The 72089-nt window shown below is 39.3% G+C and overlaps 1 long non-coding RNA gene and 1 pseudogene across 2 annotated transcripts; one reads left to right on the plus strand and one right to left on the minus strand.

Annotated features, from left to right (window-relative positions):
* The first annotated feature begins 18451 nt into the window (after positions 1-18451).
* Positions 18452-28418, plus strand: LOC132008387 (uncharacterized). Of its 2 annotated transcripts, XR_009401624.1 has the most exons (5): positions 18452-18921; positions 19716-20000; positions 21277-21621; positions 22668-22797; positions 25777-28418. It is a non-coding gene; the product is annotated as an uncharacterized LOC132008387 (long non-coding RNA). The 2 variants fall into 2 exon arrangements; XR_009401625.1 differs by lacking the exon at positions 22668-22797 and having other exon boundaries at positions 18453-18921.
* Positions 23349-23982, minus strand: LOC132008386 (large ribosomal subunit protein uL22-like; annotated as a pseudogene).
* Positions 28419-72089: the final 43671 nt, after the last annotated feature.

The raw sequence follows: 72089 nt of genomic DNA on the forward strand, positions 1-72089 counted from the left end.
AGAGAGTTGTTCTGAGTGTTAACTCCATGGGTGAACAACAACCAGATCTCCTCTCTCAAAGAGTAAGAACACATCACTACCCTCTTCCAAATGAAGACCATTTTCCTGCTTATTTTCTCACTCTCAGCCTATGAGAGCAATGGATTTGTTCCAGATGGGACAGCATTTTAATAATGACTGAATTAATTGAATATAAAATGGGCAGGCATTGTTCCAAAAAAGGGAAGGAGGAAGCAGATTTTAAGTTTTCAAATGTTGACACAAAGGACAGTCTTGCCTTCCATTTAATTAAATTTCTAAACAAATACCTAAAATATTCTGACCAGCAACTACAGCAACTTTGCATTCTGCTTATCATCTGGTTTATTTTCACAGTTGTCCTTTCTGCCTAAGCTTTGATTCAGGCTGAAAATTTCTAGGGTCTGTTTTCTTGTTTACTTTCTAACTACATTGTCTCCTTCAGCAGCCTGTTATTTGCTGAGCTGTTGAACCTGTTTTGTCTTAAATTAACTCCAACCATCTATAAAAAGATAGCATGTTCTAAAACGCAAAGACACAGTGATAGTAATGTGGTGGTGATGCTGGACAGGTGGCTGGGAAGGCAGCAATAATAAAGAATAGGAAAACCAATTTGGATAAAACAAGAGAAAGCAACACCTGAGCCTTTTACCTGAACACCAGACTCAGGCATCAGCCCCCTAGGGGGCATTTAACTCTGTTCTATAAGCTTCCTTGCTCTCTTTTGGAACATTCTTATTTCCCTCTGAAGCTTACAACAACATTACAATGTCAGCATCATCCTCATTTCACAGAAATCTGAGACTCAGGAAAATGCCTTTTGAAGGTTATACAGCCAGTGAGGGGAATAACACAGGACTGAACCAACTACATACAGATGATCCTAATGATGAGGTCCTATTTTGCTCTACTGCAGTCCCTCCCAAATTAAGATGAACATGCTAATATTTACATAATCCGTGGAAAGCATTCAACTCAATGATCAAGAATTTTTGTGACAAATGCTATTTTCATTTCTTTCCAACTATTAAAATGGCAAGATTGAAAGCCCCAACTGAAATGATAAAGCTGTGTCATCTTATTCCTTCTTTGCCTTGAGTTTTAGATATAGATTAAAAAAAAATAGATACAGATACAGACATAGGTATAAGTATGGACATACACAGAGTTTTAGATGATGTAGATACAGATGATATAAATAAGAGATATATAGATACACATACAGATATAAGTATAGATATGTACAGAGTTACAAACAATACAGAAAGGAGATATAGAGTTATGGGTAGGAAATATAAATACACATACAGATACAGGTATAGGTATAAATACATATACAGTTACAGGTGATATAGACAGAAGATATAGGTATATAAGTATATGAATATAGATAGATATAAATAGAGATGGTGATACAGATATAGACCACTCCATATATGAGAGGATATCAAATTTCAGTTCTCCATTTTTTGAACATCATGTAGTCATTCACCTTTGATACAATGGATAAAAACAGAAATTACATCTTTATCAGTACTTTGGAAAAGAAGAAGAGAGGGAAAACACATGCCCCTTTACAAAGAAGTGGAGTATGAGCACCAATCTCCCACTCCTCTGAACCTGGGCAATTACAGACTTTCAACTGATTGATCAGACTGTTCAGATATAAGCAACCCTGTACCTGTAGAATTACTTTGCATAGTCAGTCTCTGGGACCTCAGTGCTATTATCGGTCACCCACAGATTCTGCCTCCCATATCTCTCCTTTTGACTCTCCACATCACAATGTCTTGAAACTGCTTTAATGTTCAGCTGTCACTGTGACTTTTTCCTTTGTATTAATGAAGGTCAATCATACCTGAAATAGGAAAGACTATAATAGTGTGTGGCCTTAAACTGTATATATAATGTGACAAACCTTCTAGCTACCTTGATTTTTATCTGGGATCTAATAGGGGAGACTGGAGACTTTTCAGACTACAAATGAAGTAACACCTAGTTAGATCTTCACCTCTCTTTAAGAAAAATCTAAGTTCTGGGGCGCCTGGGTGGCTCAGTGGGTTAAGCCTCTGCCTTCGGCTCAGGTCATGATCCCAGGGTCCTGGGATCGAGCCCCGCATCGGGCTCTCTGCTCAGCAGGGAGCCTGCTTCCTCCTCTCTCTGCCTGCTTCTCTGCCTACTTGTGATCTCTGTCTGTCCAATGAATAAATAAAATATAAAAAAAAAAAAAAGAAAAGAAAAATCTAAGTTCTCTTTCTGTAGCCTACACATTAGTGTGCACACAGCAGCCAAACTACAATACCCAGGCTGCTTCCCACAGGCGTGGCATCTCAGAGTAGAACACAAGAAATAATCACAGTGTGGTTACATGTTTTAATAATTAAAAAAAATAATCAAACAAACTTTGTGGCAGTCCTCAGGCCTCTTTTGATAGGCCTGCTCCAGCAAGAATGTTCACTTAACTGGAGGCAGGCTGTATCCGTAGAGATTTGACATCACACAAGATGGGGGAAAAATAAATAGAGTCAGTAAACAAAGGTGTCATATTTTTAAAACCTAAACTTTGAATGATTATAGAAAGAGACCAATAACCCTCTAAAACTATAGTAACTACTCTATTAAAAATAAAACAATCAAGCCCAATGAGGATTTTCACTAATCTGGGTAAGATACAGAACAAGCACAAAAAAGGATCTCTTATCAGGATAGTGAAAGAAAAGCATTTAAGTTAGAAGTAGGACAAAGAGTTCCTCTTATCTACACCTGGCTAAAGATTTCATCAGAGGCCAGCAAATCCAGTTGAATGCAAAATCACACTTAGGATTATGAATAATTCCAGAGGTGTTCCTACAAGTTCTTAAATTAACTTTAAGAAGTTAATTCTATAATGTATTATCATTAAGAATAGTTTTGGTGGGTATAAAAATCCTCCCAAAGGCTAAGTCACCCATAGACTTAATCTCTTCCCCAGAAGACTGCCTTCATGCTCTGCTAGATCACTTCCTCCTACAAATTTAAAATGCAAATTTCCCAGACTATTAGTTCCACCTCCCCTTACATACCCTTCCCTGAGAAGCTAAGGGAATGGAATAAAAGTAAACACAAACAAGAAATCTGGATAGTCCTTGATTATATCAAGTCTCAATGAATACTCTTAGAAAGATGACAAGAAGAGGGAACAAAAAGACATGATTTATATTTTTATGAAATATGTATGATTTTATAAAATCTTGCTGTCTAGAGTGGATAGACAAGGTCACCAGTACCTGTAACAGCTGACCTTTAATAAGAATCTGTTCTACTTTTAGTGTGTCACTGTGTTCCCAGATGCTGGACCAATATCTGGCATTCAGAAGATGTCAGTTAAAATTTATTACATTTTAAAACCCCAGCCAACTTTATCTCTCTGACTTTAATTTTCTTAACTGAAAAACATTGAGTAGCTAAATGTTTTGCAACACTTTATTTAGCAGCTAACCTCATTGTTTTTTTAAAACCCTTATGCTGAATTTCAAAATATTAAACAGAAAAGGTGGAGGGTAAAAGCAAAAACCTCAGAACTCTCAGCCACGCCTTGCCCTCATGACACCTCCACAGAGCACTATGATGCCAGAAACAACGACCCTAAATGGTCCTCATCCCAGCTCTCACACTCTATGACTCTGTGACATCCAACACTAAGCAAAATTTTATGCTAAAGCCTCAGAGACACCGACCCTTGCCTCATGTAGGAAAGATGGACTTTGACCTGGAGCACGGGTATAAAAAGATAGTCTTCAAGCTGAGGTTTCATTCATTCCCTCCTACCAGACATCATGGGCCTGTAAAAGAAAAGCAATTTCTGTCCAGTCTTAAGTCTTTCAATAAACTTCAGCAAAGCTGGGCACCTGGGTGGCTCAGTGCGTTAAGGTCTCTGCCTTTGGCTCAGGTCATGATCCCAGGGTCCTGTGATGGAGCCCTGCATCAGGCTCTCTGCTCAGCAGGGAGCCTGCTTCCTCCTCTCTCTCTGCCTGCCTCTCTGCCTACTTGCGATTTCTGTCTGTCAAATAAATAAATTTTTAAAAATCTTAAAAAAAAAAAAAAAAAAACTTCAGCAAAGCTAAAAAGTAATCAATTGGGTTCCTGGGTGTGTAATTGCTCAAAAGTGATTTAGGTTATATTGATGAAGGCTGCAAACTTTCATTTCAGACCAAGTGTCAGCATACACCCAAGGCTAATGTCAAAGAATAAAATTACCTTACTAAGAAAATGTCAAAGCAGAGAACTTCGTGCTAAGATATGCATGTAGTATGACTAAGAATGGGCATGAAGTTGGGTGGGGGAGAAAGAGAAACATGAAAAAGAATAAGCCCTTCTTCAGTTTGCAAACTGGGATCAGTTTTCTAGAAAATATCTGTGGCATGAGACTCTAAGGCTCAACAAGATCCATATTGTTTGTACCTGAATATTATTATTATTATTATTTTAGGATTTTATTTATTTGGCAGAGAGGCAGGCGGTGTGGGGTGGGGTGGGGGGCTTCCCGCTGAGCAGAAAGCCTGATGCAAGGCTCTATCCCAGGACCCTGAGAATATGACCTGAGTGGAAGGCAGAGGTTTAACCCACAGAGCCTCCCAGGCACCCCTTCTCAATATTATTATTAATAGTTAACTTTTATTGACCTTTGTAAGTGCCTTTTTAACCCTGTGATCTCGGCATACTTTTGTTTGTTTGTTTGTTTGTTTTTTAAGATTCTATTTATTAATTTGAGAGATAGACAGTGAAAGAGAGCATGAGGGGGAGAAAGTCAGAGGGAGAAGCAGACTCTCCAAGGAGCAGGGAGCCTGATGTGGGACTCGATCCCAGGACTCTGGGATCATGACCCGAGCCGAAGGCAGTTGCTTAACCAATTGAGCCACCCAAGCGCCCCTCGGCATACTTTTTAATCTTCATTGTATAACAAGAAAAATAAAGCTCAGGCTTGTTCAAAACAAGTTCAAGGTCACACAGTTAACAAATGGCAAACCGGGATTCAAATCCAAGCCTATCTATTATGTAAGCTCACTCATAACATAACTTCTCCACTCTTGGTCTCTTTCATTTCTAATTTGTATATAAGAGAGGTGCTGCAGGATGCCAGTGTCTCTGTTCTTGACACCAAGTATCCTGGAATTAGGTAAACTCTCTTACTCACCACCCCATCAGTCCTGCCTTTCTCTGCCTTGGGTCTTCTGCCACAGCCAGGTATAACATGTCACAAAGGCTGGAAAGCCAATTCATGTTCTGTGATCGCACTTTCCCATTTGCTTAATTTCATCAAGCAAGTAACAGTAAAGTACGCAGTTCAGAGTTTATCTATTGCTAAGGATCAAAAATGTTCCAAATGCTATACCAATTAGATGCCCATCCAAAAGTTAAAAATATTCACCAAGCATAAGGATAGCCCAGTCTAGGGCAGGAAAAAATGCAACTTGGGTCCAGCTCCTAGCTCTCCCATGGGGAAGCTAAATAACTTGGAAAAATCAGTCTTGTTATCTCAAGAGAGAGACAATACTACCAGCCTGCACACATTAGGACAGTCAAATGAGATGAAGGGAGCCTGTTTCTCAGATGTAGTGTGTATCAAAAGATTGCTATTCTTAAAGACATTGATGCATTGACACTAGGCATTCAGCCTTGAAAACAGTTGACCTCAGCTCAAACTTCAGTTTTGTTATTTTATTGCTCTGTGATTATGGACAAGCTTATTAAACTCTCTGTACCTATGTTTTCTGAACTATAAAATGGGTATAATAGTAGCAATACCATATAGGGTTGTTGAAAAGACGAAATGCAGTAACAGAATGATTAGCACAACAATAAAAACGATCATTTACTGAATGCATACGATGTGTTAGGTATTACACTTACTTTTTGAACATGTAACATCAATACAGAGCATACATTTTTAAGATTATCATTATTTGATCTTATGGATTTCTGTCTGAGGAATCAGTCATTTCAAAACCCATTCAAACAAGAGTAATTAAAAAAAATTATATTCTGATATCATCTGAGACCATGAACCAAACCAAGACAGATGCCAGAACCACCATAAACATTTCAAGGCTGTGAACCAATAAACAATTACAGAAGTTGAAGTTGAATGTTCTCTCTCTTAAAGCCCAGAAAGAGTCCAAATTGATAGAACTGAGTTCAGTCAAATAAGCAGTTACTCTCCAATTGAGTAAAATCAATTAAAATAAAACACAATCCAATCATGGTTTTCCTTTTAGCCAGTTTTGAAATATAGACCCTGTCACTGACATTCACCAGCTGGAGAAAAGTCTGAAGCAGATGAATGTGATGAATGGAGACAGATGCTATGTTAATATCTGGTCTGGGGCCCACATTAGATGTTAAGAAAATTGTAATGCTGCAAAGCTTGGGTGGATCAGCGGGCTCAGCCTCTGCCTTCAGCTCAGGTCACGAACCTAGAGTCCTGGGATCCTGCCCCAGCTCAGGTTCCTGCTCAGTGGGGAGCCTGTTTCTCTCTCTGCCTCTGCCTCTCCCCGTTTGTGGATACCTGTGTGCGCTCTCTCTCTCTCTCTCTCTCTCTCTCTCTCTCTGACAAGTAAATAAATAAAATCTTTTTTTAAAAAAGAAAATTATAATGTTATGATGTACAAAACTGAAAGGGACCTGTAAGGCGTAGTTTCTAAGAACCTGATGTCTTAGAAGAGAACGATGCAAACAGAGGCTGCTCTCAAGAGATTCATGGGTTAAATTCCACAATAAGGAAAGAATACATACTTGATATTCCACTTATAGGAACAGACTGAACTCAAGCAATAGTCTCTACTCACTCTTTAAACCCTATTAAAACACAAACAAAGAGATGTTTAAAACACATAGCCCACAAGGACAAATAATGTGGAAGAAGAGACAACAGCAACACAATTTCATACTTTTACAAACCGGAAAATGGATAAGGGATAACTGATTTAACAAAATGGGGAGGTCAGCAACAGGAAAAGATAAGTTATTTTATATCTCGTGATCCTCCAAAAGGCTCAGCAATTAGCAGGCACTAGATATCTTTAAAAATGAAAGTAAAGATAGGATAAGAAAAAAAAAGAAGATGATTTGGTTCAAAGTATCTAAACAGCAGTTCAATCTCAACATGAAGGTGAGGTTTATTCTGAAAATACTAAAACATGGAGGTGCTCATGAGGGGAGACAGACTCAGAGCCCTTAGGCATAGTTAAGTCAGGACTACCATAGTGAAATGGGGCTGTTAAAAGTAAAAGCATCCATACTAATGATACACCAGCCTTTTCCCACATCTGCCTCTTCTATAATGCTGGAAGCCACCTCTATCCCCACTAAGCAAAAAACTGGAAGACTCTTTTCTGAGAAATCTGACCAGTTCAAAAGGAAAGAACTTATGATAGGGACACAGAAGGTTTTTTACAGAAATACCCAGCCAGATAGCCATCTACTAAAATCCAGAGATGTCAAGTCTCAGTTATACCTACAGAGTTTCCAGCTACCTTCTGAATATATCACTCTTAAATATAACCAGCTATTAATGGCATGCCTCCAAAATAACAGACAGAAACCAAAACAAACAAGACAGGAAAAAAGGAAAGAAAAAAAAGAAACAAACAACTAAGCCAAAATCTAGCACTTAAATCATAAGTTCATAAAAGCAGATACTGCATGGGTAAATCAAGAAAATGTGGTATATACGATAAGAATATTTTAAAAGTGAGGGAAAAAACAGTGTTCAGAAATAAAAATATTATAGGAAAAATAATAATAAAATAATGGAAGGTTTTTAAAAAGGGAGCAGGAGAACAAGGGCATTGAAAATAAAAGGAACAATTTTTAAAAACTAGAGAACCTATCCAGTTGGTTCAATGTCAGAGTAATAGATGTCATAGAAAGAAAGAAAAGAGAAGAGAGAGAAAGAGAGGGGAAAGGGAGATAATCAAAGGGATAATTAAAGAATAATTAAAATTAAAGAATAAAGACAATTTTCCAGAACTGAAGGAAATAAATTTACAAATAAATGGGCCATCATACAACCAACACGGTAAAATGTAAATAGACCCATTCCAGAACACATCATCATCAAGTCTGAGAACACTGAGAATAAAGAAAATATCCTAAAATTTTCTAGAGAGAGGGAAGAAGAATGCCTTCCTACAAAGATTTTAGAATCAGAATGACACTAGACTTCTCAACGGCAACACTGGAAGCTAAAAGAAAGACTAGAGTAATCCTTCAAATTCTGAAGAAGAGGGAATTTCCAACCTAGGATTACATATCTAGCCAAAATACCAATTAAGTGTGAGGATATTATGAAGATACTTTTAGACATGCAAGGTCTTAGCAGTTTGCTTCCCAGGCTCTCCTCCAGGACACTACTGAAAAGTCACACTCTGCCAAAATGAGAAAGTAAACCAAGAAAAAGGAACATGCCAAATTAATAAAAAGAGAGGGCAAAGGAGTAACAGGCTAATGGTGAAGGGAGATTCCTACTGCAACCAACGGGGGAGCAGACTGGTCAGAAAGGTCAGGGAAAATTACTTCAAGAAATAAGACTAAAAGTAATTCCTAATGTATCTGACCATATTCAGAGGAAGTTTACTCAGTGGAAGAGTGTAGGGATGAGTGAAGTAGGGAGTCCTGGAAAAATAAGCCAATCAGGAAACAACATAAACAAAAAATAACCGAGTCCAAGGGAAAAACAAAATGTTGGGTATGAAAGGAGAGGAAAACAGGCACAGAACCTGGCTGGGCTATGACTAGTATTTACATATTCACAGCAGTGTAAACACTAAAGAGCAACCTGAGTTCCACTAGAAGAGTGGCTACGAGGAGGGTGCGGAGGTAAGAGGTGTGTGTGTCATATGGAGTGGCAGCGGCCAGAGGGTGCCAAATCCCACTTCCACTGAGAGAAATCAATAGAATATGCCCCAAACTTGAATATCAAGAAATTGCAATGAAAGAATTTAAAGATATGAAGGTAGATGTCCGAAGAAGCACCTGAGAGAGTTGAAATTGGTCGCCTCTGCAGAATAGGAGATCCAAGAAGGGTTGAAGGTATTGCTGTTTGTGCTTTAAAAAAATGCCTTAAGACTACTTTCTCTTTAAAACACTTGCAAGTATAATTTTGATTTAAAAAAAGGAAATAGAAATAAAAACCAAGGGAGACAACAGAGACCAGGAAGGGCACTCTCCGGTCCACATAACAAACCAAGAAAGCACTAACTCCGGTGGTTCGGGGGAAGTCACCGGTAACACTAGGGCAGATCTGGGGTATGCTGCCCTTAAAGAGTCAAGGCTTTTATTTATTCAATAAATATTTACTGTGTCCCCGTTTGGGGGGGGTCTCCTCATCCTCCTCTTTTCCCTCCTTGTCCACCTCTTTCTCATCACAACAACAACAAAAAAAACTAAGCAATTACTCTGTACCAGATATTTTATCCAAAGCTTTACATGATACTGCCACTTGATCCTCACAACAACCTCATAATAAGAGGTATTTTATTACTTCCATTTCATACATGAAGAAAAAAGGGCACGGAGAAGTTAAGCTGCCCAATGTCACACACCAAGTAGGTGACAAACCAGCATTCAACATCAGGCAACCACACAGTTCTATTCCAGAGCCTGAAATCTTAACCACTGGCTAAATTACTGAGCACAAAGAGGACACTCAATAAATTACTGGTGAACAAAAATCAGTTAAGTAGATATTATAAGTCAGGCACTGGAACTACAAGGATGAAAAAGAAGTTCAGTCCCTGAAATCAGGGAGCCTGCAGTCTAACGGCTTAAATGTGAAACTCTGAAGCCAAGTCCATTAGAGATGAAGTTGGTCATAAAGGGTTAATTTTCATTGGCGCTGCCCCCACCCCCATCTTCAGCCAGATCATGTAGTCCCAGTACTCATAATGACTTGTTGGAGAGCTCACCTACCCTCCCACTTTGCAAATGGGAAAACTGAGGCCCAGAGGGATTTTATAACTTCTCCATCTCAAAAAGAGGCAAAACCAAGATTAAAATCTGGTCTCTTGGCTCCCACGTCATCATTCATTTTTTTCTGAGTCAGAACCTGCATAAGCAACAACACCCAGCAATTAACATTTGCTCCTCATGGCTCCATTGTCAGCCATTGTCCATAGAAACCCACTATAAAAGAGCAGGAGAAATGGATTTGAGCAGGTGACATTCCAAGGACATTTTTAAATAAACAATGAACCTTTAAAGTAATAGAGGCCATATTTATTCTGCTGCTCAAATTGATTGCTGGGATGTGGTTTATGATATTAAAATATTTATAAATATATATTTAATTTCCACCCATCTCTACCAGGAACCATAATATAAACTTCAATCAGCATTTTCCCTAACATTTGAAAGGCAATTATAGGACTATATTAACATTCATCTTACACAGCATCTTTAAAAGCCTCAATTGTTTAGCATGGCTGTTAAATCATTAAGCAAGCACACTGTGTGATATAATAAACAGAATGGATCAGAATGCACTATTTGCTTATCTAAAACATTTTCCCAGAGTTGGATTAAAGAAATTACCTAATTATCATACAAGAGTCAGACACAATTCTCTGACTGATCTGTCATCTTGGTGAGAATATGATCTCACTACATGGGTCAAGTCAGTCATCAAATATCCTAAATGAAATAAAACCCATCTTCATCAAATAAAACTTTGTATTTAAACTCTCAAGACATTTTAAACAATATAATAAGAAAGTAAAAGGACATGGGGAGAGTGTCAAGGAAATTACCTCTTACCACAATAAACAACAGTCAAATGACAGAACCCCATAAACAAAATTCTGGAGATCTTCATTTTAGCCTAGACTGAATCTTACAGAAAGGATTTCATAGTGCTTCCTCTCTGTCAATGACAAATGGCCATGTTTTCTTACAGGACCTTACTGGCCTTTCAAAGAAGAGGATATCCATACAAGTTAGAGTGCTGATTCTCCCCAGGCATTCAAGCTAAAATATATATGTATCATAGTCATTTTCATCTTTAACCCACCTTCCTCTCTATCCATGTGATGTTCCTGGTTGGCTCCACCTCTGAAATCCCTCCTTTCCATTCCCCACTGCCATTTCCTTAGTCCACAGCTTCATCACTTCTTAGTGTAACTCTCATTTCTAACTGGTCTTCCACATCTCCTTATCCAACCTGGCCAATTCATATTTTATATTACAGCCTCAAACAAGGTTCTAGTATTTCCCTGAAGTCCAAATTCTTTAGGCTTGCATTCAAAGCCATCTCCAACCTAACCCCCTTTATCCAAGCTTAATTCCCATTCAATTGCTCATGCCAGAGCACACAAGATAAATGATCTATAACAGAGATCTGGGGCTGCTTTGTTCTTTACAGGATCTCCAATGCTTAACACAATGTCTGACACTTAGATGATGCTCAGTAAATATTTGTCAAATGTAGGAATGAATATGGTCTACTTTCAACTTTTACTGAACCAGCCATGGTGCTATTGCACCAACTTCTTAAAGCTCTGAACTCTAATTATACCAATCAAAAAAATCCCAGCTATCTTTCAAAATTCTCTTCAACCAATGCCTCCTCTAAGAAATACTGCTGATGCTCTCAGCCAAAATTATTTATTATTATTACCTCATTTGTTCCCACAGAACATTGCTTGTTTCTTTTTTTTTTTTTTTTACTACTACACATTTTTTATTGGGGCAAAATACACAAAATATAAAATTTGCATTTTAAGTGTACACTTCAGTGTTTTAAGTGTGTTCAGACTATTGTGTGACCATCATGATTGTCATTTCCAGAACTTTTCAGTACCCCAAACTAAAATTCTATACCCATTAAATACAATATTCCCATTTCCTCATGGCCCCAGCCCCTGGTAACTACCATTCTACTTTCTGTCTCTATGAATTTGACGGCTATGGGTACTACATATCAGTGGAATCACACAGTATTTGTTCTTCGTGTCTAGTTTGACATAATGTCCTCAAGGTTCATCCATGTTGCAGCATGTGTCAGAATTTAATTCCTTTTTAAGGCTGAATAATATTCCATTGTACGTTATACAACATTTTGTTCATCCATTCACCCATCAATGAACATTTGGGTTGCTTCCGCCCTTTGGTTATTATAAATAATGCTATTATGAATGTGGGCATACAGAAATCTATTCAAATCCCCACTTTCAATACTTTTGGAAATATACCCAGAAGTGGAATTACTGGATAACATGGTAATTTTATAGTTAATTATTTAAGACATCATCATATTGTTTTCCACAGCAGCTGCCCCATCTTACCTAACCCACCAGTAATGCACAAGGGTTCCAATCTATCCACACTCTCAACAACACATGTTATTTTCTGCTTTTGTTTGTTTGTTTTGACAACAGCCAGGCTAATGGGTCTGCGTGCTACTCCAGTATCATTCTGATTTGCATTTCTCTAATGATTAGTGATGCTCAGCATTTTTCATGTGCTTATTTTTTTTTTAAGATTTTATTTATTTATTTGACAGAGAGAAATCACAAGTGGGCAGAGAGGCAGAGAGAGAGAGAGGAGGAAGCAGGCTCCCCGCTGAGCAGATAGAGCCCAATGCGAGACTCGATCCCAGGACCCCGAGATCATGACCTGAGCCAAAGGCAGCGGCTCAACCCACTGAGCCACCCAGGCGCCCCACATGTGCTTATTTTTTAAGACCGTTTTTTTTCCTTTTTCTTTTTTTTAATTTGTGATTTTTTACCATTTTATTTCATTTATTTTCAGTGTTCCAGCATTTATTGTTTATACACCACACCCAGTGCTCCATGCGATACATGACCTTCATAATACCTCCCACCAGGCTCACCCAACCCCCCCCCCCCCCCCCCCTCCAAAACCCTCAGTTTGTTTCTCAGAGTTCACAGTCTCTCATGGTTTGTCTCCCCCTCCAATTTTCCCCAACTCACTTCTCTGCACCATTTCCCAATGTCCTCCATGTTATTCCTTATGCTCTACAAGTAAGTGAAACCATATGATAACTGACTTTCTCTACTTGACTTATTTCACTCAGAATAATCTCTTCTAGGCCCCTCCATGTGGATACAAAAGTTGGCTATTCATCCTTTCTGATGGAGGCATAATACTCCATCATATATATGGGCCATATTTTCTTTATCCATTTGTCCGCTGAAGGGCATCTTAGTTCCTTCCACGGTTTGGTGACTATAGCCATTGCTGCTATGAACACTGGGGTACAGGTGGCCCTTATTTTCACTAAATCTGTATCTTTGGGGTAAATACCCAGTAGTGCAATGGCAGGGTCATAAGGTAGCTCTATTTTAATTTCTTTAAGAAATCTCCACACTGGGGCACCTGGGTGGCTCAGTTGGTTAAGCAACTGCCTTCAGCTCAAGTCATGATCCAGGAGTCCCGGGATCCAGTCCCACATCAGGCTCCCAGCTCCATGCGGAGTCTGCTTCTCCTTCTGACCTTCTCCCTTCTCATGCTCTCTCTCTCACTCTCTCAAATAAATAAATAATCTTTGAAAAAAAAAAAAAGAAAGAAAGAAATCTCCACTGTTTTCCAAAGTGGCTGCACCAACGTACATTCCCATCAACAATGTAAGAGGGCGGTTCCCCTTTCTCCACATCCTCTCCAACACCAGTTGTTTACTGCCTTGTTAATTTTGGCCATTCTAACTGGTGTAAGGTGGTATCTCAATGTGGTTTTAATCTGAATCTTCCTGATGGCTAATGATGATGAACACTTTTTAATGTGTGTTAGCCATTTGTATGTCTTCTTTGGAGAAGTGTCCATGTCTTCTGCCCATTTTTTGACATGATTATCTGTTTTGTGTGTGTGTTGAGTTTGAGAGGTTCTCTATAGATCTTAGATATCAGACCTTTGTCTGTAGTGTCATTTGCAAATATCTTTTCCCATTCTGTGGGTTGTCTCTTTGTTTTGCTACTGTTTCTTTTGCTGTGCAGAAGCTTTTGATCTTGATGAAGTCCCAAAAGTTCATTTTTGCTTTTGTTTCCTTTGCCTTTGGAGACATGTCTTGAAAGAAGTTGCTATATCTGATGTCAAAGAGATTACTACCTATGTTCTCCTCTAGGATTTTGATAGATTCCTGCTTCACATTAAAGTCTTTTATCCATTTCAAGTTTATTTTTGTGTATGGTATAAGAGAATGGACGAGTTTCATTCTTCTACATGTAGCTGTCTAATTTTCCCAGCACCATTTATTGAAGAGACTGTCTTTTTTCCACTGTATATTTTTTCCTGCTTTGTCCAAGATTATTTGACCATAGAGTTGAGGGTCCACATCATGTGCTTATTTTTTTAAAAGATTTATTTAATTAATGAGAGAATTTATTTAATTATGAGAGAATGCATATGCAAGTAGGGCAGCAGAGGAAGAAGGTGAGAGGATATCAAGAAGACACCCCACTGAACGCAGAGCCCAACCCATACTCCATATCATGACCCCAAGATCACCCCAGGAGCCAAAACCAAGAACTGGATGCTCAACCGATTGAGCCACCCAGGTGCCACTTCATTGCTTATTGACCATCTATGTATCTTCTTTGGAGAACTGTCTATTCAAGTCTTTTGTTCATTTTTAATTGGATTGTTTTCTTAGAGTTGAGTTGCAAGAATTATCTGTATATCCTGGATATTAATCTCTTTCTTTTGAAGAGATTTTATGTATTTTTTTTTTAAAGATTTTTATTTATTTATTTATTTGACAGAGAGAGATGACAAGCAGGCAGAGAGGCAGACAGAGAGAGAGGAGGAAGCAGGCTCCCCGCTGAGCAGAGAGCCCGATGCGGGACTCGATCCCAGGACCCTGAGATCATGACCTGAGCTGAAGGCAGCGGCTTAACCCACTGAGCCACCCAGGCGCCCAGATTTTATGTATTTGAGAGAGAAAAGGAGACAGAGCAAGCACAGAGGGTAGGGCCAGAGGGAGAGGGAGAAGCAGACTTTCCGTTGAGCAGGGAACCTGAACTGGGGCTCAATTCCAGGATCCTGAGATCATGACCTGAGCTGAAGACAGATGCTTAACTGACTGAGCCTCCCAGGTGCCTCTTAACCTCTTATCAGGCATATTATTTGCAAATATTTTCATCCATTCTGTGGCTTATCTTTTCACTCTATTGATGGTGTCCCTTAATAAACTTTTTTTTATTTTGACTAAGTTCAATTTATCTACTTTTTTCTTTTGTTTTCTTGTTTTTGATGTCACACCCAAGAAATCAGTACCAAATCCAATGTCATGAAGCTTTTCTCCCTACCTTTTTTTTTCTATGAGTGTTTTGTTTTGTTTGGTTTGGTTTTTTAGCTTTGTCTCTTATATTTAGACCTTTATTCCATTTTCAGTTTGTTTTTGTACATGGTATAAGGTAAGGGTTCACTCCATTCTTTGGCATGTGACTATCCACGTTTCTAAGCACTATTTGTTGTAGATTCCTTTCTGCATGGAATGGTCTTGACACCTTTGTTGAAAATTCACTTAACGATATCCATGAGGGTTTACTTCTGGACTCTCAATTCTATTCCATTGGACTACTTGCTTGTATTGGTGCTAGTACCATAGTGTTTTGATTATCATAGTTTTGAATTAAGTTTTGAAATCAAGATATGCAAATCTTCCCATTTAGTCCTTTTTTAAGATTGCTTTGGTTATTTGGGGTCTTTTAAGGTTCCATATGCATTTTAAAATGTATTTTTCTATTTCTGCAAAAAAATATTGTAAGAATTTTGACAGGAATTGCATTAAATATGTAGATTGGGTGGAACTGACATCTTAATAATATTAAAGCCATCCAATTCATGAACAGGAGATGCCTTTCAAATTATCTGTGTCATCTTTAATTTCTTTCAGTAATATTTTGTAGTTTATGTTGTACAAAACTTTAGCCTCCTTGGTTAAGTTCATTCTTAAGTAAATTTTTTATGTTATTGTAAATGGAATCATTTTCTCAAATTTCCTTTTTTGGGATTTCACTTTGTTAGTTATATAGAAATACAACTGATTTGTCTGCACTGGTTTTATATCTGGGAACATGCTAAATTTATTTATTGGCATAACTGGATTTTTCATGGAATCTTTAGGGTAATGCTGCACTTTTAATTTAATCTTTCTTATAGTTGTGTTTGTGTGTTTATCGTTTCCTGGTGGTAAATTACTTCACGGCATAAATCACCTTTATTTATAGCCCCTAGTCTACTGTTTTCTGTATACAATGATACAATTTAAATGGACAAATCAGAATTGTAAAAGATTATCTATGATTCTGAATTATGGCAATATTCTGAGAAAGGATCTTCCTGGGACTGATCAACAGGAGGTGTCTTAGATCCTTTTCTCTTACAAATCCTCTGATCTCCCTAGGACATATTTTAGGATCAGAGGATGGGGAGAAAAAAGGAGTAAGACTAAGATTTATTTAACATCTACTCTTTGCCAAACACAATGCTTATTTCATATTCACAACAGTGATGAAGCAAGTATTGTTCTACTCATCTGTCTAATGAGCCTACAGAGTTTTAGAGAAGTTAATTGAGATTATACATGCAGGAAGTACAAAAGCTAGAATTCTATAAGGAAATCCCTAAGAGTTGGAAAGTATAGAAGGAAACTGAGAAGATGCCAAATAAGGACTAGATAATTCTAGCGTAGAGTCTTAGAAGAGAAGTTGTTCTAAAAAGAAATATAATTTTAAGTGGGGAATAGGAGAGGAATCTGAGATATGCTCAGGGGGTTATGATTGTACTAAATCAGGTCATCCTATGATACTGTGCTGGGCATAGGTATGAAGTATTCATGGGCAGAAGTGAGGCTGTATTGCCCAGGCCAATGAGGCAGGAACTGAGCAACAGCCCCTGCAGGCCCATGTCAAACTAAGTGGTGAATAAACGTTGCTCAGAACTTCTGTAATATGGATAATTCTGGTTTCTATGCACCTATAGAGCCACAGGAGTTATGAGTCAACGCATTTGAATGGCTGGTATATCTGACTTTGAGGTCTACTTTTACTTTATCATAGAGACTTAAGATTCATTATTTCCTAGAAATGTATCCTTCCTATCAAGATACTTCACCTTCAAGATACTTCTAACATGGCCAGAATCACCTGTACTGTATTATGTATTACTGAACCTCACAAAGTTGTTTTAGCATACTTCCAAATGTATTTGTCTTTACTCTCTCTCTCTCTCTCTCTCTCTGCTTACTGCCCCCACCCACCCACCCATTTAACAGCAACTTCAGGGCGCCTGGGTGGCTCAGTGGGTTAAGTCTCTGCCTTCAGCTCAGGCCATGATCCTGGGGTCCTGGCCTCATCAGGCTGCCTGCTCAGAGGGGAGTCTGCCTCTCCCTTTCCCCTTGCTCCTCCCCCTGCTCAGGCTCTCTCTCGCTCTGTCAAATAAATACATAAAATCTTTTCTTAAAAATCACAGCAACTTCAAAGAAAGGAAGAACTAGATAAAGGATTCATTTTATCACATATCTGCTCCTTTGGGGTATAACATATATTGAATAATATAATTTTGCTAAATATGTGCAGCAAATGCCACTATGGATCATAGCTCTTCACCATAAAAAAATGTTTCATTAGATTTGTTTGTTCGATGCTGACATGACATTATGGTTTCGTTTTTGTTGTTTGTTTTAGTTGTGAAATGAATAACCACAGAAGAGAATGAACTGATAATATACTCTGGGGAATACTATCTATTGTCTAGTCTTGTTTTCTTCTAGATTCAACATCACATTTGCAATTTGTCAATTTTTCTTTTTATTCATTTCAAGGTCATATTCTCCTTGAAATGTGTGTTTGGAATGCACAGGGTGTGTGTGCGTGTGTGTGTGTGTGTCCATGCCCATGCAGAGACAAAGAATAAGTAGGGACTAAATAGTTGATTTATTTCTAAGTATGATCGAAAAGAACTGCTGTCTGTGATCCTAAGGGCGTAGATAGAATGAATTTCAGTAAACATCATATGTTCCAATGTGTCTGTCAGTGACAGCAGTCCTTATTTCCAAAACCAGACTCTCAACAGCAAGGCTTACAAAAACAAAATTCTAACTTGCAATGAAGCCATTTCAACATTCTGCAGTCTTTGTCAATTGCATAAGTTTCTCCTTCCCTCAAACAACTTATCCTGATATTTTTTAAACCTTGACATTTAAAAGATAACTTTGCACAAGAACTTCACTCATTTTCCTACAAAATGACTCTTTCTTTTCATGAAAATTGCCCGGGGAGAATTTACAAAGTAATTTCACATACAAAAAAAAAAAAAAAAAAAAAAGAAAAGAAAAAAAAATTCCTGACCTTTGAGAAGGAAACTGTCTTGGCAATCCTGGAGCTCCCAAAACAACTCCAGCAGGGTAAGTTATTTGCTCTTCCTGTCAATAAGATGATCATTAACTACAGTCATGGAAGTGTGGATGGATGATGGAAGAGTCCAAAAGAAGGCGGCATGATTTTCCAAATGCAGGTAGCGGATGTGACTGTGTCTTTAGATAGCCCTGGGACTCTGCCCTGGAATCCATAGAACCCTAAAAGGGGAGTGTGGCAGAAACTCACTCCTCAGCAACTCCCTGTACTTAACTTCAACCGAGGGGCGCTCTCCCTTTGAATACCAAAAAAGGATAGCACAGAGGGGCAGATACCACTGTGAGGGGTTCTGCGGGACTCAGTTTGAGCCTCTCCTTCCTTTGGATTCTAGCTTCAGAGGAGTAAGGCAGTTCCCTGTTGTTAGGAAAACTTTGCTTCATAGCACTCAAGTCTACAGGGGAGCAGGGGAAGGATGTGAAGACTGTGGTAACAGAGGAAGAAGTTCACTGATCCGCAGTGCGCTCTGTCCATGAAGGGAGCAGTCAACAACAAAGCGGTGAGTCTGCTCTTAACTGCCTCAACTTTTATCTTGGAAGCCACATCTGACTCAGAGTGGGTGGCTGGGAATCTCTTTTGGTTTGTTCTGTCGCCCTGACATGCCAGCCATTCTTCCCAATTGGCAACCAGACACCAGGCATGGTCACTCAAAATGGAAAACAGGAAAAGAAAAACAAGTAGGATGGCTTGGTTGGTTTGTAGATAGTGCTGCTGATGCAAAGGTCATGGACTTGAGCCCCAAACTAGGTCAAAGAAGAACAAAATCTTAATATATTAGGGAAACCAGCATTACATTTTACATATTATATATGTTTTACATACTACATATTTCATATGTGTGTGTGCGTGTGTGTGTATATACATATTTATGTATGTATATATATACACACACATGCACACACACACACACACACACACACATATCTGGCAAGGAGGAACAGTGTTAGGAAGAGAGAGAAATGAATTAAAGAGAACTGATCATTGAAAATTCACTTTCTTCTTTTGAAAAGAATCATCTGTTAATCTTATGGCTGGCAAGTGATCTCATTTACTCATTCTTGCACTGGATCACAAACGAACAATCAATCCGCATCACCAAAAAGGAAGAGATGGGACTAGCAAAATGTCAAAAGAAAAATATCCAATTTTTCACAATAAATGAGCTTTGTCTGAACACTTAAAAGTGACCTTGATGTCACCAAAGCAAAATGCTCACTCATTGTTTCTATGTGTTGCTCTTCTTTATAAGCCTGTTTTTTTTATTATTGTTTTTTTTTCTTTTTCCTTTCCTAGCTTTCTTCAGCCATGAAGGTTTTTGTCTAAAAAGTGTTCAATTCCAACTAGACCCATGAATCAAGAAGGTCTGAACTGTGAATGCTACCATTTCCTGCTTAGGACAGCTCACCCAGCCCTCCAGAGCTCTTACCCCTCTAACTGTGGACTACCCATGAGGGCAGTGCCATCCAGCTGATGATCCACACAAACATGGTCAGACTGAAAAGGAATTACCCTGAGGCTCAATCTGGATAGAGATTCAGCAGAACTTCGCTAGACCCAGCAAAGTTACTAACTGTTGAGGTACTCTTCTGTCTAAACCTCCCATTCCTTATTTTTAAACATAATATTAGTCTAATTGATTTCCAAGACCTTTGCATCTTCGTGAGTCACAGAACTTTCAAAGTAACAATGATAATTTCAACCAAATCCTGAGATACTAATTTTTTAAATGACTTAAAATTCTAGGATGAGGAAGAGTGATGCTAAATTAACACAAACCCCTTCTATCTCAAAAGTTCTCTTGCCCAGGTGATTTGAAAGGACTGTCCTGATGCAAGAAATTCAATGTCAAGAACAGTTCTGCCTTTGCACTGTTACAAATTTAAAAGGTTTCAATGCCTTTGTATTGGATTCTCTGCTCCTGTGCCCTTTGGTGCAGCTGTAAGTGGGATATTGACTGATACTTTGTGAAACAAAAAGGGAAAAAAGACTTTTGTTCTCCCCCCAACTGCCATAACTCATACTCTCACATCAGACCTTACCTGCCTTCCTCTGTCTGAGGTACAAGTACAGATACGGTATTTCTATGGATGCAGGCAAGTGTCTCTTTTTCTTGGCTGAGATTTCTGAAAAAGAGAGTGTTATTTGCAAAAAAAAAAAAAAAAAAAAAAAAAAGGCGGGGTGGGGTGGGTGGATAGAATCAATCCTAACAGACTTGTTCTGATCCCAGACTGAAAGCATGCCTAACAAATGAAGGGAGTTGGTGTGATTTAGTGTAATGCCAGCAGCAAAAACACAACTGTAAATTATTCTTTTCCAACATGCTCTCCGAGGCTCAAATTGCTGTTTTACTGTCTGCATCTTTAATGATGGTTGATACATCCCCTGGGAAGGAAAGTACTGATCTCCTCTCTCTTGATTTAGTAGCTAAGCTGATTACATAGATACAGATATGGATATATAGATACATAATTATTTAACAGTCACCAAAGTCAATGAAGGCAAGAAGGAAAAAGGGTGGGGAAAATAATTGGAGTTCAATTTGCAATAAGTGGCAAATCATTTCCATAAACAACTCCCTCATCTCAGTTATTATTAAATCTGCTTTGGACTTAAGCTAAAGAATACTAGTATTTAGGGACCGGGAGGGGGATGTTTGTTTTGGTTTGCTTTTTAAGATCAGAGTAGTTCTATGCTTTTTGTAGTAATTTGAAAGGAAAAGTTCTGACAAGCCAAAATAACACCTTGAACTAAAACAGAGAGGATGATACAGGTATGTACCCAAGATATTTGCAAATGACAAGGTAGCATCTTGAGACTTTAGATAGAGTTTAATGTTCAATCCTTCAATTCCCAGATAAGCCACTCGATCTATCAAGGGAAGAATAACAGAACCGGGGATTAAGAAAGTTTTATCTCCCAGGAAAAATGTAATAGCTGAGAACTGAAGAATATATGGAAATCATCAGAGAATGACCTATTGTGCTCTCTTCTTGTGTAAAGATGTGGAAACAGTTAAATAACACAGATTGTTCATAAATGAAGACAGAGGACACTGCTCATCAAACCTGTAGGCAAGAAAAGCTTTGAGGAAAACACATGTGTTTCATAATAGAATTCTCCACCCAGTGACCACAGGACATTGAACAATGGATCCAATCTTACAATAAAATTGAAAAGGAATCAATGTATAAGCCTACATGTGAGTACAAAAAAAAAATGTTTTTTAAATTCTAAACACTCTTCCACAGGATGGGGTGAACACAGATCAACAGTAACACATGTTCTACAAGATGATAAATGTAGCAGCATCAAGAGATACAGAACCTTCTGAAGTGGAGGAAGATAAGCATCCTGCTCTTCCTCCTCTATGCTAATCAGAATGTTCTCAGAATCATGTGCTGGGTTCAGTTCCTCCTAGGACAAGCTAAAGAGATCAAGACAAACTGGAGCACAATCAAAGAAAAGCAACTAGGATTGTTGTAAATTTGAAACCATGAAATGCAATAAATCTGGCAGTGGTGATCTTGAAGCACGTATGCATGGAACATCTCAGCTAGGCACCTTCCTCTTCCATGCCCACTTTATCCCCACTTTATCTTTCATGCCCACTTTATTTTCTTTTCAACAAGAAGTTTGGTCAGTTGGTTGTGACTTCCTAGAGCAATGTGACAAGGGCAGTAGATTCACAATCTCAGCCAAGAAATCAATCAGAAGTGACTGCCACAGGCGGGGTATAATGGGGGTTGTGGGGGGTTTGGAGGGTGAGGGGGCAGGGGTGGTGGCATTTATCCTAGGTGCTGGCTATTCCTGGCTGCTCAGGTACATCCTTTGACCAGCAGAAATTCAGCTCTGGGCCCTGGGCTCAGCATCACCTCAGCCTCACAGTGGTCTCTCTATAAGAACTCTGGTAAATACTTCTGGAAAGTAGCCAGGTCAAAATGAGACCATAAAGCCACCGTAATGAGTGCCAGTGAGGCCAGAGGCGAATATTAAACTGTGCTGCTCTCCTTCACTGCCCTTCAAATGAATGAGAAGAAGCATGTCTGAGCTGGTGCCACATGTAAATTGCCTTTCTGCAGACAGTGAGGACTGAATTCTAATAAGCTCTCCTGGTCTCTGTGAGCGCGCCCAAAGAAACAGAAAAAGATAAAGAATATAACCCCTTGAACAAGACAGGGAGAAGGTCAGTCCTTTGGAAGTCCCTGTGGTACAGGCTCCCCCTTATTTTAGGCACTCTCTCCCCAGTCTTTGACTCAGATCCATCCACAAAGTCCAGATGAATTCATCTTGATGAGGCATTAGAAGAAAATATCATGGAATGGTGGTGTGACTGATGGAGTCCCTACAGGAAGTAGGAAGTGGATATTAGGAAAATGTAAGTCTTTGCTCTCCTTATCACAATTAGGCATTATTCAATGTGCTAGAATGAGTCCGAAAATCAGATTAGAGTCTTAGTGTTTAGCCAGATAAGATCCTAGACACATCACTTAATCCTATTAGAAACTTAAACACTGAGAGATTAATATCATTCATATTATAGAGCTGTTTTAGGGATTAAATGAAAGCTCTCTTCCAATTATTTTTGCTTGGTTTTAAAAGTAACAGATGATCTCTGCAAAATAGAAAATAAAAAGTACAAACAGAGAAAGAAAGAAATCAATTCTATCCCTACAACCAAGAAATAATAACTAGGGCCACTTCAGTGTATAATATTTATTGAAAATGAATACAAGAATCACATAGTATACAGACACACACAAACACACACAGTACATGAACAATAAGCCTTTCTTTTGCCCAAGAGTCCTGGCATAACCAGAACCCAGAGTGACTGAGTGGCAACAAATATCAACAATTGCTCATTTAGCCTTCCAAAATTTTACCATGCAGGTACACATTATATATACATCAGTATATTTTATGAGTCATCTAAATGTATTTTTTTTTTTTTTGGCATTTATTCTGTGCAAATTTACTCCCGGGCCATAAGTTTTTGTTTCTTCAGTTTCTTCTGGGATATCTTTTTCTTCTGTGCAACCTCCTCTTCTGGTTTAGGAACAATCTGCTCTTTTTCAGTAAGGATCATCTCAATGTGGCAGGGAGAGCTCATGTATGGGTTAATGCAACCATGAGCCCTGTAAGTCCTACGCCGCATCTTGGCGGCTTTGTTCACCTGAATGTGCTCAATGACCAGAGAATCGACATCTAAACCCCTTAAGTTCAGCATTACTTTCTGCGTTTTTAAGCATGCGCAGTAAAAATTCAGCACTCTTCTTGGGCCACCGACCTTGTGTCCAGCCCCACTGTTTGGCCTGGGCACACCTACCAACTCCACCACTGTAGCAACGGAATGGCACACACTGCTTCTGCAAAGTGACGCCTTTCAGATACTTGGTGGCTTTTCAGATATGCATACCCTTGATGGCCTGGGCAGTTTCACGTGTGTTCTTAAAGTGAACACGGAGATTTGAACCTCTTGACTTGCATGATTTTTTAGGGTTTTCCGGGTCAAGCGAATAGCGAACCATTTTCAGAGGTCACCCCAGGCTGCTGAGAGGAAGAGCTCATCTAAATGTATTTTAAAACACTTTTTAAAGTTGGCAAATGCACCAGGTAACAGTGAGGTGATATTTTTATTGATGAGCCCTACTTCATATAAGACAAAGAAAATGACAGATATTGTTGGGCTATGGAATCCCTGTCATTTTACCAGCAACCACAGAAGCCAAGTGCTAGATGCCCAAATGGATGCCCATTATTATTAGATGAAACTTGGACCCAAATCACCAGCTGGTGTTCTACTTATCTTATGTTGTATCATGTGTTGCCTTCTCCTTGTCTCCCCTCCTCTACAACCACCCACTGGTTTGGTCTTCTAAAATCTCAACCTCAGACAGTGAAAGGAGTATACACAAGAAATCTAAATAAGAAAGTCAGGTAGACCTCTAACAGATGCGCCTAAGAGACTCAATCTCTATCCTGCCCTACTGAAGAAAATGCTGAACTACCCAACTACAGCAAATCAGGAAAATAAAGAGCCACTTTCATGTTTCAGATAAAATCCTATTGTGTCCCACCTACAGCTCTTCTCCTAAACCACGTGTTCAATCCTGTGTCCCTGAGAATTCCTTTTTATTCCTTCTTTACTTGCAACTTGCTTATCTATGAATGGAGGAGGTAAAGTGATGTCTTGAGCTCTGTACAGAAGTTAGAGTGATAATATTCTTTTCCAACTCTGATGCCATGACTACTGCTGCAACCTACTCAGTCCACAGATAATCTCCTTGAGAGTAGAGTCATGTTGTCTGGCTGTCAAATAGAATCAATTAACCAATGAAGTTATAATCATCCACAAGGGGCTACTAATTAGGAGGAATACAAAACTAAGTTCAATGCCATTCCTTGACACTGACCCTGACACTACAGCAAGAATAATAAAGTCTTAGAAATCAGAGACAGAACTGACCATTTGAATTATGTGTGCACTTACCCAATCAAGAAAGTTATCTATATACATTTTCCAGGCAGTTCAGGAAAATCAGTTTGAAATGGCAAACTGGGAAGCCAGTAAGTTGACTAGAGTTGCCTCCTTCATAGACATTAGGCACTGAAGTTACCATATTAAACAACGAATCTATGATCTACTAGGTAGGCGAAGCTGCTCTTGAAAATTCCATAAATTGTCTATAAAGTTTAAGAAATATTTGTATATAATCTTATAATGGTTTTCATTAAATTTTCTAACTCTCAGTAAATTTTTTGTTTTGTTTTATTGTTGCAGCCCTGAAAAATGTCAGTTGGTCAATAAGTGCTTTTCATATCTTCGAATAATCAAAAACACTTTTCTACTTTCTCAGACGTGTTTGCCTACAATATGAACAGAAGAAGTACAGAACCACTAATCCTACTTAACATTAAACCAATGAAGATTTAAACTGAATCATATGAATTTTAGTTGCAATGGTTAACTAATGGGAACAGATCGGGAGTTTAGAGACATTTATGTACTTACATTCTCTAATTTAGCACTCTAAAATAAAAAAACAGGAAAGCAACCACTTCCTTAAACAGTAACATAAACATCTGCTTTCTATTCAGTTCGTACTTTCAGTCAAGTACTATCTTAAGCCCTCACAACAGCCTTTCAAGATTAGGTATTAATATCTTCATTTTATAGTCAAGCTTAGATAAATCAGCTAACTTTGTTCAAGGTTTTGTAGCAAATAAATGGTAGACCACAATTTGAGCCCTGAAGGCTAACGTTCATGATCTTCTCATCCGTCTAAAGAAAATCTATCCTTTGAAAACAGGATGGGAATTTCCTAAAACTGATAAATAACTTTTCTCTTTTCAGCAACGGTGTCAGTAGTCACAGAGAGTGTATCATCATCCGATGATTTGTGCTGGTACATAAACCCATCTACAAGGAAGTATTTCTGGTTTTGCTGGCACTTTCTGGACAGCTGAACTCATTCTGAAAACACTCCGTCTGCTGAGCTTTCCTTGCCCAGTGTAATCATGCTTGAAGAATTCTTGGTCTCAGCGATGGTTCTGAAAGTGTGATCACCAGTCAAGCAGCATCAGTGTCACCTGGGAACTCAATAGAAATGCAGATTTGCTGCAGACCTGCCAGATCAAAAACTCTCGAGGTGCAGCCCAGTCATCTGCTATCTGTGATTTAAGAAGATCTTTGTGTGGTTCTGTGCCACAGTAAGTTTGAGAATCACTGACTTACAGGAATAATTGCCATAGGTATACCCATAAGTCTCTTGGACCCTGAGAGGTGTTTCTCTAAAATCTACACAGAACTAAGCCTCTGAATTCAAATAACTAAGAAAGTACCAAATCTAAATTTGTTGGACTGTTCTTTTCCTTAAACATAAAGTCTGTATTTCCCTCAAAAGGCCCATGCAGAACAAAGGACCCCTTGTGTTCCCACTGGAAGGACTTAAAGAGGTGAAGCCGGAGTCATGGAAATCTGTGAACACAGACACTAAGACACTCAGATGCGTACAAACACCCAAATACATCAGCTTCAAGGAAATTCTGCCTAGGTTCAAGGCAGGCTTAAAAATCCAAAGGATCCTTGGGTAGGATCAAGAGCCCCATGGTAGTGCCTCACTTAAGAAATACAGTGAAGGGGCACCTGGGTGGCTCAGTGGGTTAAAGCCTCTGCCTTCCACTCAGGTCATGATCCCAGAGCCCTGGGATCAAGCCCCACATCGGGCTCTCTGCTCAGCAGGAAGCCTGCTTTCTGTCCTCTCTCTCTCTGCCTGCCTCTCTGCCTACTTGTAATCTCTGTCAAATAAATAAATAAAATATTTAAAAAAAAAGAAGAAAGAAAGAAAGAAAAGAAAAGAAATACAGTAAAGCTGCCTCAGTGTGCATCAACACATAATGGAAGGAGTTTGGATGTTAAGCCCCTGGCCTGCTGCGTGACCTCAGGCCACTAAACAGTCTCTCTTTTATTCTTGATATCCTCATCCATAAAATGGGATAGTAAACATTTATTGGGCACTTTCCACACACTGAACATTGTACTAAATGTTTTACAAACATTTCACTTCTAATACTTATGATGTCACTTTTTAGGTTTACAGTCCCTTTTTACAAGTCTGAGCTTCAAAGAGGTCAGGCCAATTGTCTGAGATCACACAAAGACTTAGGTAAGATATAATCCTCACCTGTGACTCCAAAGCTTGAGCTCTTAAACATGATCTTCCTCTAAAATTTCTTCTATTTCCATCATTCTCCCATATGAGAACTCAAGCATATATGCCTTCCTCTACCTGAAATGTTGGGTGTTTTTAGTTAACATGGATTATTTTTAATTGCACGTACAACTGAGTAGTTCATACTTCAAGATAAAGAACTTCTAAGGATTTTTAAGGCACAGAAAAGAAGGAGGTCTTTTATATGGATGTTTAAGGTGAAAGACCAAAAGAACCCTCCTGGCTAGAAGTGCATTTTTATCCTGTTAACCAGCTAGTTTCGCTTCTGTACAACGCTTGCTTTTTTCGCGTGCGCGGGCCCCCTGAACCAATCCGCTGGTGCCAAGTATGCCTGTTCAAACTGTCAACCAATCAGCTCAGCCCCACCCGAAACTTGTTTGTACCTGTCTATAAAAACCCTGCACCACGGGGCGCCTGGGTGGCTCAGTGGGTTAAGCCGCTGCCTTCGGCTCAGGTCATGATCTCAGGGTCTTGGGATCGAGTCCCGCATCGGGCTCTCTGCTCAGCAGGGAGCCTGCTTCCTCCTCTCTCTCTCTCTGCCTGCCTCTCTGCCTACTTGTGATCTCTCTCTGTCAAATAAATAAATAAAATCTTAAAAAAAAAAAAAAAATAAAAAAAAAAAAAACCCTGCACCAACCCAGCTCTGGACCTCTCGGCATTATCCGCAACGAGCGGCACAGAGGTCCAGGTTCGAACCTCCAATAAACGACCCTTGCTGCTTGGCTTTGACTCACGTCTCTGGTGGTCTTTTAAGATGAGAGTAATACTCTGTTGGTATTTCAAAGGTGAATATAAATATATGTAGTACTTATTTTTACATCCTTTATGGATTTAAGGTCACTTTGTTAGGATACACACATGAAATATATAGTTTGGTTTATTCATAAAATTACCATATTTGGAATAGCCACAGATGACCTGCCTTAAATCGAGATGAAAGTAATAATTTTGTTGTTGTCTGACTTAGCTCAAAAGGTTTTCAAAGTTGAAAATGTAAATTCCTTGATGGGGTGCATGGGTAACTCAGTGTGCTGGCATCCGACTCTCGATTTTGGCTCAGGTTATGATCCCAGAACTGTGGGATTAGGCCCCCATCAGGCTCCACACTCAGGGGAAGTCTGCTTGGGATTGTCTTTCTCCTTCTCCCTTTCCCTCTGCCCCTTCCCCTGCTTGCACTCTCTCCCCCTAAAGTAAATAAATCTTTCAAAATAAATAATTAAAGAGCTAAACAAACAAATAAATAAATAATGTAGGTATGTAGTATGTTTGTAAATTCCTTAAAACTAAGAATACTATGTCTTCCTTATTCTGTAGCCCTATTGTCAGGACCAATAAATGATTGTTGAATAACCTAGTGAAGAAAGAAGTAAATATAGAATTTGGGTAATCTCCCCCTCCTGCCCCTTCAGTAACGTTCTTAAGATGAATTTGTTCAATAAGATTATTTTCTCATTACTTAAAGCTACTGATTTCAGTATGTGAATTTTAATTGGGAAATGTTACAGGAAGAGAGGCTGTACTGGAACCTAGTTTTTGAGACATGCTGCTATATTGTGGCTGACAAGGCGGGTAACAGTCTGGAGCATCAACATGCTGGGACAGGATGGGTGTGGCTTAGAGGACAGCAAGCTAAGACAGAGTCTAATTCAAGCTCAGGCCAGGCTACTTGCCACCCTGTGCTGCTCTAAGCAATAAAGAGATTGTCCCCACAGGCAGGCATGTAACCAAAAGGGGATCTAAAGCCACTTAGCAAAGGAAGCAGGCTCTAAACTCCCTGAAAGTAGGAACAATATCCACCCATGTATTTATTCCCAGCAACTAATTAGTCCTAGGTACAAAGCTGACTCTAAATCAAGCAACAACACCTCGACCCACTACTCCTAGAAGAGCAAACCTAGGCTCAGGGTCCAGGAAAGAGACTGTTCACAAAATGTTAACAAATTAGCTTTATACTGCCAAGCTGCAGAGTTCACAGACAGTAGGAAAAGCAATGGCTGAAATCAAAGCAAACAGACAAGGGGGATAAAGCTCATTGTTACACAATGACCATCTGTCTGCTGTCATTCCCTCCCTCCTTTGCTGCTCGGCAGCCACCTTCTCATCCCAGAGGTGCTGCCCCCCGCCACACACCTGGATGTCAACTCCAGAAGTTACAAACAGGGTATAATAAAGACTAAATGAAAGCTCACGGTGCAGGGTGCAGGAAGACCCAGCTAGTCCAGAACCCACTTCCTGCCTGCTCAGAGAGAAAAACAGGGCTTGCTGATGTTCCATCCATATAGCTCTTGACCCTTTCACTAGAAATACAGGCAGACTATAGAACAATCCCTGCAGGAGTCATGGTTGTGATGATGAAGTTTATTAATTATCGACTGCCAGACAGGATGTTGGGGGAATGCAGTTCTCTGGTACATCAACTGGGGTCAATACAAACAAACAGCAGCCCCCCTTCCTTGAGGCCTCCAGGGTGACAATCATTATACACTTGCAGCCTAATTACCCCCTCATCCAATATTTGTATTCATTAGGCAGAAACACTTCTCACTCTGCCTTCGGTTTCCTCATGGAATAAAGGAACAAAAGAGCTGAAAATCAATTATCCCAGAAGTTCTTGCATCAAATGGGACCCGATATTGATAGTGGCTTCAAGTGGATTATTTGCTGGTTATCTATTGCCCATGATGTATCTGAACCGCTGATGAGAGAGACTTGCTGTATTGTCAGTCACAGGAACAAAGGGAAAGAGCTGAGTCTAAGCCACTGTCCTCAACTCTAGCTGCACAGGAGAGGGGGATGGGGGCACCAAGAATGAAGAGGGGAGGGAGGCCAGGGGGAAGGAAGGCAGAATTAATTTCCTGGGCTGCTGGCTGACTTGGTTCCAGATCGGGCCAGACCATTTGGTAATTTCTGTAACAATCTAGGTGGCCCTGGAACAAGAGCAGGACTGAGAACCACTGAAAGGAAGCAACACAAGAAGAGTATCAGAAACCAGGAAAGCCTGAAGACACAAATCAGAGTTCACTACTTATCAATAACTTCTCTAAGTATCCTGCTATAACATATAAATAATGCATTTACAGTACACATAAATAACCATAGTAAAAGGTGAAAAGTGATAAGCACCATAAAAAGGATAAATTGAATCTTGGGGGACCTCGGTGTGAGGAAGAAATTATACTGCCTCCCTGGGGCAGAGACCAGAGGAAGGCTTTTAGAGGAGCCATTGCAGTTACGTGAATAAGGCTGGAGTTTTCCATGGGAAAAATCTGGATGTTAAACCCAGTTGAAATGATTATGAATTTCAAAAGCCACAAATACAAATATAAAATATTCAATTTTCTTATATTTTTCTTACCACTGAACTTAGGTTCAGTCTCAAATATCTATCCTACCTAGTAACTGAAATTTTATCTAAGTATTCCAGGTATATTCAGTCTTTTCTAGATAAGTCCAACCAACATAGGTTTAAGATGCGGTAATTCAGGATTTTTAGGCCTTCGAATTGCTGGGCCGGGGGAGGAGCTTAGGCAGCATCAAGCAGTGGAACCGCGAGGTAGCAGATCCATAGCCATCCTTGGGTTTCCATAGCATTCCTCTAATGGGTAACTTGTCCGCATGATCTGCAGGCCCTGCTGCAACCAGTACTGATGTCCTCAGTCCTGTCATCAGGTCCCTGCTGGAGGTCACTCTGCCGCTTCCAAGTTCAGGCTTCTTCAGGGCTGCCAGCCCTCTCCTGGTTACCTTCTTGCCTCTGGCTCACTGGAGTATTTAGACAGGACTTCACCAGTCTCTCCAATCCCCAGATATGGCACACTGTGCTTCCCACAAATGGCCGCTATCTCCGACTAGACAAAGCCTAGGAATTGGGTCACTCTCCTAGGCTTCCCTGAGGGACTGAGCATAGGTCCACTCTGCCCACAAATTTCCTTTCCAAACTTCACTGGGATTTCTATTGATCCCTGGCCATAAGTGAGCACTCCACAGTAGGGAGAAAACAGGGACCCACTAGAGCCTAAGCAGTGGTCGTATTTCTTCTGAATACACCCTCCCAGGCCCAGCCCCAGCCCTTAGCTACCTGTCAGAAATAAGGTAGTCTTACTTATTTTCTTCTCCTGGACTAGCCCACAAATCTGTTATTTAGAACATGGGTTTGGGGGGTTTTATGCTTAAAAAAAAGAAAGAAAGAAAGAAAAAGAAGAAGGAAAGAAAGAAAGAGAGGAGAGAGAAAAAGAAACAATACACAAAAAAGTGTGTCCTGGCAACACCCTGCCTCTCAACACATACACACACTCTATACTCTGAAATATACTGTCTTTGTCCTAGGTTTCAAAAGTCAGTTTTTATTTTTTTTATTTTTTTAAAAGATTTTATTTATTTATTTGACAGAGAAAGATGACAAGCAGGCAGAGAGGCAGGCAGAGAGAGAGGAGGAAGCAGGCTCCCTGCTGATCAGAGAGCCCGATGCAGGGCTCGATCCCAGGACCCTGAGATCATGACCTGAGCTGATGCCAGTGGCTTAACCCACTGAGCCACCCAGGCGCCTCCAAAAGTCAGTTTTTAAATTCAAAGACAAGCATTAACTCATTTCTTTCTCCCTACATTAAGCATTAACCCTACTCAGAGGGCAAGTGGGGGGGGGCATTAAGAGGTACTTCCTTGTTTAAAAAAAGGAGTGGGGGGGGTTTCATATTATAGTGAAATATTATCAATCATGCAATAAAAATCAAGCAGTAAAAAAAAGGAGAATAACAAAACTGGTCTGCTGTTTCAAAGTTTCCGCTGTTCCATACCCGGGTTCAACTTGCAGAATATCAGAGCCCTAAACAAAACGTGATGCAGAGATGGGAAGGCGGTCCGCGTACACGGAGTCTCGGCCACGCTGGACTCATATGCGCCCCTCCACTCCGCCATTCCAGATCAGTCATGTTCTAAATACTGACCGGGGCTGAGTTCTGCACACAGCTAAGTCTTGGTGTCCCCCGTGACTCTCCTGAAGACATTTTAATCTCTCTTATTCAAACCCTTCATGATGAAATCATCAGCTCCTTGGTAACCATGGGGTATCTTTCCCTGGGGATGGATTGGCTAGGAGGCCAATACAATTTTGTTCAGGGGCAGAAAAGAGCACCACGTGCTTGAGCTGTGACAGTACAAATGTTTGCTCATTTTCTGTTTGGGGATTTTCAGTTTTCCACTTGAGTTGCTGCTGCCGAAATGAGAATTTTCACATTTTTGAATATGGCGTAATTTATACAGGAGACATTCAGTAATGACTTCAGATAAAGCCAACTGTAAAATTAGCCAAACATCCTTAGGTCCAAAACAAATGCTTAAAAACAATTGCTAATTGAGCCGTTTGGGGTCTTCAGTTCTCCTCTTCAGGACAGCAGCCCTCAGTAAAATAGATCCACAGAAAACTGCAATCCTTTGTCACCCACACAGTCTAGAATTAGAATGCCCACGTTGTCTTGCTTCTGAACCAGTTGCCAAGGATAAGACTGGGAGGACATGGCAATCAAAAATGTACCAGCATAATAAATGGACCCACATCCACCCAAACCATGCTCCTTCAATTCAAACCATCTCCATCTAAGAGATGTCCATTTGTTTAAAACTAGAAAGACAGGAAATGAAACTCTCCATGGGATCCCAAATCACTTGCTGACTTATTCTGGTTGCACCAGAATGCGCCACTTCTCCACTGATTACTCAAAAAAGCAAAGAAACAAACAAACTAACAAACAAAACCTGGTTTAATAAAGAGCCCAGAGCAGGGGCGCTTGGGCGGCTCAGTGGGTTAAGCCTCTGCCTTCGGCTCAGGTCATGGTCTCAGGGTCCTGGGATCGAGCCCCTCATCAGGCTCTCTGCTCAGCAGAGAGCCTGCTTCCCTTCCTCTCTCTCTGCCTGCCTCTCTGCCTACTTGTGATCTCTGTCTGTCAAATAAATAAATAAAATTTAAAAAAAAAAAAAAAGAGCCCAGAGCATAAACCATGCAGACCATGATATTACCCTCTCAGGACCATATCAAAACCTAAAGATATCTCACTTTTTCCCCAAGGCCAGGTAAGCCCAACAAGCCTAAAAAGTATCTATAATCAAATAGAATTATTATATCAGATATAAAAATTTGCTATCCTAGATGTATTGGACATAACGAATTATGAATTAGATCTGAATTTGAGACGTGACTGGCATGAACGGTTTCAGATTATTCACCTATGTCTCTGTATTGACTCAGTTTGACACACAGAAGAACAGGGCTTCCAGACCCCACAATGACGGAGTGACCAGTTTGGAGCTTGCCTCTCCACCATAATAGTTATGAAACAAAAACAAACAAACAGAAAATGCTATAGGGTAAGTGTTTTTAGGAATTGAGCTACAGTCAGAATAGTACTGTAATCACTGAGAGAAAGAAATACAGGAGGCAAGATAGTCCCCCAGTTCTTGTTTGGGGCACTTTCAGAATCAGAGTGCTTGAGGCAGAAACAAAGCAGAGCATGGGTTTCTCACTGAGCTGAGGAAGCAGGAATCAGAATTTGGAGCAGATTCAACAGCTGTAATTTGGGCGGAATTAGTTCCAGAGACCAGAGAACTAGAAAACATGCGGTCATAGGTCTGCAGGGGGGTTCCTATCTAATTCTAAATCCTGAATATGGCTATTATGTAGCTGCCATCTATTTTCAGCTTGCAACCAAATACGGAGACATCTTATCCATATAGCAAACAGGGATTTTCATTCTCCTTCAGTGGATTTTATAAGATACCCCATATGGTCATGGGTGTGAGTCGAGAATGGGGCACTGCTATGAATTACTTATGCCCTCTCTCTGGTTGTGCTTCAGCTCGACACTGGAAACACGCACCATTCCTTCTCATGAGGGACTGCTGTTACTGCTTCTGACTTATGACCTGGCATATGCAATACAATCGAACTCAGTTCCAGGCATGTGGTCACCTGTGCCATGCCCCATGGCCAAGTGTTACGAGGCCCTTTAGTAGGAAACTGCTCCTAGAAGGACACATCATTCTACGCTGAGAATGTTATCAGCTTGCTTGTCTCCCAGGGCCTGCATTATGATTTTCCTATAAGATCTGCCATAAACTCCACATTACTTCTCTTCTTACCAATACCTCCAAATCCACGGAATCTGCTGGAAAGATGGCCCAAGTGGCATGGCTTCTTGCTCTGCAGCCCAAACCTCCTGCAAAACCGTTCCCACTCCAGGCACCACTCAACTCTTGAGGCCTTCGTGGCATCAACTCAAGGACTACAGCAGTATGTTTAAGTGTGGAATACACTGCATTCAGAACCCAGAGAGTTCTGCATTGCTAATTATCAAGCAGTACACAGAAAAGATAAACAGCTGATACTGCTACTTCACGGCTTACCATGTGTTCTACAGGCAGAATTCTAAGTGTTCCATAGAGGGTAACTCATTTGGTCTCCACATTCACCTTCAGAGATGGCTACTGCTATTGTCCCCATTTTAAATAGGAAAAAGCTAAAGCAGAAAATGCAAATTCTTTGATATCACAGAGTCCATAAGTGTCAGAATTCAAGCACAAGGTCCATGCTGTTAACCACTATGCCATATTATTCTAAAGAACACTACTGATATTAAACATCCAGATTCCAAGACTCCTTTGGAAATCATGGATGCTTTAATCATTTAAGAGGATATATCATTCTTCTATCTTTTCCCATCTTTCCATGAGTCAGGCTCAACTTTACTCCTTGTTCCTCTGGAGTTGCAATATACATTCCTAAAAGTGACCAGGAGCCATAAGAGTACTATGTAACAATTCTGACCAGCTCAGGCTGAGGACCTTGGGAAGAAATACAGTGGATTTGAAAATAGAAGAATGAAGGTCTAATCTTGCCTCTAAGTAAGTCTGATTTTCTCATAAAAGCCCACATTGCAGGGGCCGAACTTTCCACAAAATTATCTACAAGACACATGTAAATCTAACCTTCTCTAGCTGGCATGTAGTCTCTCAACAGTCCCACTCTTACTAATGACTAGCTCTCCATATTCTCACACCTAAGAAGGGTTGTAAGGAGAAATGTAATTTATTTCAAGTATTCCAATATGAGCTGACACCAAAACAGAAAGAAATAGTTCAAACACAGCAGGAGCTACTTAAGCTTTAATTTCCTAAAGTTAAAAGATACTAAATACTTTAAATTGTGTTGGGAAAATGGGCTATCTTTTTGGGAAATAAATACATTAGAGGTAGATTAAAAGCTAACTCTTAAAAAAAAAATAGAGGTTCAAACTCAAATGCTTGCAAGGCATATGACTTTCACATAGACCTAAGATATTAGCCTCATATTAAAAAAAAAAGTGCTAAAAAAAAAGTGCTGAAGTGCTTATATTACACTTGAGCATGGTAACTGTCTAATTCCATTGTTACAATGCCTTTTAAAGTAATTTATAGTACCAGAAAATATACCATAAGCAAATGTTCCATGATCTCTGAAATGAAGTATAAACACATTAGAATAAAACATAGGTGAACTATATATACACATATTTATTTATTCATATTTATGCATGTGTACCATACACACACACACACACACACACACACATTCAACCTCGGGGTAGGAAAGGCTTATCTTCCCTTTTTAAATTTAAATTCAATTAGGAAAAGTCTTGTCTTAAGAGATAAGATGAAAATGTCAAAAAAGGATATATTAACAAACTTAACTCTCAACATTTAAATTTTCTAAACAAAAGACTACAAATAGAATTAAATGATAGACACAAGTGAGAAATATTTATAGTATTTCTAGAAAACCAAGGATTATGTAGCTCAATATCCAAAATACATAAGTAGCTTCAAAAATAAATAAGCAATAAAATAAAAATAATAATAAAAATAAGATATAAAATAAAAAAATAAGTAAAATACAAACAAATCAGGAAGAAAAATATATAAATACTATAAACAACTTGAAGAAATAAAAAAGATTATTAAAAAGACACACAAATCTCCAGAGAATTATGCCACATGAAAAAAAAATCCCAAAAGCTTATATACTATATGATTCCATCTATATAACAATCTTAAAATAACTAAATTATGGAAACAAGAGAACAAATTAGTGGTTTCCAGGGTCTAAATTGGGGGTGGAGAGCTAGGATTGAGAGCGATTATAAAAAGGTAACATAAAGGACCCTTGAAGTAATATAACAGTTCTGTACTTTGACTGAATTAATGGCAATATCCTTGTTTTGTGAAACTGTACTGTGGTCTTGAAAGATGTCAATACTGAGGAAAACTGGATAAAAGATAGATAAACAGATACTCTATTATTTCTTAACAACTGCTTGGAAATCTAAAATAATCTCAAGTTAAAGTGTAATTTAAAACACACAACACACAATTCCCCAGTACTTGGGGATGCATAAATTAAAACTATATTGAGAGAGCATTTTTAATCAAAACAGATGGCAGAAATTATAAAGGTTGATCGTAACAAGTATTAGAGAAAGAAAAGGAAGCATTTACTATAATACTCTTCTGCCAGTAATATAAATTGGTATGGTATTTTGGGGAGTACATTTTAGCAATATCTATTTTAAAAATTAAGTAACCATACACTTGGACACAATTATGCTATTTCTTGGTATACAGCCAGGAAAGCAGGAGGGAGACGGGGAGCGTGGGGAGGCAGCAAAGGAAGAGAGAAAGCCAACCACACAGTGTAACAGGTAGAACATACTGACACAGTTACTGCAGCATGAAAAATAGCAACTAAAACTCGTGTGGCTAGTACAATTATAAGCACCATAAAATATTAACTTATTTCACCTGAAAAAAACAAAAACAAAAACAAACAAATAAACCAAAACCCCCCACTTAGCTCATTTGTCTGTTATCAAGAAACAGAAGCACAATGCTAAATAACTTGCCCAAAGTAACTCAGCCAGTAAGCTGTAGAGTTGGCTCTACAGTCTCTGTTCTTAACAGCTACACAGCCGCATCTTCATGCCCATGATGGCAAAATATTAGAGTCTAAATGTTCACCAATAGGAGCATAATTAAACTACAGAACATGTGAACTATGGAGCATAAGAATTTTAAATGTGTTAAACGAAATTAAAATCTGTAAAATAAAATAATAAAGTATGATATATTTTTAAGGGGGAAACTTCACAAAATAAAACATGTTCCTTAAACACACACAATAAGAATAAAATATCATAATGGATGTAACAAAATGATAATAATACTTGCCTTAGGGGAGGAGCCTGAGGTTTCCAGTGATATTCAAAAATAACTCATGAGAGACTATGGATTCTGAAAAACAATTCGAGGGGTTTGAAGCAGTGAGGGGTGGGAAGTTGGGGGAACCAGGTGGTGGGTATTATGGAGGGCACAGATTGCATGAAGCACTGGGTCTGGTGCAAAAACAATGAATACTCTTATGCTGAAAATTAATTAATTAATTAATTGATTAATTTTTTAAAAACTCACTTAATTGGTGTGGTTTGCATGTCTTTTTATCAGACAATAAAACATAAATTACCAGTTTACTTTAAAATGTTTAAAGTTGGTTATCAATTTGGATGACTTACTTTGAACAGGCTGTAGGATTTCCCCTAAGATCTTTAATAAATATCTTGACTCAAACTGAGGTCACCAAAAGTGCTTTCGTGAACTTTGCCAGGCACAATCACACAGCCTCTCACAGACTCCAGACTCCACCACACACAACCATGTTCCAGGAATAAGGACTTAGGAGCAGTAATAGTCCAGGAGCGTAGCATCCCAGACTGTGAATGCTTTGGGGAAGGAGTTAACACCATATCCAATCAGCTCCTGAAGAGACAGGATCTGCGTGTTACCGAAACTCCGAAGCTCCCACTCTCAACCTCTCATCTTGGCAGGCCCCAAATCCAAGTGTGATCAACGTAGCCTACAGAAATAGGAGCCCAGGAGCTTCTGACTGAGAAAAAGGACTTCGTGTTTTTGTGAGGCATTATTATAATAGTCATGACATATTCATGAGGGTCCTTAAGAAAAAGGGAGGAGCCAAGATCCTATTTCACCCCAAATACAGAAAGAAACCCTAACTAAAAGACAGTGAGGCAGCTGTGAAGAGAACACATCTGAATCACCTGGCTGAAAAAGAAACCTCATATCCCTTTGTTCAGCTGGATTTTCATACTGATAATATTTTAAGCAAAATAAGCTACAGGACAGTTTCTTGCAGGGTTTTCTTCCAGAACTTTAAATATCAACTTGTAAATTAAAAATATAATAAAAACACATCAAGGGGCACCTGGGTGGCTCAGTGGGTTAAAACTCTGCCTTCGGCTCAAAGTCCTGGGATCGAGTCCCGCATCAGGTTCTCTGCTCGGCAGGGAGCCTGCTGCTCCCTCTCTATCTGCCTGACTCTCTGCCTACTTGTGATCTCTGTCTGTCAAATAAATAAATAAAATCTTTAAAAAAAAAATCAAGACGTAAGAGTAGCTCCAGTTCACGGAGTACTATTTATATGTCAGCATAGTATTCATCACCTTTACAGGCATTTCTAAACTTCTATGAATTATTTTTTTAAATAAGTTTTTATTTCAATTCTACTTAGTTAACATAAATACAGTGTTATATTAGGCTCAGGTATACAATACAGTGATTCAGTCTTCTTTGGATTCTTATAACAAATTTGTAAGTAGTATTTTTATCTTAATTTTACCAAGGACTTGACCTCACTAGAGCCTAGTTATTAATTAAGAATAACAAAGCCATTCTATTTAATACTCATCTCTTAGGCACTGTACTGTATGCTTTACAATGCATTTGTAGTAGGCATAGATTTTACTTTATAATACTAGGGTGAGAGATGTCCCCTTTATGTCTCTTAAATTAGTTAAATCTGCTTCACTGGAGGAAAATTCAATTTCCAATGGGGAAGAAGGAGTGCTGGAAGAATCCTTCATCCTCCTAGTGACAGACAAGAATCCGAAATTCTTATATCATAAAGACCATGGAAAGAGCCTGTGGCCTTCAACCCCCATTAACCACTGCCAGCATGCTGTCTGCCCATGCCTGCCCCATTCCTGTAAGTGGGTAATGTCTGTGCTCTTGTTTCAAACTTGGACACAGAGGTCACTGTCAAAGCCAGGAAGCTGAGAGCCATAATGCCATCCTCCTTAAGTCCATCACAAAGCTCCTTAGGTGAACACACCTATTGTCCCTGGGTATTGCAAGAATGCAGAATGTCATTTCCCAGCCATCCCTCCCACCAAATCTGCCTCTTTGTATCCTTTCCCAGGTCTCAGAAAGAGTTCCCCAAATGAACTCTAATTTGTCTTTCTCCCTTTCCTATCTGCTGCCCTGACTCTTGCCTTCCCTGATTAGAGAAGACAGTGTTTCCCATAATGTACTAAAGAGTCAGCTCTGGCCGCATTTGTAAGTTAACAGGGAGAAACCACCCAGATGTTTATTTCAGGGCTAACCTGTCTAGCATCTGAGACTGAGTGAAGTCAGAAGTCCAAGTGTGACAGGTCTTGAGACTTTATCTGGCATAACCTCCTCTTCAAAGCATGAAACCAATTTATAACACGCACACCCCCCCCAAAAAAACCCTCAGCCTCCTCTGGAGATTTTTAAGTAAGGCTTTAATAAGTCATATTTATGGAAGCCCCCTTTCTGTAATCAGAATTTAGAAAGCTTAGCTATAATTCTTGAACATGATACCCTCACTGTGTTTTCACCATGTTCCTAGAAAGTAACACGCCTACCTATCGGCTGTTTAGTAACTTGTTAACAAATGTTTAAAAGGAAAAGGGGAAAAAATAGGGCATCAGGCAAAGAAGTGTAAAGTGGAATTAAAATTTCAGCACAAAAAACTTCTGAGTAAATGACTCAATCGTTTGTTTTTGGTTTTTTCTTTAACAAATACCGCCTCAGTAACTACCTCAAATTAGGACGGAAGTAGATACTCTTCTGGCTGTTGCTCTCACACATCCCTCCTTTAAGGCTTCATAAATGATGTTCAAATATGTCTTTCTACTTTAGCATATTTTAGGAGAAGTACCAGTCACATTTTCACGACTTGGGGGACATGACAGAGAATGCACAATATTATCATGTATATGAACTATCTTAGACATGTATATAAGCATGAATAAAAAATAGAGAAGCATTCACTGAAGGATACTGAGTTCCACCATGATGTACATTCTTCAACTAGAGGTCACAGGCCATGGTACCGAATCAATGGGATCAGTGGGCATATTCTAAATTACAGCTTTATCTTTTCATTATTTGAAAAAAATGGTTTTGACTTATTTTAGTATTATACTACAGAACATATTAAAAGCTGCTTGATAAGTTGGGAATAATTATAAGTAAATTTAACTGTTAAATTAAAAAGTACTATAAACATGCTGTAGGAATTATTTATAGAGATTTCCTAGAAATATTTTTATAGGACAAAGAATCCATCTTTGATATAAATGATCCTATTTTATTACATTGTAGGCTTTGCTATTTCATCTATCAGAATTTCATGGCATGTGCTCACTGGTGCAACTGAGCGCAATGAAGGAAACAGGGTATCTAAAATTTGTAACCAGGGAGAAGGGGAAGACTCAAGGAACAGGTCTATGTGTCTGAAAGTTTTAAAATTCAGATGGTCCATGAGTTTCCTCTCCCCTAATGTCAACTACCAAAGGCATGTAGAAGTCAACTTGTAGGGATGCTTTTATTACTGGTACTTAATATTGTTCTTAGAAAAAAAAAAAGTCAGCTTCCCTCTTAATACTGGCCCTTCTCGTTGTAAAAATTTACTAATATATATACATTTCATTTCAGTCAAAACATAAACTATATTTCCCCTCCTACAGGCAAGATACTCAACATTAGAAGTAGGATTTTGCAGTGCATTAGACAGATATAGTAGCTGTCACCACATGGAGAAAAAAAGAAAGGAAAAAACTAAAAGCAGACCTAGAATAAGTTACAATGAATTTTTTTTTAATATGTAACTGTTTTGAGTCACTGAGAACACAATGATAAGTAAGACATAATGCATGCCCTCAAAAGCTTCCTAGTCCAGGGAGGGAGGCAGATACGCAAACAGGTAATTACAGTACAGTGCTGTGTTTGTGGGTAAGTGCTAACTGCCTCACTGAAACCCACAGCTTGAACAAGTTCAAGTTCCCCAGCCAAGGGCTCTGACTGTTGTGGAATGGAAATGATAATTCATGATCCACAACTTGTTGCAGACAACTCACCAGCTCCTGTCCAACAGAAAAAGCATTTCCTCTTCTCTACCTGTTCCCTAAGTTCCTGTCTCGTGTCACATGTGGGCAGAAAAGCTTTCTGTTTTTTGAAAGCAGCGTGTGTGTGTGTGTGTGTGTGTGTGTGTGTGTGTGTGTTTCAGTAGCATCATTGTTATGCCATTCCTAAGACAGGGAATAATAGATCCATTTCCTCTAACGGAGAGACAGCGTACAGTTTAAGGATGGTTTATTAGTTTCCAGCTTATGATACACAAGAGCTATTTGGGTACATAACTCACCTCACTGGTCCAGAGCCAGCCCCATAAAGCTCAGCAGCACTTTTTCCCCACCTTTTTGACTAAACAGAAGTTACTGTACAGTTACAGCCTTGTTATATATGATGTTAATAAATGTGCCACCCTGACTGTCCGCTCATTTAAGTAACTCTTCTAACCTGGACACGTTACAGGAGATTTATATTGCTGCATAACGTCTGAGGGGAATGCAGGGAAATGACGTTAGAGCTAGAGCTGGAGCGGCTTTCTCTGAGACATTTCAGACAGAGCAGGAGGAGAGTTGTCCAAAGGGACTTCTAAAGGATGAGAGAGAAAAAAGATAAAATAGCAAAACAGAAAAACTTTGAGACAGTTTTGGTAGTTAGACCCATGTGGCTGATTCTAAATTAGGCCTTGGTTGGAGAAATCACTACTTGTTACTTAATGAAAAAAGATAAAAATTTCTGGTGAAACCTAACACATTATACCCTTTTGCCAACTATCTAACCTATTTTGAAATCCCAGTTCATGAACTGAAACTTAGTACTAAGTTACTTAATAAATATTTGTTAAAGGAATGAGTAACAAACTATAAAGTCCTTGAAGTCTGTGATCACTGCTCTCTCTTACAACCAGAAGGGTGCCTAGTACCTCGTAAGTATGAAAGAATTATTTATTTCATAAACAGATAATATAAACAGCAATATGTTTTATTATTCACTAGTATTATATAGATTCCAATCAGCCCTGAATCTGATTCTAAAAGGTGACAAACAATATTTTATTGACATTTCACGAGGGATCAAGGTAAAATAAATGAACTGATTTGGATAATTCTAAATAATAAATCAGTAAAAAGAAAGAAACGGAAAACCTAGGATCCAACAATGGGAATAAACAAGATGGTGGCAGACATATTTAAGAGTGAGATGGCCATGAGGAGTTGGCTTCAACTTCAGGAGAAAAGTCAAGGACTCTGACTTCTAGCCTGGAGTCATACCATGCATGCAAACATGAGTTAGCAGTTTTGGACCATGACCTTACTACAGATCATGCTCCCTAGAGCTGCAGTTCTTTGACTTGAGCTCTCTGCTGAAATTGGTGAAAAGCAATGCCTTCTTATTCTCCACATGAGTATACTCCAAGTCTGAGACTGTACCTCTGATGTCTCCACTTTCACCATATCCTCAGCTTTTCACAATCAGCCACAGTCACCATATATGTACACTTCGATTTTTTTTAATTATAATACAATGCTATAAATGGAAAAAATCCATATGCACATAATATTCACAATTTATGAAGTGAGAGATGACTATTTGGGTTATCAATGTCTTTCACAACTTGAAATGTATGGCCAGTACTTACCCATACTTTTTAAACTAGCTGACCACACAATTAGTCCTATAGTTTAAAAACACTTGTGACAAAGTCTGTTTCTCTGGTTCACTTTAGCCACAATATACCTCTATCTGCTTTTCATGCCCTGGATAGCATTTTTACCCCTCTGTACACCTTTCTCTTATTCCTTGTGCTTTTCAGGACACTTTCCCTGAAATAAATCAAGTAGGAAAAGACTCACCTCAAGTGTCTGACTTTATTGCAACTCTCAATACCTTCCTTTATGATACATTTATTTTAGCATCTTGTATAAGTTAGCTTTTGCTACATAACAAAGCACTCCAAAATTTAAAATAATAATTTTAAATTTAAAATAATAATTTTAAATTTAAAATAATAATTTTAAAATGGTTTAAAATAATAATTATTTAATTGCTTATGATTTAATGGGTTGAGTAGGGCTCAGCTGGTACAACTCCTCTCTGCTTCTTATGATGTCAGTTAGGCTCACTCAAATATATAAGAACCTCAGGTGGGAATGCTGGGATGGCTGGGACATCTGGGGTCTCCCTCCACATAGTTTCATGTCCACCAGGGTAGCCCAAGCTAATAAACAGGATCACAGGACTTCTGATAAATTGAGCACTGCAAAACCTCCTTGAAAATTTCACCTCCCTTCTGCCATTTTATTGCTTAAAAGGAGTCACTAGGATAACCCACATTCAAGAGGTGGAAAAATCAGACTCAACCTCTTAGTAGGAGGAAATGCAAATAATTGGTGGCTATTTTTTGCAATTTATTATACATTTTAATTTTTAAAAATCCCAAGCTCTAACCATAACTAAAAATAGCTTTTAAATAGAAAATAACTATTATAATTTCTTAAACACTTTACATAATACATAGTATTTCATCTTACCCAGTGAAATAGATAAGGGGTTGGCAAATTATGGCCTGTGGACCAAATCCAGCCTGTTGCCTGCACCCAGGTTTGTTACAGCCCACAAGCTAAGAATGTTTTTACACTTTTAAATGGTTGGGGGGAAATTCAAAGGAAAAATAACATTTTATAACACATAAAAATTACATAAAATTCAAATTCCAGTGTCCATAAATAAATTTTAATGGAACACAGTCATGCCCGTTTGTTAACATATCATCTCTGCCTGTTTTCATACTACAGGAGAACTGAATAATTGCAGCATGGGCCATATAGCCTACAAAGCCTAAAGTTTGTACTATCTAGCCCTTTATGGAGGGTTTACTGACCTCTGAAGTAGACACTAGTACTAGTTCCCTGATATTAATTACAAAACCAAAGTTTTAAAAACCAAAGTAACTCAGAGATAGGATTTGAACTCAGACCTGCATAACTCCAAAACTGACACTGTACACTCAGCAAAATGACAATAACTGCTATTTGTTGAGAACATACATGTGTCATATTGCCTCATCCTTACAATGGCCCTAGAAGAGACTGTGATTATCCCCAGTATGTAGATAAAGAGAAGATTGACAAGTGATGGCATAATTTGACATCTCCCATATGACTAGTGAGTGGCAGAGCTAAAAATGCAAAATTGGGTACCTCATACATCAGCTGAGCTCCTAGTAAAAGGTACATTTTTAATGGAGAAATATGACAGACACCACCTTAACCAAGTTGTCAAATTTAATATGACCAATAACAGGGCCAACAGACCTTGTAAGACTTCAGATGTCAGACACAGAGGAGATAGTCACCCATGGACTACTCCAGTCAAAACTGTTTAACCACAATTAGCTCATAAGAAAACGATTGGATATCTTCAAATCAAAAGACATTCTACCAACAACCAGCTTCGGCTTGGCTCTTCAAGAAGTCATCATCACAGAAGAGAATAAAAGACGAGAGAATAGTTCTCAATTGAAAAAAATTAAATAGACATGGTAAGTAAATGATATATATGACCCTTGACTGGATTGTAGATTGGAGGAAAAATATAAAAGACAGTAAGTATGGAGACAACTGGAGGAATCTGAAAATGGTCTATGAATTAGAAATAGTACTTCATCACTGTTAAATTTCCTGAGTATGATCACCGGGATGGGTTTATGTAGGAGAACATCTCTGTCCTCAGGACACAGTGGCTGAAGCATTTATTGACAAAGTGTTATGATATCTGTAACTTACTCTCAAGTGGTTCAGCATGCACACACACACTATATGCGTACACTGTATGTGGAGAGAAAAAAAGAGAGAGGGGAGGGGAGGGAGGAAGGGAAAGGGAGGGAGAGAAGGAGGAAGGCAAAGCAGAGAATGATTACAACTTGTAAAACTAGGTTAAGAGTATATGAATGTACTCTTCTTACAGATTTTGTGACCAGTTTCACTGTTACCACTGTATCACTTATGCTTTCAAACACACCAAGAAACCCCTAGTCTGCTCTCCTCACTCTTCTCATAGTCCCCTCTGCTCCCAAATGCAAACATAAGTTTTCTGTACTTCTGAAACTGGAGGGATGTACCTCTAAACACCAGAAGACCAGGCAGTTGTAAAAGGACTCCTGTTCATGCCTTCCAAGAAACTTTGACACTTTAAAGAGGTTAAAGTTTCCATTCAACTTGTCACACTGTGCTAGTTTAAAGCCTTTAAATACACCGACCCCTCTTTCCACAAGCAATTTCCCAAAGGCATCTGTGTTTGGAACACACACAGACAAGCTTTTATAAGTGCCCATTAGTCTTCAAACCTGAAATGCCCCCCAAAATGAGTTACAGTGAAAAACACGTACTACTTCAAATGAAAAATAGCAAAATACATCAAGAGTTCAAAAGGCAGGAGTTGAACAAGATGATCCCATTTCATGCTACATTAATACGTCACTCTAATTTCATATAGGAACGAGCCTTCACACTTCCCATCCAGAACTCTGAAATATGTAGGTATCCAAGCAAGTAAATCTATTTCATAAATGGAGGGGATAGAATGTGCTGGCAATTTTGGAAATACTCCAGAGTTTTTAGGCCAATGATAAGGGAGAGAGAATGAGAGGAAGGAAGGAAGGAAGGGAGGGAGGAAGGGAGGGAGGAGGGAGGGAGGGAAGGGGAGAAGAGGAGATGAGAGAGGAGAAGAGGGGAAGGTGGGGAGAAGAGAAGAGGGGAGGGTGGAGGGGAGGGAAGGAAGGGGATGAGAGAGGAGGAGAGGAAAGGAAGAAGAGGGGAGGGGAGGAGGGAGGAAGGGAGAAACACTGTCCCATTCTAGCATAAGTAGAATTATGTCTACAAACTGCAACTGTTCTCTCAAAGATAATCCACGGCTGGCCAAGAGCCTGGGGCTAGAGTCAGGCTGCCCAGAGTTCATATCTTGGGTCTGTCATTTACCAGGCATGGAGGTCTTGGTCCTACACAGGATTTAACCTGTCTGTACGCCAGTTTCTCCATCATAAAATGGTAATAACAATATTACATACCTCTAGAGTTACCCTGAGAACCGGATTGAGATAATTCACGGGAAGTGCTTAGAATAGCACCTAACATGTAGCAATAAATTTTGAGCTATTATTACCGCAATAATTTCAGATTGAGTATGAGGAAATTGCAAATCATCCTAGGTTTGAGTGTCAAAGTTAGCACCAATTCATATAGTCATCAAGTAGTCTCACCAACAATTCTTAAGTGGAAATTGATTTCTGGGTCTCTGTCATTTCTATTCTCCTTCAAATGAATAATCCATATATGACCAATTTATTCCACACTAAATCCCATAAAAATAACTGTTATAATCCAAGTTCTATGTGCCTCATCAGGCTGTAACTACAAACTAAGGGCACATTTTCTTTTAATGATTAATTTCTGGAAGCAGCAGCCCCCTAGCTTCATGGACGAACATTTATTTGTTGATGTTGTTTTCTGCCTCCAGTTATATTACCTCACAGTCTTCTTGGTGAACTATGCCTCCATCACTGCCACTCTGGGCAGTCGGGTGACCTTTACTCCAACACTAGCATGTGACCCCATTCAAACTAGTAAGCCAGGCCCAAGGTTTTTGTTACAGTTGCTGTTCAAGGGGTTAAAATGAAAACACAGAATTGTTAGCAGCCACCCTGACATCACAAAAAAGTCAAACTAGGACCTTTGAGTAAGAAGGCAATACAGAGGAAAGGCAGGTTGGATGGACAGATAGATACCAAGTGGTAATGATCTACTGTGAGCCACTGTAACCAGCTATGGCTGAATGTAGAAGACCTTGCCCAGAATATTTCGATTAAAGGGTTAATAGATGTCCTTTTTGCTTTAATTGGTTTGGGCTGAATTTTATTGTATTCACACTGAAAGAATTCTAAATGATACTGCTTTGCATCTTTGGAATATCAGAGACTCTCTGGATTTCAAGCCCCTTTAGAAGAGGGGCTTCCTTCTAAACTCCATGGCCTGGTAGTTACTGGGCCTTGATAAAGTTCTGCCTATGTTTAGGGTCTTCTGAAAATCCTTTTGCATTCCGGTCCTACTTGTCCTAACTATAGAATTTCAGAGTCGACCCAGTCATCCTGACCCAAAACAGACAATGAAACATCATTCTGTCCTCTTCTATTACGAACCTGGACCCCTCCCCAAAGCAAACATTCTCCCACCCAGATCAGTTACAGAACAGAACCTGATATACATAGATATCTATTCTCCATAGATAGAAACAGACACAGGGGGAAAATAGTCATGAAAGAGGAGTAATACTTAGCCTTTTAGATGTGCCCTGATACCCGTCCTTGCTCATCTTTGTACTACATGAACCACCAGTTTCTTGCCTAATTATCACACTAAGATTATGTGCCATCCAACATTGTAGAAGAGGTTTATACTTCTAAAGAACTCTTCAAGTTCATTACCTTGGACCCCAACCTTATGTGTCCCTGAAGTTCAGTCTTAAAATGGATTCTCCCACTACTAGGTTTTTAGAAACACGACTCTCTTGGGAAGAAAGAATAGAGAACTCAACTTAAGTATCACAGCTAGAAGCACTTGGTTAAACATGACTCAGTCACATGTTGCCATCATCCAAGGCAAACCTATACCATTTAAACCGATACCATTGTTTAAATCACCTAGTCTTTCAAAAAGCATGAAAATCAATTATTCCTCCATTGATTTCTCCTGTTATCTCCTGAAAAACCCAGGATGTAACTTTAAAACATAATTATCATCACTGGCTGTACCACCACGGGTCAACAGCCTCAATAGTCTTCCACTTGATAAACTGAATGAAACAGTGGAGCATATTGATGTTTCTCTCCACCACCAATTTTACTAGCTATTGAATTTCACCCTTTCCCTATCTTTTCAATTCTCCCAATTACAAAGGTCATTTTCAATTTCAGTCCTGTTTCCAAGGCATTAGCCAACACATCCAACTTGCTGTCAATGGGATATTTAATAAGCATACTCATTCCACTATCCAAGACATTAATGAAGTTTCTAAGTATTGCAGGGCAACATTGCTCAAGAGTGTCTTCTCTTCCTACCTTCAAGTCACAATGACCCATTGACAAATACTTTCATTTTGAGCCAGCTGTGTACTTAACAGTGAAATGAGCTAAACTCTATTTTCTCAGTTTCTTGATGAATATGACATGTGAGACTGGATTTTAAAAGCTTCTGGAGGCATAATAAAGGGTTGAGACACATCCATTTACCCTTACCTGACAAAATAAAGAACAGCAACTCTATCAGGTAGTAAACCTAATCATTCAGATTTTTTCTATTATTTCTAAAGTCCCTGAATGTTTAAGTGTTTTCTGAGTCAAAAAATCATAATTGGCTGGTGCCAGTATGAGACTGGGGTCAAACACACCTGGGACTAAATCCTGCCTCTGTCACTCTGTGAGACTTTGGGAAAAAAGAAAAGAGAGGAAAGAAAAGGGTTTTTGGGGGTGGGGGAGGGTGTTTTTGGTTTTTTGCCCTGAGCCTATTTCCTCATCTGTAAAAGGGACAGATTTCTTAACTTTTAACATTGTTTCAAGATCTAGCAACACGCCTTAGTTAGAGTATAAATTCAGTAAAAAGATGGCCTTCTTTCTTTGTCTCATTCGAAAGGCTATGTCTCTATTATAAAATATCACCACAATCAAGGTAACTTCTGGCGATGCATAATAGATTTATGTGAGGCGTGACTATTCCAGTGGATTTCATACATATGGACCCTTTCTAATTTCTACACCCTAGGATTTGGTAGGGGAGGGACAGTTGGTTCAAGCATAGTCCTGGAGTCAATTAGGGTGAACCTGACTATGCCACTTGTTAATCAAAGGCTTCAGAAAATTTTCTTTGACTCTCAAAGTTTGCTTTTCCTTCCAAACAAGTAGATGACAATGATACCTGGCTCAAAGTTTTCTTTTAAGGTTTACACTAGATTTTGCTCACAGCAGCATTCAACAAATGAATGCTGTAACATAATGAGGCAACTTGTGTTGGAATCTTAACCATATGGGATGAATTCTTACATATCTCCTAGAATTCTTTCCACTTCCCAGCTTTTTTCTGATTAAACACTACACTCCATGCAAACGAGGATCAGCTCTGTTTAATTCAACATTATAGATCTTCGTCCTAGAAGAGTGTCTATCACATGGTAAACACTCAGGAAGAAACTGCTGATTAAATAATGGATGGAAGAATGAATACATACCTCTTTGAATTCATGCCAACAAAGTCTGAATATGACTGAAGGCAGTTGAATAAGACTGAGTAACACTGAGGATAAATGAATCCTAACTACTCTATTTAAAAGACCATTACAAAACTCCTTAATTAAGGCTTTTCAATTTTTTAAAGTATATCAGGATTCAGCATATGAAGGTTTCAGACAACATAGTACCTATACTTAACAACATGGTATTGTGCACTTAAAATTTTTTCAAAAGGCAGATCTCAATAAAGCTTTCTTACCTTAAAAAAAGTGAGACCCCAAGGAAACTTCTAGAGCTAACAGATATATTCATTACTTTAATGTGGTGACATGCCCATGTGTATGCATGTGTTCATCAAATTATATACTTTAAACATGTGCATTTTTCATATATCAATTTTACCTCAAAAATAATGAAAAAAAAAGACTTTGGGGTTACATCTCTAAATGTAAATAGCATGATTTTCTGAAAACTTGTGAATTCTCTCACCCCCCAAAAAATGGTCTATTTTTAAAATATAAGTATACATAAAGGGAAAGTGGAAGCCTGGAGAGGGCAGGGAAGCTGTCTGCTCTTTCTCCAGACCCCACCCTACCTATCTCTTCCATTTGGCTGTTCCTGAGCTATATCCTTTTATATTCAATCACTGATCAGAAGACTGCATCTTCTCAGCCATACAGTTACATGGTCCCATCTGTATAATCTAATAAGCTCAACAGTCTTCATTCCTTCTCATCTCCTGGGTTGCCTGAGAAAGTGCACCTTGCCTGGATCATGATTGATATATTCAGCTATGTATCTCCTCAACCACCTCTCACCAAAATGACTAGGAAGAAGAACACTCAATAGAGAAAAATTCAGAGACTATGCTCTCTACTAGAGAACTATTGGATATAGTCATAAACAGTATGTCGGAAAGGGAATTCAGGTTTACAGTTCTCCAGGCAATGGCTAGGCTGGAGAAAACCATCAGTGACCATATAGAATCTCTAAGAGTGGAAATGAGAGTAAATCTGGCAGAAGTTAAAAATGCTATAACAAGATCCAATCTAATCTAAATACTCTAACAGCTAGGGTAACCGAGGTATACGATAGAATTTGTGACCTAGAAGACAAACTGCTAGAAAAGAAGGATCAGGAGGAGGCCTGGAACAAATAGCTTAGAAGCCATGAAAACAGAATTAGAGAAATAAATGACAACATAAAACATTCCAACATCAGAATTATTGGGATCCCTGAGGGGGTGGAGAAAGAGAGAAGACTAGAAGATATAGGTGACCAAGTTCTGGATGAAAATTTCCCTCATCTGGGGAATAGAACAAGTGTTCGGGTCCTAGAGGCAGAAAGGACATTCCCCAAGATCAGCAAGGGTAGAACGACCTCTAGACTCTTAACTGTGAAATTCACGAATCATAATTTCAGACAGAAGGTCTTAAGGGCAGCTAGGGGGAAGTACAGAGTAAGGACCATCAGAATAATGTCAGACCTGTCCACAGAAACCTGGCAAGCCAGAAAGGGCTGGCAAGACATATTCAGGGCACTAAATGAGAAGAACATGCAGCCAAGAATACTTTATCCAACAAGGATGACCTTCAAAATGCATGGAGAGATAAAGAGCTTCCAAGACCAGCAAGGTTTAAAAGAGTATGTGACCACCAAGCCAGCACTACAAGAAATATTAAGGGGGGTTCTATGAAAGAAGACAGAACCCAAGAGTGACACACAACAGAAACTAACAGAGACGATCACAGAAACAAGGACTTCACAGGCAGCATGATGTCAATAAAAACTTATCTTTCAATAATCACTCTCAACATGAACAGCCTAAATGCTCCCATAAAACGGCCTAGGGTTGCAGACTGGATAATATGACAGGACCCGTCTATATGCTGTCTACAAGAGACACATTTAGAACCTGAAGATCCATCCAGACTGAAAGTGAAGGGATGGAGAACTATCTTTCATGTCAATTGGCCTCAAAAGAAAGCTGGGGTAATGATTCTCATATCAGATAAATTAGATTTTAAGCTAAAGACTACTGTAGTCAGAGATACAGAAGGATACTACATCATTCTTAAAGGGTCTATCCACCAAGAAGATCTAACAATTTTAAGTATTTATTCCCCCAATATGGGAGCAGCCAACTACATAAGCAAACTGTTAATCAAAATAAAGAGTCATATTGTTATGAATACATTAATTGTAGGGGATCTTAACATCCCACTCTCAGTAAAAGACAGATCATCCAAGCAGAAAATCAGTAAAGAAACAAAAGCTTTGAATGACACATTAGACCAGATGGATCTCATAGATATATACAGAACATTCCACCCTAGAACAACAGAATATTCATTCTTCTTGAGTGCACATGGAACTTTCTCCAGAATAGACCACATACTGGGTCACAAATCAGGGCTCAACCAAAAGACTGAGATTATTCCCTGCATATTCTCAGACCACAGTGCTTTGAAACTGGAACTCAACCACAAGAAAAAGTTTGGAAGGAATTCAAACACTTGGAAGCTAAAGTCCATCCTGCTCAAGAATGTTTGTATCAACCAGTAAATCAAAGAAGAACTTAAACAATTCATGGAAACCAATGAGAATGAAGACACATTGGTCCCAAACCTATGGGATATGGCAAAGGCGGTCCTAAGGGGAAATAAATAGACATCTAAGCCTCACTCAAAATAAATTGAAAACTCCAGAATACACCAACTCTTTTTAGACCTTAAAGAACTGGAAAATCAACAACAAATTAAGCCAACCCCACGTACAAGAAGAGAAATAAGATTAGAGCAGAGATCAATGAGTTAGAAACTAGAGATACAGTAGAACACATCAACAAAACTAGAAGCTGGTTCTTTGAGAGAATCAATAAGATCTATAAACTACTTGCCAAACTAATCCAAAAGAAAAAAGAGAGGACCCAAATAAATAAAATTATGAATGAAAGGGGAGAGATCATGACTAACACCAGGGAAACAGAAACAATCATCAGAAATTATTATAACAGATTTATGCCAATAAGTTAAGCAACATAAAAGAAAGGAATGCATTCCTGGAAACCTATAAACTTCCAAGACTGAAACAGGAAGAAATTGACAACCTGAAGTAATGAGAGTGATGCAGTGATCAAAACCTCCCAAAAAACAAGACCCAGGACCTGACCAATCCCCAGGGGAATTCTACCAAACACTCAAAGAAGCTGTTTCAAAAAATATAAACAGAAGAAAAATTTCCAGACCCTTTCTATGAAGACAGCATTACCCTGATCCCTAAACCAGGCAAAGACCCCATCAAAAAGGAGAATTTCAGAACAATCAATGATGATGGGTCTGATGAACCAATATATCCCTAATGAATATGGATGCCAAGATTCTCAACAAGATCCTAGTTAATAGGATCCAACAATACATTAAAAAGATTATCCACCATGACCAGATGGGATTTATCCCTGGGATGCAAGCATGGTTCAACAATCATGAACTAATCAATGTGATAGAAGAAATCAATAAGAGAAGAGAGAAGAACCACATGGTCCTCTCAATCGATGCAGAAAAAGCATTTGACAAAATACACTATCTGTTCCTGATTAAAACTCTTCAATTTATAGGGACAGAGAGAATATTCCTCAACTTCATAAAATCTATCCATGAAAAACCCACAGCAAGTATCATTCTCAGTGGGGAAAAGCTGACAGCCTTCCCTTTGAGATCAGGAACACGACAAGGATGCCCACTCTCACCACTATTGTTCAACAAGTTATTAAAAGTCCTAGCAACAGCAATCAGACAACAAAAATAAATAAAAGGTATTCAAATTGGCAAAGGAGAAGTCAAACTTTCTCTCGTCACAGATGACATGATACTTTATGTGGAAAACCCAAAAGACTCCACCCCTAAACTATTAGAACTCATAAAGCAATTGAGTAATATGGCAGGATACAAAATTAGTGCACAGAAATCAGTTGCTTTCTTATACACTAACAATGAAAAAATAGAAAGGGAAATTGGAGACTTAATTCCATTTACTATAGCACCAAGAACCATAAGATACCTTGGAATAAACCTAACCAAAGAGGTAAAGGATCTGTACTCAAAGAACTAGAGAACACTCGTGAAAGAATAGGAAGAAGACACAAAAAGATGGAAAAGCATCCCATGATCATGGATTAGAAGAACAAACATTGTTAAAATGTCTATACTGCCCAGAGCAATCTATACTTTCAGTGCCATTCCGATCAAAATTCTACCGGCATTTTTCAAAGTGCTGAAACAAACAAAAAATCCCATCACATTGCCTGTTTTCAAGCTTTATTATAAAGCTGTCATCACCAAAACCCATGGAATGGGAGAAGATATTCACAAATGACACTACAAAGGGCTGATATCTGAGATCTATGAAGAACAGTTAATAAAACAAAGAGGCAATCCATGAAATAGGGGAAGATATTCACAAATGACACTACAGACAAAGGGCTGATATCCAAGATCTATGAAGAATTCCTCAAACTCAACACTCAAAAAACAGATCATCATATCAAGAAATGCACTGAAGACATGTACAGACACTTTGCCAAAGAAGACATACAAATGGCTAACAGACTCTTGAAAAAGTGTTCATCATCATTAGCCATCAGGGAGATTCAAATCAAAACCACATTGAGATATAACCTTATACCAGTTAGAATGGCCAAAATTAACAACACAAGAAACAGCAAGTGTTGGAGAGGATGTGGAGAAAGGGGAAACCTCATACACTCTTGGTAGGAATGCAAGTTGGTGCAGCCACTTTGGAAAAGAGTGTGGAGATTCCTTAAGAAATTAAAAATAGAACTTCCCTATTACCCTGCAATTACACTACTAGGTATTTACCCCAAAGATACAGATATAGTGAAAAGAAGGGCCATATGTACTCCAATGTTCATAGCAGTAATGGCCACAGTCACCAAACTGTGGACAGAGCCAAGATGCCCTTCAACAGACAATGGATTAAGAAGATATGGTCCATATATATACAAAGGAGTATTATGCCTCCATCAGAAAGGACGAATAGCCAACTTTTGTATCAACATGGACGGGACTGGAGGAGCATTATGCTGAGTGAAATAAGTCAAGCAGAGAAAGTCAATTATCATATGGTTTCACTTACTTGTGGAGCATAAGGAATAACATGGAGGACATTAGAAGGAAAGGAAAAGTGAATTGGGGGAAATTGGAGATAACACATGAGAGACTGTGAACTCTGAGAAACAATCTGAGGGTTTTGGAGGGGAAGAGGGTGGGGGATGGGTAAGCATGGTGGTGGGTATTAAGGAAGGCACGCACTGCATGGAGAAATGGGTGTGGTGCATAAACAATGACTCTTGGAACACAGAAAAAATAAAATTAAATTAAAATATATATATATATATAAGTACATACAAGCCTAAAGTGATTTCATGATGGTCTGATACAGAATGACTGAGCATCCATGGGTGATCCAAGCCACAGAGGAATATACTCTCTCCCACACATATACCGTATGTTTTCAGGTGTCATATTTTACCCCAAGGACATAATCAGATGCACATTATTTTTATCACATTATTTTTCATAACCAATAAATGAGTATCTAAATATATATAAATATATAGTAACTGAATTACAGTTTATCCTAATTATAATATTCTGTACAGCAATTAAAAAATGTTATCTTAAAATACCAAAATACATGAAAATATTTTCAAGATTATACTGCTAAATGAAAGAAGCTGGTTACAATTTCTAGTTATTATCACTAAAATGACAATGAAGTGATTTTCAAATCAAATACCCAATGAGGCAAAGATAATAGGAGAAAACACAGAATTGTGGAAGATGAAAAGTAAATGAACACGTGGTAGCTCTCTTGTACCCTAAATGAATCTGAAATTTAAACTGGCCCCAGGAAGTTCTAGAAGGGGATGAAGCATGGTACAAAACCCCAGAAATGCTCAAGAATAAGAAACAGCACCTAACTCTGACAGAGGAAGTGCCTATAGTTCAGAAAGCAAAATTGTTTGAATATCCTTAGAACAAAGCATTTAAATCCAGGATAATTCTCAGACCCCACTATCATTCCTATAGAAAACTAGAGATTTACTCTCTGGAGAAGCTGATTCAGAAAGCCTCTGGATTTGTCACTAGACACTTGTGAGCTTAGAGTACCACCCTAAAAATGTGGATTATGTGGAATCTGGATACTGAATCATCAAGTCCTTGGCCCCCTTTCCCACTCACTTCTAAAAATGCTAAAGTCTCAAGTTCTTTCCAGCTTGGTCCATGGCTTCACTCAGCATTACTTTCTTTGAATTTCTTTTGCTCGGCAAATTTCAAGTTTAAACAAAATCTCAGAGGGAATGTTTAACCTGCTAAAGAAAATAAGTGTTTTAATCATTTAACAGCACTCTTTACAAACAACTTTTATAATATTTGTAAAGGTTTATAGCTGTGTTAGTGCTGATTCTTCAGAAGGTCTACCTGGAAATACTGTACTTGATATTAATTTTTTAAATTATATACTTAAGCTGCAAAGTGGCTTATCTTAGAATACAGTCCATAGTTTACACTTGGCACTGAGCCTCATTTGTCTTTTCCCAGTGCATTTGCATTAAAGTCACTGCATGAGGGAAGTCTACTCAGTGGTTCTCAATCCGGGAATGTTGAGGAAGGATGCAGCCCACCTGTATGCCTACTGTCTCCCCAACTCCCTACCCAGGCGTGAATCAGAAACCCAAGCAGGTCTTTTTAAATTATAGACATACAGCTCTGTCTCCAAAACCTCAGCAAAGCCTTCAACTATCTCCTAGTGGAAAATCACCACACATCCTTAAAGACTATAATGAGCATGCACATGGGACAGAACATAAAATAAGGTAACAACTATACCACTATACATCACAGATATCTGACCAAACTGAATGATTGTATGAAATTTGAGTTTTGGACAACACTGAGAAAACATGGCTTCTAAGGTCCTTTTCCCTTTGACAATTTGTATAATACTTTAGTGGGAATAGTGCCTGTCCCATGCTATGGGAATTGGCACATGACCCAGTTTAGAACAATGACCCCTCTGGTCTGGCAGGCAGGCATGAGACTTACCAACTGAAGCCCTTCTGAGACTTTTCCAAGTGAAGCTGGCATGAAAGTGCTTCTTCCACTTTGGTCATGAAAGAGGAACTATATGAAACTAAAGTTTCCAGAGGGCACATCCCCCACTCCAGGGATAAGCCAGGCTAAGAAAATAAAGCCGGTGCTTTATTTTTGTTTATGGAAATTGAGGAAGGTAAGAGTCCTGAAGGGATTTTGGTTTCTGATTACAGGCAACCTATGGATTCCCCCTTCTTTGGCTTAAAGAGTTTTGAATTGGATCAAAGTGGAATTTTGCTACTTCCAGAGACTCTTGCTAATTCTTGCTGCTTTAAACTGTAAACTCTGGAAGGGTAGAAACCAGGCTTCAGAGACATTATATATGGAATACAGTACCTGAATAATGATGGTCATAGTGGCAATGATGAAGATAATGACAGTAGTCAACCAACTCCCGCAAACACTGACTATATCCCAGGCACTCTTTTAGCACCACCACCGTATCGGTGATATAGGTACCATTATATTATCTCCATTTTTACAGATGAGGAAACTGAGGCACATAGATGTAAGGTCACTTGCCCAAGATGGCAGAACTAAAAGGTCACTGAGTCAGAATTTGAACCAAGCACACGGGCTCCAGAACCCACACTGTAAACCTTCCACACCTTCCACACCAGGACAAGTTTGTCAACTGATTTGTTAACCACATCTCTAAATTAAGAAGTAGAGACCAAAATTACTCTCAACTTTAAGAATGTTTGACCTTTTGAACATTCCAATTGCTTTGACATTTCAGATCTTAGTGAAAGGAGCCCCATTCACTACTGAGATTTACATGTGGAAAATATTTCATGGAAAACACCCTGAGGAAACAGCTCCATCTGTAAGTAAATGGAACATGATAAATGATGACAGTCTAATGGGAAGTGCCTTACAGAGGCTGAAAACCCTGAACTATTTCTGCTTGACTTGTGGTTTGACCTATAGCCAATCACTCTACCCTTGGCCTCTCTGGGCTCTGTTTACTTCTCATTTAAGAAATGATCATTTCGTTGTCCCCTCACAACAAGGAAGAGAACATTTTTAAAGCAAATTATGGCAATGCATAATATTCTCCACATTTCTCTGAAGACAGGAGCTAGACTTAAATGTAAAGGAAATATGTCATTTCATTGCTGTAATATTAGCCAAAATCTCTTGAGTCCTTATCACTCCCATCACCCCACAATGGGTATGCATTGGTCATTCCAGCCTCATAAAACCTTACACTGTAGATATTAGTATTATTCCCATTCAACAGGTGAGGAAACAAGATTGGGGGTCAAATTATTTGCCTGCGGAACTTTACATACTGTGATGATTAATTTCATGTATCAACTTGACTTGGCTATAGTGCCCAAATGTTTCATCAAGCATCAGTCTAGAGGTTGCTGTGAAACTATTATTTATTTTCATTCAATAAACCTTGAGTGAATGACCCACCAAAATATGGGAGGCCTTTTCTAATCAGCTAAAGGTCTCAAAAGAAACACTAAGATCCCCTGACGAAGAAAGAATTCTGCCTCCGGACTGCCTTAAGATTTGAGCTGCACTACCAACCCTTCCTGAGGTCTCCAGCCTCAGGGCCTGCTCTGTAGAATTCAGACTTGCCAGACTCCACATTCACAGAAGACAGTTCCTTAAGATCTCTCTGTCTCTCTGTGTCTCAATCTCTCATGCAGATATACATCTTACTGGTCCTGTTTCTCTGGAAAACCCCAACTAATACACATATACAGTAACTGGAAAAGTTTGGAGTTAAACTGAAACAACCTTACTCCAGAATCCACACCAACCTTTTTTGAACTCATAAAACTTTCTTCAGCCATTCTTATTCTTTATGGGGCCATGACCCTAGTGTCTCTGAAAACTGGCAGCACCACTGGTCTGAAAAAAAAGGATTAGAAGTATTCTACTACTTTCTTCTAAGGAATTTCTCTTGTCCACAGTCTAACTAAGCTCAATCAAGTGTCTTTGGATCCTTCCCCCCAACCTATGTGATTTGTTATCACTCAGTGTTAAATTTTACTATTTGTAGTTATTTAGCTTATCATATACCCTCTTCCCCATGCAGGGAGACTACAAGGAAGACTGCTCTAGGATTTCAAGGCCACTTTGAGATTCTATTGTGGGTATGTGTCCCTTGCAGTGAGAGGAGTAGAGCTGACAGAAAGCAGGAAGAGCAGGGTTTGAAATCAGGCAGATATGGGCTCATTTCCAGATTCGCTTTACAATGTTGAACAAACTGCCTGAAGTCTTTGAACCTCACTTTTCCTACCTGTAAAGTGGGGACAGCTATACCTGTCTTGAAGTATTGTTCTAAAAATCAAGGAATACACAAGACAGAAGTACAGAAGTGGTATTTAAGAAGTCATAGCCCTTATCACTGGCAGTCCTTCCACCTTAGAATTTAAAGCCTAATGTCTATTTCCTAAGCTCACTTATAATCAGACAACTGTTGTTTGGCCACATTTCACTGACATTGCTGTGATCTGGGGTGAAGGCTAAGTCTACAATTATTCCATCTCCTATCTGACTTGGCAGCATGTCACCTAGAATGCTTTAAAAACCCTAGGCTTCCTTTAGAGACCACACAAAAAGAAGGTTAAGGGTGGAATCAGAAAATCAATTTAGTTTCCGTCTAGGCAGCCTTTTGCTGTAAGGTTTCTTGAACAACATAATGGCTCTGTGGAGCTGATGACAGAGGGCAACAGAAGAAACAGCCCAGTTTTGATGCAAGCTTGTCTGTTGCATCTTAGCTGGCATTCCAAGGACAACAGTTTCCATAGCACTAGGAGCAATACTGGCGGAAATGGTGCCAATCAGCCAAGCCTGGATATGCCCTACACATCTATGAGCCAAGTTCTGGGCTATGTATACTGCCTGCTTTCTATACTGTAATTTTGTAAATTGAGTTTCTTTGTTGTTTCTCACTATATAATTAATTCATGGTCCTTATAAAATGTCTGGAAATAATTAAAAAGTAGAAGAAATGTTATTCGTAGTCCCAGTAATCAAAGATGATTGTCAACATTTCAGTAAATTCTTTTCAGTTTTCATTAAATTTTCATAATTAGTGAAGCTGTGATTATACACCCCATTATATGTTCAATCACATTACACCCTAAAAGACGAGTTGGAAAACTAGACCCTGCAGGCCAAATCTGGACCACTGCCTGTTCTCCTAAGTAAAAGTTTACTACAACACACCCATGCTTACTCATTGTCCCAGTGTCTATGTTTGCTTCTACACTATAACAGCAAAAGCTGAGTAATCAGAGACTGTATGGTCTGGAAAACCTAAAATAGTTATTTCAAAATCTTTGCAAAACAAGTTTATCAACCCAAACCCTAGATAAATGATCACTGAATGTTCTTACTGTGAGGTGCAGTGGGGTTCCTATCTCCATGCCATTTTCTGTGTGCCTACATCCTAACCATCCTTCAAGCACCAATACAATGGTTCCTGCAGCAGGGAAGCTGCTGCTTCTACTCCCAAACGGAAGTCAGCTCTTCCTCGTCTCCTTCTCCACAGATCTTGACTCCTATTTCTCTTAATATCTTCTCCATTTTCTACCATTTTTACATGTATGTATTTTTATAAAATATCTTTTCTCGTCTCTTAAACTATATTTCACCACATTACTGAGCTCAACATCTAGCAACTGAACATATAACTCGGTATACATTTGCTGAACAAAAGTATTAAGATACGGTCCCCATCCTTCAAGAATGTACAACCTAGTTGGGAGAAATACCACCAAACACATTAAAATGATTAAGAATGGTTTGGGGGCTCCTGAGTGGCTCAGTCAGTTAAGCATCCAACTCTTGGTTTCTGCTCAGGTCATGATCTCAGGGTTGTGAGAATGAGCCTCACATTGGGCTCTATGCTCAGCATGGAATCTGCTAAAGATTCTCTTTCACTCTCTGGCCCTCCCCTCTGCTCCTTTCCCCACCCACATACAATCTCTCTCTCTCAAAAATTCAATAAATAAAATCTTAAAAAAAAAAAGAATGGTTTTGATACAACAATTGTTAAGAGAAGTAGCTGTGGGTTGGACTGGTATAATGAGGGAGGGCTCCTTGAAAAAGTCAAGAATGAATTGGGCCTTAAAGGGTGACTTTGAACTGCACAGAGAAAGAATAGCTGGAAGGCAGGAATAAAGACAGGAGGAAGGAAAGTTCAGAGCTTTGTCTAACAGGAAAGAAAGAGCTCCACAGGGTGGAGGGTAAGTTCAATCAAGAGAGAAACACAGTAAAGACAGGCGGCATATGGCCAGAACAATGTAGGACCTTGAAAAGCAACAATATAATCACTAAATGGGAGCCTGAGCTCAGTTTCCAAAACAGCAATGACCTGCCTGTATATGTCTTAGTTGATAACCTGTTTATAATTCTACAGTGGAACATCATCCATTCACTTCTGCAACACTGTATCTTAATGAGCATCATTTGTAAAACGTTTGAATGAGCCTAGTCCCCAGCTCAGAAATGATGGGAAGGTAAATACGAATCTGCTGGCCCTGTGGTCTCCCATGGGGCTTTGTACATAATCTTCACAACGTAAACCGTGCCCTGCTGTAATTGTTTCTGTTTACATGTTCACATTCCCTGCTAGGCCCAAACTTCACCAGGACACCTTAGTTATGGATTGTTTAATTATAAGGTTGGGGGGGGGGGGGCTCCCACTCCAAAAAAAAAAAAAAGAAAGAAAAAAAGAAAAAAAGCTTATGAACAACTTATGTTAAGCTGCACGCGTATCCTATAGGCCATGACTGGTGGAGGACAGAGAACAGTCACTAGAAGTGGGAAATCTTCAGTCTCTCTTACTGCAGGCTTCTGTGTTTTCCTATCTGCCTCGCCCTGGAACTTCAGCCCTCTGACCTTTCAGAAGCTAATCTCCCCCTCCAAGGGGAGTTTGTTCCCTATAATTTTGTTTCCCTATAATTCACATTTTCCCACCTTTAATATCTCTAAACCCCATAAAATATTTAACTTCCAGTGACATATGATGCAGCTGGGGCCATGAGCTTACTCAGGTGGAAAAGCACAGCACCCAGACTTAAGAATGCTATCACTACCTCAGAGAGAAATTTGGGCACCATAGTGGGGCACAGCAGATGGAACAGGACAGAAAAAGTGATTCCAAAGAGGTGGACTCTGAACATAAAGTTTTAAGAACATCTTAACTGTTGATTTTACTTATATTTTCCTGTTTTCTACAAATAAGAAAATTCAAAAGCATAATATATGAGAAAAGGACACTATGACTAAAAAATCTAAAAAAGAGTTCTTTCAATAAGCAGAAAATAAAAATTCCAAATGATGAAAAGGCATTATGCCACAGTACAAGGGGCAGATTGTGTCTTTCTGAGTGGGAGACTTCCAAGTGACTTTCATTTAAAGAAGTGCTGCTTCCCTTTGACTTGTGGCTGGAAGTTTGGGGTTGTCAGGTCTTCAAGCCACAACTCTAAAAGACACTCAAGTATAGGCCCAATTCAGTCTGACTACATCAACCTCTGTGTTTTGCTTTCAGTTTCCCAGGAAAGAGAGCACACTTCTCCCAGCTTCCACCCCCAAATGAATCCACTGGAAGGAAGGAAAAGAGAACCAGCATAGATTAGGGGAGAAAAACTTACAAGGATAAGATGGAGACATGGACAGGATGCTCAAAAATGGGGAAAGAAGTGGGTCTGGACCAGCAGCAAATGAGGTACATACCTCTGTCCCAAGTGCTGGAGAGAGAACATACCAGAACAAGCCTTGTCTTTTACATGGCATAATTATTATTTTAGGGGTTCTTGTTTGGTTGGTTTTCTTTTTGGTAAATTGTTAGTATCTCTTAATAGACCACCTCTGGGGATTTTTTTTTTTTTTTCACAGACTTCATTCTCAACTAATTCTTTAGGTTTATTTAATAGGACCCTGAGTTTAAATATTCCCTATACCAGATATTATTTGGTAACTCTCTATACCATCCCCTCACCTGTATGAAATAGGTGAAAGAGCTTGGAAACTATTTTTCTCAGAATTTTGTGCTAGCACTGTTTCACTAAGACTCAGCCAGTAAGAGACCCTCCTTGGGGTTAATGGTTGAGGGGGAGAGACACTTCTGGAAGACCCAGAGGAAGAAGAGAAGGTGGAGCCAGTGACAGTAGATGTAGGCTGTCATGCAGGGGTTGACATATGGCAGACATGGGTTGTACTGGAGGCTTCCCATGACCTTCCTGGGGGTCGCCCACTTAGAAGGTACAGCTGTCTGAGATAAACAACAGCAGCTGACCTGCAATTTTTGCACTTTGGGGATTTCTGAAAGCTTGCAGTAGCCATGTTCAATCGCCATGCTTTGCTCCCTAGCTTTTTCAGTAGTGGGAAACACTTTCATCCCCTGAGTTAAATGATTTCCTATTCAAAATACCTAAGGCGGCTTCTACTGTCTTGACTGAATCCTGAATAGCACTTTTTAAATAGCGGTTCTCCAACCTGAATGTGCACAGAAATAACTTGGAGGATTGTGTAAAAATTCAGATTCAGCAGTACTGGAATGAGCCCAGAAAACTGTATTTTCAGCAATTATTCCAGGTGACTCTGATGCAGGTAGCCCAGGTCCTCACTAGGAAACACTGCTTTAATATATAGGTGAGGACCCCTGAGTCCTGTAGACTCAACCTCTTTTACTGGAAAATATTCTGATACCCAAATCAAGTAAGCAGCACCCTCTGCAACCCAGTGACCAAAATAAAGTTTATTCCTACTTGGAAGTGTGCTCATCATATTCTTCAAATTTTTTTGCTCACCAGAAACACATTATCTCTGAGCAACTACTTATCTGTGAGGTGCATTAGAGTTTAAAGATGAAGGGGGCAAGGTTAGACTCGGGACCAAATTCTGGATTTCTATTGGTTGGTGTACGACATTAAGTAGGTCACTCAGCCTATCAGAGCTTCAACTTAATCTGTGAACACCTACTTCATAGAGTTTATCATCATACACATAATAGGACTGATTGATGTCTTCCTTTCCCACTTATACCTTGAAATCCATAAAGACAGGAATTATATCTAACACATTTATTGCTTTATCATCATTCAACCTTTGCTCAATAAACAATTATTGAGCACTTAAGATATGCCAGGCTCTACATTAGCCCCAAATGATGACACAGTGCCTAACCTAATGTTTAGAACAGGGCATACTTAACAACATTTTGTTCAGCAGCATCATCAGCTAAGATCAGTGACTCACTTTACACAATGAATCACAGAACACTATATCAAAAACTAATGATGTACTGTATGGGGACTGTATGGGGACTAGCAGAACATAATAAAAAAACAAAGTCTATTGTAAATGACAGGTGCACTAGCAAGTCGTAAAGGACAAACAACGTGTTAAAAATAAAACTTCATATAATAATAGCAGCAGCCTATTCTATCAGCAGGATGAAAGTGTAACGGGAAGGAAGTAGTTAAACCCTTACATTTGAGATAACCTATCTGGTCTTATCTGCTCAAGAGCAGCTGTAGAGGTAGCACGGCTCTTGGAGCAAGACCAATAGAAATGATCACTGCCACTCAACTGTAGGGAGATTTTCTAATTTGGAGTTTTGACTTTTTTGTTCTCTATCTTGTGGAATGCTTCCCAGATCAGACTTCCAGAACCTGCGGGAAAATACCCTGGACACCCATTAATCTGAAATGAAGCAGCAGTTCGCACCCCTCCTGGTTCCAAGGGAATGGCTGTTGCACTCCCAGGTGCCTAATCTGTCCTGTGCCCCACAAAAGCACAAGGGCAAAAGATACCCTGTTGATGGAAACAAATCCTTATGCCTATGCCCTCCAGCTTCCTGCATGGGTGAAAGGACTCCGTGGTTGATGGCAAAGAACCTCCACTTTGGGCATAATTTACTTCCAGTGACCCAGGCCTCCCTTCAACCATCCCTTGTGATCAACTGCAAGATACTTTCCCAACACACAAATACCCAGAGTGATTTTATGTCTTACCCAGAGTGTTCCACTTTTCATGTTCAGTTACATTATCAACCTTTTGACTTTTACAAAGAGCTACTGTGCACACATGTCTTGCTAAATTCCAGGCACCATAAAACACCTTGCATGCATTATCATACTGATGCTTCATAAGAACATTATGACACAGCATATTTTTACTGCTCTACAGAAGAGGAAACAAGGACCTCAAGACATGCAGCAAGGAAGCTGCAGCCTTTGCTCTGACCTTGGAGCACATGCTCTTCACCCCTCTACTGCACTGTCCCCCAAAAGCAGCTGTTACACTGGGTTGGAGCAGTTGCTGGCAAACTCTGTATAGGTCTACATAGTAAATATTTTAGACTTCACTGACTAGAAGGTCTCTGTCATGATGACAGGGCTCTGCTGCTGCTGTGTGAAAGCAGCCACAGGCCATGGGAAAACAAGTGGGTGTGGTGGCTGTGTTCCCATAAAACTGTGTTGACAGAAACAGGCAATGGGACAGACTTGGCCTACGGACCATGGTTGCAAACTCCCGAGTTAGAGGAATGTCAAGCCAAACAGATAAAGGCTGTCAGGCTTGACCTGAAGGTGAACCTGCTGCCTCAGACGTTTGCAGTTTCTAGGGGACATGCCCCAGGGGGCACAGTCTTCCCTTCTACTCTACATCCACTACTTCCCAACCACAGGCTTCTGCTCTCCTAAGAAGGGCATGATGGAGGGGAGCCCAGCGAAGTCCCCATGTGTCTTCGTTATTGAGAAGAGAGAAAACAGACTCATCAGTTTCTGCTGAGTCCCTGTGCCATTAACAAAGAGCTTCAAGCCTTACCATTCATTATACCCCTTCCAAAATGCCTTCTGGACCTTTTACCAGACGACCCAGGTCAGGCTCCCCTTCTCCCTGTATACCTCTCCTTCATGTGGAAGAAAGCTAGTGACACAAGAAATAGAAAACAAGATAGGAAGAACTGGACAAATTCATACATGATCTGCTAGTAAGGGTAATAACAGGGGATGTGTGTATATAAACACCTTGTACCATTTATGCATAATGACCATGCAACACAGTAACAATTATGAATATTGACTGGAAGGTAGGAACTTTGTTTTAAGTTGTATTTGATTACAAGAATGAGCTGTGTTCATGCTCTGGGCTTTCACAGTTTGTTGCCCATGAAGCATGAGCGTGTCTGTTCACAATTAAATCTCATGACACAGAGCACCAGTCCCCATCCCTAGTATTCGCTCACATTTTTCAGATAATCCATATAATGTCTGTACTAATAAAAGAACAAATCTTGCTATAAGCAAGCACACTGTACTGTGAATGGAACACTGGACTTCAAACACTAATTGCCAGCCATTTATCAATGTGTCAGGTGCAGTACTATACAGATTGCATAAATTATGTCCTATTAACCTCACCAACTTCATGATGTAAGTAATATTATTGTGTCTATATCACTAATAAAGAAAATGAGGCTTGCCCTCAAAATAAGGTTTTTCCTGTTGCCTTTGTGACAGTGTAGGGTTGTGCTGTCAAACTACCCCCCCACAAACACACAAAATCAATATACCTTCAGGAACTGACAAACAATTTTTCAAATATCCATGCCTCCTGTCATGAGATCAGGGCCTACATAAACTGCATAGGAGCTCCTCTGGGATCATCAATCATCGCTTGACTCTGATGTCAACCTAGTACAAACAAACTGAATGATCTGAGTGGGTCAGTGTCCCAGACGCTGACGATTCACTTCAAGGTCTCAGGAAGAAGGGAGCAAACAGTTACGGGCAAAGGATGAGATGTCCACATACCAACAAAGGCAGATCTTCAAAGCACAAAATTGATTTTAAAAAGTGAGTAGGTAACACTTAGGACCTCTGACCGTTTATCTAATTTAAAAGTACATGCAAGAGAGCAATGCACATTTTGGAAGACATACACCAAAAAGAAGTACACTGCATGTACATGGTGAAGGGAGAGAAAGGAAGTATAGTAGGGTATAGAAAGTAGGTACAAAATAGGGGGGGGGGGGGAGTGCAGAAAGAAAGAAAATAGCAGGGATCTTGCGAGGAGTAATACAGATCAGGCACCATTAACTGAGACATGTCATTACTCAATCCACTGAAACTGAGGTCTGGAAAAGAAAGCAAAAGAAGAAAAAAGAAAAAAAAGAAAAAGAACAAAAGCCTTCCATCCAAAGGCTAGCCAAACAATAAAAATTATCATGATCAAGAGACTCAGGTAGGAAGAGTAGGGGTTGATCTAGTCTGAATCAGCTGCAACCCCAAAACAATACAATCTGGACTTCTGGAAAATAAAGAATGTCTGTAATGTAGTCTTGACAAAACAAGGGCACAGCCATTGGCAATGCAAAATTACTCTTATTGAGCAATGGTCTTAGCCCCGCAATATTTTCCCAGGGATAAACCGACAGCTCGGTAATAGATTGAAGAGACACAGCCATTAATATATCCACTGTACTAATCCATTTCTTAAATTAACATTGTATAAAATTAAATGTCACACAAACAAGATATACTTGTTCATTAAATATAGTTGAAGAGAGGGAAAAGGTAGTGATCTCTGAAGCTAATGGGCATCCTTAATCAGGCCAGACATATTGGGAATCTTCGTGGCACTAGCTAATGCAAATGGGGAGAAAACTGTGTCATGTCCCAGCCAGATATTTTTAATACAAAAGGTTAGATGATGGTATAAGAGGAGTCTTTGCTTCCTCTCAATTTTCCAAAATCACATGTGATTTCCAAAATCACAAAATCATCTCTAGATGAGTCACTAGCTGTCTTAAGCACCAAAGATTACTGAACAAAGCAAGAACAGAGAAAGAGAGAGACACTCTTCTCTCACACTGCTCAGCTGACACTGGAGCTTAGAGGGAATTCATTCACTTTTGAATGAATGCTTGAAGGCCTGCTCTCAAAGTAAAGCACCTACTTTCGCTGTCACCAGCCACAAGCTCACTAACCAGGAACATCAAATGTGGCGATGGCAGTTTCACAGGGCGGATGTTTGTTTCCTGTGCCCGACTCCACAATACTAATGTACTAGCAACCAAAGCACGTACATGAAAGTTAGAAAAGCAGAGAGCAATTAAAAATAAAGGGAGCAATTAAAAATAAAGGGAGCGGGCCTTTGCAGAAAGCAGGAATCTGTAATTTTAAAGAAGTTGTCACTTCAGTACCTACTGTATGCCAGGCATTATGCTGAGCACCTTATACTGAACCTTCCCTTCTAAGAACCCTCTGGTGTGGACAGTACAATGACCCCCATTTCCTGGACAAGAGATGTAGAGCTTGGGAATATGCCCCCAGATATACAAGGAATACATGGTAGAGGGATTTGAACTCCTGATTGGAGAGGCTTAATCAGACTACTACACCACATTTCTCTCCAGCAAGATGTTGCATGGTATCTCTATATTTGGAGTCAGCAAAAATTTAGATATTATCTAATCTAAATTCCTCAGTGTAGAAAGGAGGAAACAGACCAAGTAATGCAAAGTAGCATGCCTAATATCACCCAACTCTTTAATAGTAAAACCAGGATTCAAATCTGGGCTTCCTAGCTTCTGGGCAGGGCTCTCCCACTACACAACACTGAGTCCCAGTCTGTGTAATCCCATCTATCCTGAAGGATGCATGTTAAGTAGGCCTGGGTAATCTGTATGATGATAAGAGATACTCAATTCGACTTTCCCACTGTAGTAGATTCCCTATCTTACCAAAGAACAAGGCTTGCAGGACATTTTACAATCACATTTCCTTGCCTTGAATGAAGCTAATGGAAGGAAATGCAGGGTTAATAAGCCTCCTCTGAATTGACTGTCAGGGTAGCGCTCCTAAGCCTAGCACTCATCCTCTGTTCCCTGTCCCAATACGTAATATCCTTCAGAAAGGACTTTGATCACCAGATGGATTACAAGAACCCTGAACTCCTGCGATGTCCCTTGTTTGCCACTCAGATGACAGTGGATACCAGGGTCACAAACACAAACGCCTGTATGAGACGGGCACGTGACACTAACGAGTGATGCAGACTGGGTAGAAGACAAAAAGGTATGGTATAAGCTGTGCCTGACTGGCGTATGCAAGTTTCCTACCACGCGAAAGAGTGAGCTGTTATCAATCTTGCCCACTGTTCCCACAGCAACACAGAAGCCCATGTTGCCAGTTTTGTAGTGTTCAAAGATAAAATGTAAACACAGAATTTTGCCTAAAGTTTTCTAATTTTTAAAATATATTATCAAGCTAAACCTCCCTTGTAGATTTCCAGATTTGTAACTGGGATGAATGTATTCTGAGCTCTCACACCTACTAAAAAGCCTTCTCAGACATGTTTCTCCTAAAATTGTATTTTTCAGTGTTTCCATATTTGTTTCTAAATACCCCAGTAGAGTAGAATTTTCTTGAAAATTGAGTTCTTTCATAATTTTCATCTCTAGTAGATAGTGATCAGTACTTAAAGAAAGGAAAGGGGTGGATCTTTCCTGAAAGATGAAGCTATATGTGTTCATTAAATCAGTCAATAAATATTCCTTGAATATCTTTTATCAAAGCCAGGAACTGTGTTAGCTTCTGGAACCACAGCAGTGAAAACCCTGACATATTCTGAAACACCCTGGCTCTATCAGCACTGGGAGAGGATCACTAGACTTCACAGCACTTACTTGCACATCCTCTACTTTCAGCTACTCGGTAATATCTGCAGCTTTGAGAGACAAAACTGTTTTACATGAGTTTATTGAAAGTAGATATATTCATCTACACTCTTTCAGTTCATCATAGCAGCAGGAATCCTACTATATCTACCAGCAAGAAAGAGAAACAGACGAAGGAAGAAAAGGAAGAGAAGGAAGGAAGGTGGGAAGGAAGAAGGAAGGAGAGAGAGGGATGGAGGGAGGAAAGATTTGCTCAAACAACCAAAAAATCTGGGGATAAAACTCGTGACTTCAGGTATAGCAGGATCCACAGACTCAGGCACTGTCAATGAGGATCAACTCTTAGGCTCCAGCTATGAATACAAGCATTAGAATCACTGGCGGCACAGGACTCACACTCCAGACCTAAATCTGCTGGAAAAATCCCAAGGAGGTGCTCACTGGTCCAGACTGGCCACACAACCCATTCGTGAACTGAGAATCACTGGAGAGAAGGAAAGTGAAACACAAAAAGACCATACGCCTCCTAAGTTAATAATAAAGCAAGAGCCATCAAAGCAACACAATAATGTCTTTCTGACTGTCCTGAGAAAATGGATCTTGACCAGGAACTACTTCAATCAAGTCAAAATACTCTCTGTGTCAAAATAGTAAGAAAGAAATATATGCATTTGTTTTTCTAGGACATAATGGTTATGTTTGATTCCAACATAGTATCAAGTTCTACATTTTTTATTACATCATTAGTTTTTTATGTAGTGTTCCATGATTCATTGTTTGTGTATAATACCCAGTGCTTTGTGCAACACGTGCCCTCCTTAATACCCATTACCAAGCTACCCCAACCCCGCAGCACCCCTCCCCTCTGAAACCCTCAGATTGTTTCCCAGACTCCATAGTCTCTCATGGTTCCTTGGGGTTATGTTGAGTGAAACAGGTCAAGCAGAGAAGGACAATTATCATATGGTTTCACTAGTACATGAAACATAAGGAATAGCATGGAGGACATTAGGGGAAGAAAGGGAAAACTGAAGGTGGGGAAAACAGAGGGGGAGACAAATCAAGTTCTACATTTAATTACTACCTTAGAATCTCTCAAAGATTATTAAAAAAAAAAAAAGAGCTCACTTTGTAGGATGGTGGGGAGTTCAGTGGCCAATTAAATTCAGGAAACTTTTGGTTATACAAAGTTAAATACATTTTTAACTTAAGAACACCTCTAAGATAGTACTATGCTAATATGTATCTATAGTAGTGACTTCGGGGTGCCTGGTTAGCTCTGTCAGTATACTTTACCTCCCAAATTAACACAGCCAAGATTCCTGTAGGCCTAATGCTATGCAAACACACCAGAATCCTCCCTTCCACGATGAGACGAAGATGACCAATCTTTTCTGTTCATTTGAAACCTGTTATACAGTGTTGTAAAGACAGCAAAGATTTGCACATCAGCGTTCTCTTTGATTCTCAATTTGTTACCATTTTCCCAGATCAAATTACTTACACTTCTCTGACCTCAGTGTCCTCATCTATATAAAGTGAGATGATATGTATGACTTGTCAGAATGGAGGATAACATCCAGCTCACAGAACACACTAGTAGATGCAAGTTTCATTTCATTTTGAATTGTCTTAGGCCTGATATAAACTTCTACCTTATTTAGCAAATGGTGATAAACCTGTAAGAAGTACTTTGCTCCTGCTCTCTGGTATCAATCCAAGTCTTACCCAGAAGAGTCTACTAGTGCAGATACAGATGAAGGTTAGAAAAGGAAAAATTGTGGGGCACCTGAGTGGCTCAGTGAGTTAAGCCTCTGCCTTCAGCTCAGGTCATGATCTCAGGGTCCTGGAATTGAGCCTCACACCGGGCCTCTCTGCTCAGTGGGGAGCCTGCTTCCCCTCTCCCTCTCTGCCTGCCTCTCTGCCTACTTGTGATCTCTCTCTCTGCAAATAAATTAATAAATATTCTTAAGAAAAAAAAAAAGAGGAGGAAAAATTGTTAAATACTTTTACATGAATTCAAATAGGATAAACTATTACAGAAAAGCCCCTGAGTCCAGCAATAACAAAGTAAGTCCAAGGTCAGGACCTGGACTCAAGTCAGGTTTGGATGATCTGAGGATCTGTGCAAGTTACAAAAAACCCCTAAGTCCCAGTTATCTGGTGTGTCAAATGAGGGTAATTATACCACTTTGGACAGCTGATGTCAAGACAATGCACATAAAGCATTTCCTTACTGAGCCTGATAGATAGTAAGCACTCACTATCACTCTTAGTCAAGACTAGCTCACTCTTAGTCAAGACTAGCTATGTTCAGCTACTGTAATCATCAACCCCCAAAACTGCAGGGACTAGAAACAATTACAACTTAGTTCTTCATCACACTACATGTCTATATCATGTGAGCAGGGACGCTCTGCTCATCCATGTCAGACTGACTGAGCAAATACCAACTCAAATGTTGACAGTTCTCCAGAGTGTCTCATGCCATCAACTAAATGCCTGGCCTGGAAGTGAGACATGACACTTCAGCTCACAATTCCATGACTAGAACTAATCACAAAGCCTCAGGGGGGGCAG

Source organism: Mustela nigripes, unplaced genomic scaffold (genome assembly GCF_022355385.1).
Source record: "Mustela nigripes isolate SB6536 unplaced genomic scaffold, MUSNIG.SB6536 HiC_scaffold_148, whole genome shotgun sequence".
In the NCBI taxonomy this organism is placed as follows: Eukaryota; Metazoa; Chordata; class Mammalia; order Carnivora; family Mustelidae; genus Mustela; species Mustela nigripes.